Source organism: Gopherus evgoodei, chromosome 2 (assembly GCF_007399415.2).
Source record: "Gopherus evgoodei ecotype Sinaloan lineage chromosome 2, rGopEvg1_v1.p, whole genome shotgun sequence".
Taxonomy (NCBI): domain Eukaryota; kingdom Metazoa; phylum Chordata; order Testudines; family Testudinidae; genus Gopherus; species Gopherus evgoodei.
Genome location: NC_044323.1, coordinates 114,788,720 through 114,849,667, shown reverse-complemented (window position 1 = coordinate 114,849,667; position 60,948 = coordinate 114,788,720). Strand labels below are relative to the sequence as shown.

The window sequence follows — 60,948 nt, the reverse complement described above, 5'->3', positions numbered from 1 at the left end:
AAAATCATTAGTCTTATCCAAAAGGATATTTCACGGTCTCACATCTCAAATGTTTTATCCAATCAACATCAAAAATCCCCTGACCCAAAAACCCCTCTCTCTTGCCTATGATGTTTGTGTGGTGTTTTTTGGTTTTTTATTATGAAGTAACCTGCATGTTAGCAATGACATTTTCTTCAGAATAGTTGTTAATCTTCCCCCCCCCCCCAATAATGAGCATTGTCCCAACACTTTGGATGTTCTCCCGCTGCATTAATTTGAGTGGGATATGGCAGTTCCCTAAAGAATAGAACATTGGCTTTTGACTATCCTACCAATCCCTGGATAGATCTTGAATTTACCAAAGTGGGATCCAGCACACTGAGATACTGTATTTGGTTGCGTTCAGTCATTGGCAAGGTACTGAGCCTCTTCAACTGTCAGGAGGGGTTGGCCCTATTCGCCTTAGAAGACGTACTGTTCTTAACTACAGCTACGTCTTAAAGTGGTGCTTGGTAGCATGGTTTCAGTGCCCATCATGGATATGTATTTTTTCTTTCACCTGTGTTTTAATTTCTTATATAGACTTCTGTTCCAAACATACACAGCATGCCTGGCCAGTTAGAGATTATTTTAAGCACCAATCTGAACAGACACCAAAATATGTTTTACCTTACCCCCCAAATCTTCAGTACTGTTTCCTGATATGGTCATAATACGATTTGGAAATGTGAATTGTGAATGCAAAGAGTTTTAAGCAGTTTTGAAAAATACTACTAAATGGAGGGGAAAATTTTCTGTGGGAGGTAGAAGGGTATGAGGTGTTGTGCTATTGTCACATTTTAGCACTGGTTCCAGAAAAAAGAGACTGAGAAATTGTGAAGGTGGCATGACTTAGAAACAAATCAAATTTTTAAAGTAGATCATAACTTGGCTAGGATACCATAGTGTCTGAGCATCAGCCTGGGCAACTCTTGCAAATTAACTTAAAATTCTCGTTTCAATTCAATATAAATGTATTGGCTTGATGAGGAACAGAATTTATCAGAAGTGGCCACAATCTGCCACTGATAAAGGTTTCACAGTGTGGGGTTTGAACTCCTGTGTCCTTTTGTCATTAATGTCCAATCCTTGTCTGCTGTTAGTGTGACGCCATATGTAACCACTCTTTCTTTTGGACATAATGTTTTTCATTACTGCATTTTGATGATTTCTAATAATTTCTTATACTCCCCATTTTCAGATATAGGAGTTAGAAAATGCCTGAATCTCAATTTTTGCTCTGTCCGTCCATGTTAGTTGCAGAGATGTGCCTCTGGGGGTTTAGACTAAGCTTTGTGTTATAGCCAGTGACCAGAGGGGGAAACTGGGATATTTGGGGATAGTTGACTTAATTAGAGTGAAAAAGGCAAAGCTAATTAAAGATAAGGTGAGTGAGATAATATCTTTTATTGGACTAGCATCTGCTTGGGAGGCAAGCTTTCAAACCACACTGAGCTTTTCTTCAAGTAATGAATTAGCCTGCTGGTGTGACAGTTTGGGGCACTTCAGTGTTTTGGTTTGTTTTATTTCAGTGAGGGTCTGTTATTAGCACTACCTGTACTAGGGTGCGGTTCTTTGCTCTGCTGCTCAAAGTCAGCAGAGTGAGTGATACTCCATTGACCTTTATCCTGCTTCCTGCTGCTAGCTGCAATTCTTGAATGCTTACCACATCGCTGTAGTGGGCAGGTTTGGCAGAAGGAAAGGGGCTGCCCATTTTGCTTAGGTGGTTACAGCCCATGACTGTCTTTAATTCCTGGAGCCTCCAGCCCCCTCCTGGAGCGCTGGGAACCCCAGGCCGGGAGAAGCGCTGCGCTGCTGAAGGCACCTCGCCCCCCTCCTTCGGGCCGCGCTCTCAGTACCGCGACCCCCGCAAGTGCGTGAAGGGGGATTTCGCTCCCGCGGGGCGGAGGCCAAAGGGCGCGGCCTGCGCATCGCATCGCGCTGGAAGGAACCGGTCGGGCCGGGGGCAGGTTGTTCCGTCCCCCCACCCCGCGGGGGCGCTGGCTGCGGCGGGACCTTTGATTGGCGCCTCTGTCCCCAGCTGCTGCTTTTAGCCCCGCCCCCACATCCAGGGCCAATGGCTGCTCACTCAGCTGGGCGGAAGAACAGAGAGCGGCGCTTTCCTTCCTCACATCCGCCCTTATCCAGACGTGTCCCGCCCTCTGCCTTCGCGGATTGGCTGTCGGGTGAGGCGTCACTAGCGCCGGCGCAGAGCGAACGGCGGGGGGGGGAGGGACGGCGAGACGGATCGTTTCCGGGTTGAGAGAGTCGCGGTCGCCGCCGACGCTTGTGTCCGTCCCGCTCTGAGGCCGCCGCGATGAATCGATTGTTCGGGAAATCGAAGCCTAAAGTGCCGCCGCCGAACCTCACCGATTGTATCGGGACGGTGAGTGGGGGCTGGGCCAGCCGGGCGGGCACCGGCCGGGCCGCCCCTCCCGTGTTCGGGTCTCCGAGGCGGCTCTGGCCTGAGTTAGCGGGGAAAATCTCCAGCCGGGTGCGCCCCCTCCCCGCCCCGGGCCTTTGTTGTTATCGGGACCTGCGTGTGACTCACCCCTGGGACACACAATCCTTTCCCCACCCCCCGCCGTGAGCCTGCCCCACCCACACGGGGAGCCACACCCGGAGAAACACACCACGACACTGGAGGGAGAGAGAGACAGCTCCCCTCTCCCCAGGGAGAGAGAGAGAGAGAGTGACACCTATGGAGGGGAGGGGGCACCTCACACACACACACCCGCCCACCCGAGACACACAAGCACAAGACAGGCACATAGTGATACCTACAGAGGAGAAGAGACCTCGAGAAACGTGCCGCAACTCCTGGAGAGAGAGACCCCTCCCCTCCCCCCAGTCTGTATTCACACTCCTGTGGACAGACACACTCACAGCCCTGGACCCTTAATGTTTTCTCTCTTGTTACCGACTCTGTTCATCCTTCCAAGGGCTGTCACCCACATCCCTCTCTTTTCTTGTTCTCTCATAAGTCTCCACTGCCTGCCAGTCCCAAACAGCACATTGTGGAAAAGCTGGACTGGGCCCAGCGGGAAGCCCACACCATGCCGTTCAAAGGGTGGCCAAGTCACATGAATACCATCTTCAGGCTGGTGAAGAATGATGGGATTGTACTTAGCACAATCTCTGCCACTTGCTGCAAAACAGAGTAAAGGCATACAGAGATGTGATGGGCTTGTTTAATTGTCCTTTAAATACATACAAGTTGAGAAGTATTAATAGAGCATTCAAACATGTAATTGAGTGCCTGACTGCTATTGTAATGATGTTATTCTTGAAAGAAACCTTAAGCAGACATTTAGGAGATCAGACTACATGATGTGGTGATCCTTTTGGCCATTAAAATATATGAAATGCAAAATTTGCTTTAGGGAGCATACCTTTCCTCTATATATTAAATAATTAAAAGATGAGGAAAAAGAATATGGTGCTTTGAGGTATTTAGCTAACTTTTTGGAAGATTTAAATTATGCAGCATTATAAAAACAAATAGACTTTTTAGCCCTTATGATAGCAATGAAACCTTCCAAATGTGAATCAGTTCTGTAGTAGTTTCAGTTCACAGCTGTTTTCTGGAAACTAGAGACAGTGTGAAAACAATTCCTGTAAACAGACTGCCCCATTCATCTCAATGGGTTGTTACTTTTTCAACCTAATGATGGTCCTGTTAGGAACAGAATTTAGGTGCTCAACTGTGCCTAACACGCAATTGCGTCAACTGTGTGTGCACATCGGATAATTGCATATGCTAGTAGGCAAATAAACAGAAGAGATGATCATGGTTAGTGTCTGGGATAACTTTTCCTACTGAGTGATGCTCCTTGCAATTACTTTACTAACTAAAAGTGCTTGGCTAGATTTTCAGTGGTATGCTGTAGAATTATTCTTCAAACAGTAAATCTTCTCCAGTCTTGTAGACAATTCATTTGTGTAATAGGTTCAGTATTTAGTATGTACATAACAGATTCCATAATAAGGAAGGACATGATGATGTAGTGGCTTTTTAATTGGCCTCAATGTGTCAATATAGACAGCAGTGTACAGCGATGAAGATAGTGTATACATTGTGAGGCTCTCAAAATTGCCTAGTTTAATGCATATAAATATTTAAATACTACATTATCAATTTTGGACACTCTTTACGCAATTTGATGGATAGTCTTAACTGCTGCTTCAATCCTTTTCACATGTTTCTTTATTTACGTTTGTTCTTTTCTAGTTGCTGAGCAATGTATGACAACTAAACAGGTGTCTGTGGATAGACTATAAGGGTACAATTAGTGTCAGTGATTAAAATTTGTTAAGAGTTGATAGAGGGTAATTAAGCCTCACCTTTTTCAATATAAAAATAATTCCTAGTGCAGCGTAGACTACAAGTAATGCATAGTATAACAATCCTTACCAAGTTCAGTTATGCTAATATACTGATAAAAAGAATGCAGATTATGGGGGGAGGTAATTCAATTTTAAATTGGGTCGGAGTTCACCCCCAAAACAGTCACTGAAAATGTAAGGGTACTCTTCACCCTTTTCTTTTTCCTGACAGTTTATATTGAATTGTACATTGTTTTCTTATTATTTACGCCTGTTAGGTTGGTTTGTTTATTTATTTAGTTATTTATTTATTTTCAGTAAATCAACAGAAATTAGTAGTTTACTTCAGACAAGTAGTCAGAATGCTTAGTTTGGGGTGCAAGAAGGCATAACTAGGATCTGAGATATGTCATGAGAAACAGAAGTTTAATATTTTGTTCTGGAATAAATGTTAGCTCTCACCATGGGCCTTTCATCTGCAGATAAATGCAATGCTTCTGTGCTTGTATCATTCGCTTGTACAGGAAAGAAAGTGGTTTAATAGTGAAACCCATTTCTCCTTTGTGTATGTTAACTGGGATTCTCCTTAGATTACGTGGAGAATTTTCTCCTACTTTGGACACACAAGCTTTTTTGTGTTTCAGTGGTTTAAACATAGAATTTAAAGACCCTGGACTCAGAGGTTTAAGTCCCAATACAGCCAGCTCAGTTCTTTGGAGGCAGATAAACTGAGTTCCATGCACTCTGCAGTGTAGGAATCTTTCCAGCATCACCTTAAAACTGAAGTTCTGTCCTGTGTACATTAGATTCTATAGCAACATAATTAGATTAGGAGGGCCTGCCTCCGTGTCTTATTTAGTCATCCTGTTATCCAGAATGATGTGCGCTAGTTGTCCAAATAATAATTGTCCTCCCACCCTTGTGATAGTTGAATTAAAGGATAGATGGATGTTTGTGGAGAGCTTTAGGACCCTGTAATAGTTGTTGCAAGGCTCCATAAATGTACAATATTGTACAATTTATTTTCCTTTTATTAATAAAACAGCTGGCATAGTGGAAAGCTTAAAGTAAATCTTTCAGTGCCAGCTATAACCAAGCATTTTGTCTCTAGTGTGGAGAGAGCGGATATCAATTGTTCTGCATAGAAAATGCCCCTGGCAATAGTATATTATCAATGTCCTCCTCCAAGCTGGCATATACTGTCTCTTTGTTTAGAAGAAAAAGGGTCTAACAGAAGGAAATGCACCAGAATTAACATGTTGACAGATTACCTATATTCAGATATTATGATACAAATTGAATTTGCAAATTTAATGTCATACCAATGAGTAAAAATGTAGTATGATTGTGTGCCCCTCTCTAGTAATGATTCAAAGAATGAAAAGCATAGATTTTCTTTGAGACATTTCTCTGAATATATAAAGTCATTAAGAAAATCTGTTTTTTTAAATTAATGCTATTAGGAGGAATCTTTGCCACCTTTTGTCATCTAATTGTCCCTTCCAAAAACCTTTTGACATTTTAAGTCTAGCTTGTATAATAGCAACTTTGTATGTGTGAACACATTTTACTTCAAGGAATACAAGTGCCTAGAAAAAATCTTGAGTGTTAGCAATGAATATTTTGTCTGTCTTCCTTGTACCAAAGGTGGATAGCAGAGCTGAGTCAATTGACAAGAAAATTAGTAGGCTCGATGCAGAACTGGTGAAGTATAAAGATCAGATGAAGAAAATGAGGGAGGGGCCTGCAAAGGTAAGAATACTATTTGGTGTACACATGAGAAGGTGAAGTGACTCACACTTTCAGTAATTCACATAGTGGAGCAATGTCATAACCAGTTCTCCAGGTTCTTAGAAGTATCATTGTAAGTGCTTCCTGCAATCTTGGGAGAGAGTAGGCTACCATAAAAACTTGTTTGTATTCTCAGCTATTACCCAGATCTGTGCCCTATCGGTTGCTAGTGTTGAAATAAAGTTCCATTTTCATAATGCTACTCTGTGTAAAACTAAAAAATTGGCTACAAAGTCAAATACTTTTATTATCTCCTTTCTATATCTACATCAGGTTATTAGAGATGGTAGGCTTGGTCAACCACTCTCTGGCCATCCAATCACACTGTGTTAAATTGCATCTCCCTCTGCACTAAGCACACTCTCTCTTTTTTCTTAGCCCTGGTCTACGCTGGGGGGGAATCGATCTAAGTTACGTAATTTTAGCTACGTGAATAAAGTAGCTGAAGTCAACAGACCTAGATCGACTTATCATGGTGTCTTCACCGCGGTGAGTCGGCTGCTGCCGCTCCCCCGTCAACTCTGTTTGTGCCTCTCATGGTGATGGAGTACAGGAGTCGACAGGAGAGGGTTCGGGAGTCGATTTATCGCATCTAGAATAGATGTGATAAATCGATTCCCCACTGGATCCATCACTGCCCGCCGATTCGGCAGGTAGTGTAGACATATCCATAGTTGTCATAGATTTTACTAAATTGAACACCTACCATGGGAAACATTAAAATGTCAGTAAAATGTTTAATGTCAACTTTGTCTTCTTTTTTTTTTTTTTTTTTAAACTGAGAGATGCAAATGAGATCTCAGTGTGGTTAGGGGTAAGGATGAAAGTGGGACCAGTTTGCTTACTTTAAGGTTCTTTCAGGTAGAGCTTGCAAACCAGAATATGAACAGTGGTGTGGGGAGAGGACAAAGCAAGGAGAAAATGGAAGAACTTAGAAGTACAATCTGGGTATCCCTGTGAAATCAGTAGACTTCCTTGGGAGAAGGGAGTCTTTGTTCCTTTTCTTGCTTTCTCTCCCCTTGTGGCTCTATGAGGTCAAGTCTGCAGGGAAGAATGCTTGGTTCAGTTGTGTATGGAGGAGATTCCAAATCTTTCAGGAATGGATGGGAGGAGGGGAACCCCATAAACTTGAGAAATGGGGCAAACACTTGAAGGGAGCAACTGTTAACAAAGTTTGGTTTGTTTTGAGTTTTAAAGTGAATGGAAATTCTTCATGCATGTAGAGAAATACTGATAGCACCTTACAAAGCATTATTTGGTTGATACTGACCATTGAAATGTTTTTGAAAGGTAATGTCTTGAGAAATTTGCCATTTATCTGAGTGTATTCTGCTGTTTTGGTGTGTTTTTCCTTTATTTAAACAGAAGTTATATGGGATTTCATTATTACCAACATATATGTGTGTGTGCCTGTTTCAATACTTATAGGTATTCATTGTGACTGTTAACTGTGTTTAACAGCTCTCACAATTTTAAAGGAAGGGACCTCTCATAGTAAAAAAATTAATAGTGTAACCCAGAGCAATTACATTGTTTTTACTAACAACTGGCTGTCATGTCTCTTTCAGAATATGGTAAAACAGAAGGCTTTGAGAGTATTAAAGCAGAAGCGAATGTAAGTTTCAAACTTTCTTAGTCCTGGTTTAGTGAAATACTGTTTAGTTTTGGGAGGATTGGTACACCTGCCACTTCCTCTTCCATTTCTGTGCCATTTCTTGTGAGTATTCTTGCAAACAAATCATGGAAGAAATCGTAGTCAGCTGTTTATAAACATCCAGTTTTTGATCTTGAAATATCAAAGCTAAAAAAATGTCAGTGTCAGCATGTCTGTGCGTTATTTGTATATAAATGTTTGATATTTAATATACACACAATATTATATAATGTGCAGTACTGTTTTTGAATTAAAAAAAAATGACTGGTAAATCCTGGTAAATCACGGAAGTTACACTTGATTTTCTATATAGAGATAAATTTCTACTTTACATGCATGAATCAGCATCACAGTAAGTTCTTTGTATGCACAATTGATGGCTCCTTGGATCTCACTGGTGTTCTTAACATTCCGGTTGGACCCAATCAGAGTGCTCTATGGGATGAGCTACATTTTTCCCATATTGCTGTGCCATTAGTAAGTACAGTGACTCCTTACTTAAGGTTGTTGCGTCGCTAATCTATTAGAGAACATTCTCATTTAAAGTTGTGCAGTGCTCCCTTATAACGTTGTTTGGCAGCTGCTTGCATTGTCCACTCCTTGTAGGAAGAGAAGCCCATTGGAGCTAGCTGGTGGGGGCTTGGAACCAGGGTGGGCTGGCAGCCCCCCATCAGCTCCCATAAGTTCCCTGTGCAGCAGCCGCCCAGCAGTCTGTCAATTGCTCAGCAGTTTAGGTGTCTCTCCCTCCCACTGCCATGTGCTGCTCCTGCCCTCTGCCTTGGAGCTGCTCCCGGGAGCCTCCTGATTGCTGTGCAGGGGGTGGAGGGAAAGAGGGGTGCTGATGTCAGCTTGTCCCCCTGGCCCCTGCTCCTGTACCCAATCTCCACAGAGCTTGGGGGGTTGGGGTGGGAACAGGGCTCAGGGTGGAAGCAGCTTGCTGGCAGAAGCTGCTGTCTCAACTTGCTTATCTACTTAAAGGCAGTGTAGTTAAAGTGGGGTCAGCTTACTTAAAGGGGCAATGCACATTTCTCTGTCTCTCTCTCTCATACACATCCCCCCCCACACACACACTTTGGAAAGTGGAGGGAGTGGTGCACTCCAGTGGGATAGTGTGCATTCATCATCATCCTCAGTTTCTGCGGGGGATGTTTGCAGGTCTGTTGTGTCTCCTCCCTTCATTCGTGCTGCTTTGTAGAGCGTGAGGCTACATTAACAACAATTTGTTAACCCTTGAAGGCTCAGCCCAGTGCTGGTTCATATTTACCAGCAAGGCATTCCCTGGGAAATATCCCACTCCACCACCTCAACCAAACTTCACAATCATCATTGCCATATACAGTATTAAATTGTTTAAAACTTATACTGTGTATGTGATGTATGTCTTTTGTCTGGCGAAAAGATTCCCTAGAACCTAACCCCCACTATTTACGTTAATTTTTATGGGGAAATTGGATTCACTTAACATCATTTTGCTTAAAGTTGCATTTTTTAGGAATGTAACTACAACGTTAAGCGAGCAGTTACTGTAATGCCCTCATCCCAAATTTGTCAACAAACCTTTATATCACAACAAAGCGCACTATATAAGCCTGTGTAAACATGGGCATGCATGGTTTCCAACCATCTAAGCAAAAGTTTAATTCTGTATTCAGAAATAGCTTTATCAGGTAACAGACATAAATACATAGTCATGTTCAATGGCCCTTAGAACAAAATTAAAATGACTATTACTGAACACTGTTTACAAATAAGTAAAGAGCAAAGGTTGCCTTCTATTTTTGTTTACAAGTTTGAAAAGTGCTGTTTCTCTCGGGTATCTTGTGAATTTCATTAGGGTTACTTACAAATTGTATGATATAAGGTAATGTTTTAAACACAGCATTTGTAATACTTTAATAGGTATGAACAACAGCGGGATAATCTGTCACAGCAGTCTTTTAATATGGAACAAGCCAATTACACCATCCAGTCACTGAAGGACACAAAGACAACGGTATCTGTATATTAATTTAAATTTGCTTTATTTGTAAATGCTGCAGTAGATACAAGCATCTTGTTTGACTCTTTTTCTAGGTTGATGCAATGAAACTGGGGGTGAAAGAAATGAAGAAGGCTTACAAGCAAGTCAAAATTGACCATATTGAGGTGAGCATTTGTACTGCTTACTGCTAAACTATCCCAATATACTGTGAAAGTGCTCAATAGCGACTCTTACTGTGCACACAAAGTTTATTTGGAATCAAACATTCATTGCCTAAACCAGAGAGAACAGTGAAAATGAGCTAATTGCTTCAGTCAGAAATGAGCAGCTCTACAGCTTTTATTAAAGATGAAACTGATCTGATTTTCTATACACTGCTAATCCTGATCATGTGGATTTTAATTCCTCTGACTGCACAACCCAGCACTTGGTATTCAATTCATCTAACTGAGTTATCCAATGGAACTACCTCTCTGCTCCAGCCACTTTTTCCTCCCAAACTTTGATGATCTGCTCTGGTAATGTCCTCATCTCACTTTTGCTTCCTAATGTTCTTCCATGTTACCTTTTTCTTCCCTCCTTCCAAATCGTTTCACCATGTTCCCAACCTCTCCTCCTGGTACCTCCTGAAAAAACAATTCCAAGAGGTCTACAAGGCCTACTCTTTCCCTAAGAAGTATTTTACTAAATAACTATGACTTTGCCCCAAAAATAAAAGTGCAAAGGTTAAAACACATTCTAAACGTGACTGCTACATCATCTTTTTGGTGTATTCTATCACCATTTCTTTGTTTATGCACAGTGTCTATCTACATTGTAAGCCCTTTGGGGACAATGCTTGTTGTCTTACCTGTATAAGCATTTAGTGTAAGATATACACTAAAATCTGTATTTTTTTTTTAATTGACAGGCTTTATCATGGCACAACTCAAGCTAGTCCTCATTCTTTAGAAGCAGCAAAGAATCCTGTGGCACCTTATAGACTAACAGACGTTTTGGAGCATGAGCTTTCGTGGGTGAATACCCACTTCCTCAGATGCATGTAATGGAAATTTCCAGGGGCAGGTATATATATGCTAGCAAGCAAGCTAGAAATAACAAGGTCAGTTCAATCAGGGAGGATGAGGCCCTCTTCTAGCAGTTGAGGTGTGAAAACCAAGAGAGGAGAAACTGGTTCTGTAATTGGCAAGCCATTCACAGTCTTTGTTCAATCCTGAGCTGATGGTGTCAAATTTGCAGATGAACTGAAGCTCAGCAGTTTCTCTTTGAAGTCTGGTCCTGAAGTTTTTTTGCTGCAGGATGGCCACTTTAAGGTCTGTTACAGTGTGGCCAGGGAGATTGAAGTGCTCTCCTACAGGTTTTTGTATATTGCCATTCCTAATGTCTGATTTGTGTCCATTTATCCTTTTCCGTAGAGACTGTCCAGTTTGGCCGATGTACATAGCAGAGGGGCATTGCTGGCATATGATGGCGTATATTACATTGGTGGATGTGCAGGTGAATGAACCAGTGATGGTGTGGCTGATCTGGTTAGGTCCTGTGATGGTGTCGCTGGTGTAGATATGTGGGCAGAGTTGGCATCGAGGTTTGTTGCATGGATTGGTTCCTGAGCTAGAGTTATTATGGTGTGGTGTGCAGTTACTGGTGAGAATGTGTTTCAGGTTGGCAGGTTGTCTGTGGGCAAGGACTGGCCTGCCACCCAAGGCCTGTGAAAGTGTGGGATCATTGTCCAGGATGGGTTGTAGATCCTTGATGATGCATTGGAGGGGTTTTAGCTGGGGGCTGTATGTGATGGCCAGTGGAGTCCTGTTGGTTTCTTTCTTGGGTTTGTCTTGCAGTAGGAGGCTTCTGGGTACACGTCTGGCTCTGTTGATCTGTTTCCTTATTTCCTCGTGCGGGTACTGTAGTTTTGAGAATGCTTGGTGGAGATTTTGTAGGTGTTGGTCTCTGTCTGAGGGGTTAGAGCAGATGCGGTTGTACCTCAGTGCTTGGCTGTAGACAATGGATCGTGTGATGTACCCGGGATGGAAGCTGGAGGCATGAAGGTAGGCATAGCGGTCGGTAGGTTTTCGATATAGGGTGGTGTTAATGTGACCATCACTTATTTGCACCGTGGTGTCAAGAAAGTGGACCTCCCGTGTAGATTGGTCCAGGCTGAGGTTGATGGTGGAAGGAGACTCTGGAAAAATTCCACCACGATTTCAACAGCTTCCACCCCACGGCTCTCGTCCACTCACACCCCTTCTCTATCTACGCTACATTGATGACATCTTCATCATCTGGACCCATGGGAAGGAGACTCTGGAAAAATTCCACCATGATTTCAACAGCTTCCACCCCACCATCAACAGAGACCAACACCTACAAAATCTCCACCAAGCATTCTCAAAACTACAATACCCGCACGAGGAAATAAGGAAACAGATCAACAGAGCCAGACGTGTACCCAGAAGCCTCCTACTGCAAGACAAACCCAAGAAAGAAACCAACATACAGCCCCCAGCTAAAACCCCTCCAACGCATCATCAAGGATCTACAACCCATCCTGGACAATGATCCCACACTTTCACAGGCCTTGGGTGGCAGGCCAGTCCTTGCCCACAGACAACCTGCCAACCTGAAACACATTCTCACCAGTAACTGCACACCACACCATAATAACTCTAGCTCAGGAACCAATCCATGCAACAAACCTCGATGCCAACTCTGCCCACATATCTACACCAGCGACACCATCACAGGACCTAACCAGATCAGCCACACCATCACTGGTTCATTCACCTGCACATCCACCAATGTAATATACGCCATCATATGCCAGCAATGCCCCTCTGCTATGTACATCGGCCAAACTGGACAGTCTCTACGGAAAAGGATAAATGGACACAAATCAGACATTAGGAATGGCAATATACAAAAACCTGTAGGAGAGCACTTCAACCTCCCTGGTCACACTGTAACAGACCTTAAGGTGGCCATCCTGCAGCAAAAAAACTTCAGGACCAGACTTCAAAGAGAAACTGCTGAGCTTCAGTTCATCTGCAAATTTGACACCATCAGCTCAGGATTGAACAAAGACTGTGAATGGCTTGCCAATTACAGAACCAGTTTCTCCTCTCTTGGTTTTCACACCTCAACTGCTAGAAGAGGGCCTCATCCTCCCTGATTGAACTGATCTTGTTATCTCTAGCTTGCTTGCTAGCATATATATACCTGCCCCTGGAAATTTCCATTACATGCATCTGAGGAAGTAGGTATTCACCCACGAAAGCTCATGCTCCAAAACGTCTGTTAGTTTATAAGGTGCCACAGGATTCTTTGCTGGTTTTACAAATCCAGACTAACACGGCTACCCCTCTGATACTCATTCTTTAGAACACCCACATAAGCTTCTGGCTTCCTCAATTTTCTGTACTTGAGGATGATTCTTTCCAGGCCTCCCAATTAGTGTTTTCATAAGTATTAGTTACAAAAATGGATATATCCTTAGCACTGAGCATAAATGTGTCTATGGCTTTCAATTTTGGGTCTTTTCTTCCGTGTCTATAAATTGTTAAAAACCCAAGTGTCTGAGCTGAAAATATTGATAAAACAAGAGTTTGATATACAATATTGTACTTGGAATTGTGGAAAAGACTTCATTGTCTTCTAGCTAGACAATCATCCTAATGTGAAACTACTTCCATCTTCTCAACTGTATTTTTAAATATAATAATGCTTTGGATTGTCCCATACTGTCACTGGGCTGATCACTTTGTATATGACTTTTAATATCTGACCAGATGTAGCATTTTCTGTGGGAACAGCCATTCCCAAGTCTACTGGTTTTTAGTGTGTTTTAAATTCACTCTGGAAAAGTATAAAACAACCTGCTACGTTCAGAGATTTTGGTGCCAGTTCCCTTCCCTCTGTTCTAGTCCATTTATATTTTATTTATTTTTTAACCACTGAGAACCCGGAGGATTACACCAAATGCATAATGAACAGAATATTCTAGTTTTATAACAATTTCAAGCAGGATTTATGAATTAAAATGACTCAGCAGAGTAACTTGTTCTGCAGCATTAGCTCCTGCATTAACTATACACTGAAATTCAGAAGTATAGTTGAATCAGCTTGTAACTGCAATTGGGGCAAGTTTAATTTTGTTACTGTTACAGGACATACAAGACCAATTGGAGGATATGATGGAAGAAGCCAGTGAAATCCAGGATGCACTGGGTCGTAGTTATGGAACACCAGAGATTGATGAAGATGATCTGGAAGCAGGTTAGTGAGTATAGGAAGATTCTGTGGTACTTTTAGTTTCTGTGGGAGCACAGTTCCTTAGTTTTTCTTCCCCTCTCCCTGCCCCAAGAAATTAGCAGATAGCTGATTATTATTTTGAACTCAGAAGTTGCGCAGGCAAAAGCACAAGTTAATATATTAAATAACTGACACTTATAGAATTTTGTGGTTACTGAAGAAAAATCTTTTCCATGGGTTAATTCTAGTTTCTCTGTAGTGCTTTTATGTATCACTAATTGTCTTGTTAAGTAACATCCATTTGTTTGGCTCAGATATAGATAGATGTTGCTTCTTTATTGGAGCAGCTTCCCTCTCCCTCAGCTTTCTGAATAAGAATCCTCCCTGCATTGTCAGATATTGCTTAGTGCACAAACAATGCTCCACCATCCCTGTCTGGCCTGGGCTGCTGTTTGCATGTCCTCTTTGTTGTGAAGCCCCATAAGTTTTCCTTTTCAGAGTAGTATTTGATGGAGGCATTCTGTCAGTTGACCCTGTGATGGGATCCCCAGGATGCAGCCTGGGCATCCTCTCCTAAGTGATCAGTGAGGAGACATTCCTGTACTCCCACTATTCCTTCCCCAGTTTCCTCCTCTGCACCCTCTCAAGACACATTTCTCTGTGCTCCCTAGGAAGGGGTCTGTCCCTTGTTCCTCTGCAAAACTCTGCCAGCTAACAACTCGGACAGTTTCCTTAGCCATTGACAACACCTGTCCTCCCCCTGATTCAGCAGAAGGCAACATGCCCTCAGGAAAGAGCTAATCTCAGCCCCACCCATACTTGGAAGCATGTGGCTTCTTTGTGTTAGAGTTATGGGAATCTTCACCCAACTCAGTGGTTTCTGAGATTCCCTGCCCCTTCTCTGGGCTCTCCTCTGGGACACATTTATCTATGCTCCCTAGAGCTGGGTCTATCTCTGGTTCAGCTGCAACCTGTTGGCAGCTAACAACCGGGACAGTTCTGTCCCTGACAGGCATTACACCCTCATCCCATCCTGATGTGGTGTTGCCTCCAGCTGCAGTGCAGGAACTGGTCTCAACCAGCCTCTCACCTGGAAGCATGTGGCTTCTCCCTGCTGCAGAAGAATCAAGGAGACTCCCATTCTTTCAGCAGTTCCTGAGACCTTGCCCTTTCCCTTGGGGGTCCCAGCATAAAACTCCCTTCTGCTGCAGGCAAATATTTTAACTGAGCTACACAGAAAAAATCATTAACAAGAAGCAGGTTGACTAGGAGGTGTTCCATTATCCACACAGTCAAAACACCTTCCAAACCTTCCCATGCCACCTGGATTTTAGCTAGTGGTACAAGGAATCTGCTTTTGCCTACCCCCACAATCTCTGCCATTTGGCCAGGTAACATAATGGCTGTTTGGACTTCACACTGCTTAGCCAGAGAGATCTGGCCCCTTGTATCCCTCTGCCTCAAGCATTCCTTGCCATTAATTTGGACAACCCTGATATTCTATGACTCTGAACTCTCTTGGCATCAAGGATTTCATGCGGTGGTCAGATATTCAGCAATATCATCTGCCTCATTGTATGCAGGACATAAATGGTCCCAATTGTGGATTTTTGGTGTGATGGGGAATTGCGGGGGATGGTGGGTTCTGGTTCTGCTTCTCTAGCAGGTCCACTTGGTGTTTTTGCACCTTTTCTCTCTCTCTCCTTGCTTTTCCTTTATTTCCAGTTCTTTCAGTTCTAATAATCTCTGGTTCTCCCTGTCCTCTTCTGCGGCCCAAAAAGCTCCAACTTTGCAATCACTTCACTGCTTTCAGTCATTTTCCTGCTTTTCTGTCCCTGCTTCCAAAACAGAAATTAACAAACCGGTAGCTTCCTCCTGACTGTCCTTAGCCAGTGCACTTAAAGCCTCACTTTAAAATCTTTACACCAATGTATGAAATGCAAATTTTGCTCGGTAGAACAAGCGGTGTATTTCACCCTAGTCGCTGCGCCATTGGGATTGGATCCCCCTGGGGTGCAGCCTGGGACTGTGGGATCACTGTGCCCCCTTAACTCTCTCTAGCCTGGGCTGTCTCTCATAATGCCTTGCTAGTACCAGCAGCCAACCCCTCCAGGTGCTGTTGTTGCTTAGCACAACTCCCCCACCAGCTAGATTGCATGAATTCTCCCAGAGCCACTCATGAATCACACAGGGAAAGGCACCAGCCAAATCCCTCCCAGCACTGTACCTCAGGAATAGAGCGTCTTGCACTGCTCAAGATGGGCAGTGTAAATGTATTAATTGGTTCACTACTTCATCAATGGAAAGTGGACATACCCCAGCCTTTGCAAAACCTGAGGAGATTTACCACACACTTCAGGCAGACTCACTGGTGAAGATAAACAGTAACACAAATTTATTGACTACAAAAGATAGATTTTAAGTGATATTAAGTGATAGGCAAAAAGTCAGTTAGTTACCAAAAGAAAATAAAATGTAAGCACGCAGTCTAAATTCTCAACCCTATTAGACTGGGCAACAACTAGACTAATAAGTTTTTCCTCACCCCACTGGATATTTTAGTTCATAGTACACAGATTTCACCCTTGAAATCTGGGACAGTCCCCTCAGTTGGAGTCTTCAGAGTGTCCTTGTTGCTTGCAGCATAGGTGGGTGAAGGAGAAAGGCTAAGCATGAGATCCCTGTGTTTGATTTTTTTTATACCCTCAATCCATGTGCTTGAGAACACAAGTCCAGGCATGTCTGGGCACTGCTGAGTCTCCAGGCAAGGTTGAGCAATTCCCCCGTTGTGGTCTCATGCACATGGGTCATTGAATTGTAGCTCCCTTGCTGGACAATGGTTGTTGATGGGTTGATTGATACCCTGCCTGAGTGTTGGTTACTTTCCTTGCTGTTGCCTCTGGGGAGCTAATATCTGGCTGATTCCCCAATTTACATTATGTTTTAGTGACAACCATACAACAAAATTATCATAACTTCATGTGCATTAATGGTGTACATATAGGGATAGAAAAATGACTTTCAGATCATAACCTTTCCCCTGATACCTTACAAGGCATGCTTTATATGTAAGATCGTGATTGAATAAAAATGAGGAATATGGGGGTTACAGGGTGCTCCCCCAAGGTACAAAATCTCACAGCCCCTTTTGCGTGTTCTTCCAGCTGCCCTGTGGCATATCTACCAGGGCAGATGCTCTGTTTTTGTTCTTAACAACACATCCTCCAGTAACTTTCTTTACGTGTGTTTTTTTTTTTTCCTTGCCAAAGAAATCCCTTGCTTAATTTAACATCACCATGATCGATTAGTCCTTCAGCCCTCATGTAGCTGTAACATGTGTAATGTAATTCAATTTCAGAACTGGATGCCTTAGGTGATGAGCTTTTAGTTGATGAGGACAGTTCCTATTTAGATGAAGCTGCATCTGCTCCAGCAATTCCAGAAGGCACTCCTACTGACGCAAAAAACAAGGTGAGCCTTTTCCCCTCTCATTTAATAAATGTACAGTAAAATGTGTTTTTAATCAGTCACTTATGAAACTGATAAAGCTGTTGCTTAATAGAAAGCCTTAAAGGTGGAGCAGAATTGTGCATAGCATGTTTAGAGATGCTTGGGATAGTCTCTTGTATAGATTTCACTTGTATGCTTTGGGAGGCCAACTTTACTGTACAAACTATTTCCCCATAAGGTACTGAGTGTAGTTAGTTGAAAGGGCTGTCATAGTGTACTTAGCATTTTAACATGTTTTTTTCAAGCAGACCTAAACCAGCATTTCCGATGCTTTTCCAACTCTTTTCACATGGCTTTTGTATGTAAGCATATGTCATTTGTCGTCAGATTGATGTTCAATTTTCACTTTTTTGACTATAATAAAATCGATGAGTGAGGTCGGCTACAGAAAATACTGATGCTCCTATTTGGTCTTGTAACTCCAAACTGTAAAGTAATCTTAAAGGTTGTATACCTAATAGATTAAACTATATCTTTTTTTCCCCATAGGATGGTGTATTGGTGGATGAATTTGGACTGCCACAGATCCCTGCTACATAAACATGCATTTTTAGAGTACATTGGAAATGGCAAGTTACTTCTTACAAATCAAATTAGCAAAACATTTTTTGAAATCCTGGAAAACTTGCCTTTTCAGTAAAACCTTAATATCACTACATCTTAAAATGCAATATGAATGGCTGGTTGTGTTTCCTTTCTTGGAAGAAAGTTGATATACTACTGACTTGTCTATTAGAGGAGAAAAATTGGCACAATTTCCTTCAGTGGATGCATTCAGTCTACTACATTTTGATTATCCAGTGTTTTATGGAAGAAGTAGTATATGAAAAATAGTGGTGGCTGTTAATAGTTGAGCTTTATCTTGATTTGTAATATATTTCTGTTTTCTGAAACAAACTAAGACTGTGGCTGCTTACCTTCTGTAAGATAGCTTTCTTATTACTTACTGTACTGATTTAATAACATGGATGCATTTTTAAGAATACTTCAGTTCTGAGACTTGATATGTATTTGTAACTCTTAATTACAGCTGTAACAAATAAATATATACAAAGGTTATCTTTAACCTTATGTATTCCATTTTGACATAAAAGTTTATACCATAGAGTAGTTTATCCTCTTGCGTGGTGTTTTTGGTAGCAGTTTTAACCTGTCCCTTGTTTTCATCAGTGTCATTCAGCATTTGAGCATGGGCCTTCCCTTAACATGCTTGGTCTAAAGCTGGAGGTTGGTCATGATCCTCAAATTTCTCCACTCTTTCATATATCTTACTTTTAGAATTCCAAAATAACATTTCTGTAAGACCATTGCGACTGCTGTGCTTCTCTTCTTGTCATGAGTTGGGGCATTACAGCTTTCTCTGACCACTATTGCTCTGTAGATTGTCTACCAAAAAGTGGGTATAGAACAAATGACCCTCTCACTTTCTTTGGATCCATTGGCCAGAAGAGAGAGGACTCTCAAACTCAAATCTCTTCTAGTGAAGATTGTATTGCCAAGCCTTGTAGCAGACTCCTTCAGAAGTCTATGGCCCAGATAGTTTTCCATTTTTATCAGGAATGAAATATACAAATGTTTGTTGTACAGAAACTGAAACTTATTTATGCTTAATAAAGATATTTTTCCAACATACATTTTAAGAACACATCCCTCCTTAATTGTAATCGGCAGTTTGGTTAGAAAAAGTAAACGTATTCATATGTAATCAAAAATACAAAATAGTTTACCTTTAACCTTAGTTCTTGCTAGTAAGTTTTCCTTCAGCTAAAGAATCAAGACAATAATAATAAATAATAAGCCTTAGAACTGTTAACTGGCTGGGAACAGAGAACCCTCAATTAGTAAACTTGTACATTAGAGAAGTGTTGCCTGGAATAGTCTACACATGTGACATTTTCTTCCCATAAGAGAAACTGAAGGCAAAGAATAGAATTAGTTGCAGTACACACACCCTTCCTAAATCTAAGTGGTGATGAACATAGCTAAGTACTGTACCAAGTATAAAGCAGAACTTTAAATTGTCAGATTTCAAAATCTGTTTAAAATAACATAGATGGAAACTGGATTTTAGATCAGATTGTTTTGGGCATGTATACAACATTTTATGTAAATCATCTTTTGTTAATTTAATCTAAAGAAATGTAAATAAAACATATTACAGGATTGATATTTTTAAGCTATTCAGTATGGAATCAAATATTTTACACAGATTGTGAAGTGACAACAAAAATTAGATCTCTTTAAGATCACTATCAATCTGTATTCCCGTTGCATTAGTTGTTGGCTAACTCCAGTTTACTGTGTATGAGATGCTAGTACTATCTGGCCAGGGGAAGCAAATAGTTCCATAGAATATTGCCCTTTGGAACTGTTGGGAGATTTTCTAATATATTTTAGACTTAAGTTAAAGAAAGAAAAGAGCTTTTAGGCCATAGAACCCATCTCCCCCAGTAGAGGACCCATCAGAAAGTAAGGGTATGTTTATACTGCCCACCGGATTGGCAAGCAGCGATCAATCCAGTGAGGGTCGATCTATCGCGTCTAGTGCTCTCTCGTCGACTCCTGTACTCCATTGCTGCGAGAGGTGCAGGCAGAGTCGACGGAGGAGCAGCAACAGTCGACTCACCGCAGTGAAGGTGAAGACACCATGGTGTAAGTCGATCTAAGTATGTCGACTTCAGCTATGTTGTTCATGTAGCCAAAGTTGCGTAACTTAGATCAATTCCCCTCTCCCCCTCCTTAGTGTAGATCAGGCCCAAACTGAAATTGTATATGATTTTTAGCTAAATACCCAAGAATCATTTTTTACAGCAAGCAAGGAAAACTTCTGTTTGAGACATCTTAGAAAGCATGGGATTCCAATTACTAGCTTTAACTAAGTTAATTACTAGAGTTGGTCTAAAAATATAAAAGCAATCAACATTTCCATCCAACATTTTGATGGAAAAACAATTTCAACAGAATTTTTGTTCCATTGTTGACCAGTTGTATTACCATATTTATTATGGAGACAGGGAGGGGAGATAATTTCTTATTGGACCAACTTCTGTTAGACAATTCATTAGCTTGTATCCCCTCACTAAAAGAAGTTGTTCCGATAAAAGATCTCTCTCACCTTCTCCCTCTAGTATTCTGGTTTCAACACAGCTACAACACTGCATACAATGTATTTATTATGAACATTTCCTTCTTACACTTATAAAGCACTTTCCCATTAAAGTAAGTAGCAGTATGGGAAATGTTCCCTGCTTGCCCTTGTTTAATGAAAAAAAAAAAATCTAACCAGAGTTATAACAGTAAATAATTAAAAAGGGGGGGTGGGTTATATCCCCTCTAAGCTGCAGGGGATAAACCAATTTCTGACTACTGGGGTTAGGTGGAAACCTCCTGGGGACATGTTATAAATGTCTACTGCAAGGCTTCTTGTACCTTCCTGTAAAGTTGCTTTTACTACCTGCTTTTGGAGACAGGATATTGAACCAGATGGACTGCTGGTCAGATCTAGTGTGGTATTTCCTATGACTACTGACAGATCAGGTTGCTTGGTGTTTTTCAACAAGTTATCCATTTGTTGTAGTTTAAGTGCTAAAATAGTAATGTCAACATATTTTTTTTTCCAAGTTGCTGTGAAACTGACTGTTGGTGTAATCATACTTGCACTCTTACTGGAGATAATCCAAAGTGCTTTTCTTGTTTATAAATGGAAATGCTCTTAATAAACATGCCTGTTTCCTCTGGGCAGCAATGAACAAAAGCAAGAAGTGTACAACTGCATATTCCTGCCAATTAAATGTTATAGTGGCTCTCATTCAATTTTGAGATTTGCAGATGCATAATTCTTTGCATTGATTTTTTGGTTGACATAGGGTACCCTTTTGCTTTCCTAGTTAGGTGTATCTGTCTCCTCAAAATGTGCAAGTCTCCAGAACTTTTTAAAGAAAATTGATTTACACCTTTTGTGGGCATTTTTTTATTACAGTGGTGTCAACTCTGTATATGATTACAAAAATTCTCAGTGTTACAGCTTCACTTGAATGTTTCCTGTACCCTGCACTGATAAAATGCAAAAACATCTTCTAGAGAAGGTACCAAACGGGTCTGTGTTCACAGAGCGCAACAATCTTAGGGTGCCAGTTCTAAAAGAGAAAAGTGCAGAAAACAAAAGTTCAACATTTGTAGGCCATAGCTCAGGAAAGTACAAATTGAACTTTAATTACAGCCTGATCTATCAGCCTTAGGGCCCCAATCTTGTAACGATTTAACACTGTGAGTGGTGTCATTGAAGCGAAGGAGATGACACCGTGTGCAAAGTAACACACAAGCGAATTGTTGCAGGATTGAGGTCTAGGTTCCAGGAGTCCTGGGCCCTCTAGCAGGGGCCTAGAGCATCTCCCCTTGCCTGCTGGGGCCATTAGCTGAAGGGCAGCAAACGGGGGTGAGGCGGACTCTACATTTGCACGCCCCGAGCATTCAAAAATTGAGTCCGGCAGGCCCCAAAACGTCAGTAGCCGAGGAGTCAGACGCGAGGGCCTGATTTCCGGCGCGCGCCTGGAACCGGCCGGGAGCGGCCTCGGGGGGCCGGTGCAAGGCTCCCCGGGGTCTGTGCCGACGGGGGCGGGAGGCGGCCCGCGGTTGCGTCACCGTGAGGGGGGACCGGGCTGGGACTCGCTTCCGGTGTCCCCAGCAGCTTCCTTGAAGCTGTTTCCGGCGCGCCCCGGAGGCACTTGGTGGTGGCGGCGGGGAGCGGAGATGGCGGCGCCCGGGACCCCAGTCACCGTGACCGTCACCTACAGTAAGAGGCGCCCAGGGAGCGCGGGGCGCAGAGGCCGGGTCTCCCCGGGGCACCGCTGGCTCCAGCCGGTGTCACTAGGGGTCCGCCCCGGCCCAGCCCGCTCGGCTCCCGGGGGAGGCGGGTCCCGCCGTCGTGGCCGGGTAGGGGAGCGGTCGCGCCCCGCAGGCAGGGCCCGGGCCCGGCGATACCCTTTCCCCGGTGACCCCCGCAGACCCAGGTCCCGTGTCCCTAGCGATCAGCGCCGCTCCCAGGCTCAAAATATCCCCCGGGTCCATCCGACCGACCGGGCCCGGCCTGTGCCTCTTGTAGCGCTGGACCACGCGGTGCTTAAACACCAAATCCCGCAGCCCCACAAGGGCTTTGAACCAGCAGCACAAAGTCCTTTTTGCTTTGCCCTGATATGAATAGTGCAGCGGCAGAAGCCCAGATCTGGGATCGTGGTCTCCTTGTGCCAGGCGCTCCATACTCAAGGAGGAAGAGAGAGTCTCCCTCATAAATGTTTAAAACAAAACTAATAACTTAGGCACTAATCCTGCGGTAGGTAGACTCCTCTGCCCATGTGCAACCAAACTAAACTCAACATCGGTAACATGGGAGTTAATGCTCTTTTTTCTGAATATATGCCTAGACAGCTGACAAAACCAAAATCAAGACATTTTTGGAAAATGTGTCAACAATTTTGATGTATTTAATAAATACAGGGAGACGGTATAGCCTTGTGGATAGAGCAACAGCTACCTGGGTGTATTTGGGCAAATCACTTCACCTGTCTGCCTTTATTTCACTGTCTGTAAAATGGGGATAAAGATATTGACCAGCTTTTGTAAAGCTTTTTAAGATCTACTGATGAAAAGCGTTATATTATTATTACTTATATTGTGAAATGCCCACGCAGGTAAACAGTACTTGATTTATGGTAGAAAAAGAAATCAGGCGAGAAAAACTCATAAATTTCAAGAAGGCTGGTGTTCCTCCTGAGAAAAGGATATAGGCATCTGGACTTTTAAATTAATCATTGTAGTACAATTATGTAATCTAGATATTTAATCTATTAACAGGAGCTTTTTGCTGCAGTTTCATTCTTGTTGACTTTATCTCATGTTTACAAAGTAGGGTCCCCGATCCTAGAGTTGTAGGTATGTGTGTGAGGGCTTGGCTACACTTGCAAGTTACACCACATTAAAGGAGCCCTGGGCACATCAGCTCGCTACCGGTACACGCTGCAAAGCACATAGAGCACTCTGACTCCATGGCTGCAGCACTCCTGGTATTCCACCTCGGCGAGTAGAATAACATTTGATGCGCCCCCGCTGGAGCGCCTCAGTGTCAGTGTGAACAAGGTGTTGCATTACTGCGCTCTGATCAGCCTCCGGAAACGTCCCATAATCCCCTTAAGTGGCCACTCTTTTCATTGTTTTGGATATGCACTTTGAAAGCTCCTTTTAACGGCAGCATGCTTATCTGCTCTGAGACAAAGCAACCATTACTGTGGAATGCTGTGTGAGAGAGAGAGGCAGGGAGGGGAGGAGAAGGGGAGGTCTGCTGCCATCTGAATTTACAAGACAGCATGTTGACATGCTCTCAGCCCCCCAAAACCCACTCTCTCCCCCCACATACACACAACACACTCCCTGTCACACTCCTCCCCCACCCCTCTATTTGAAAAGCACGTTGCAGGCACTTGCATGCTTTGATAGCTACCACAATGCAGTGCTCTCTGTCGCTGTTGCAAGAGCTGCTAATGTGACCATGCTAGTGCGCTGGCAGCTGTCAGTGTGGACAGACTACAGCGCTTTCCCTACTGCGCTCTACAAAGGCTGGTTTAACTCAAAGTGCTCTACATCTGCAAGTGTAGTCATTGCCCTTAGTGTCTGAGGGTATGGCTACACTTGCAGCTGTACAGTGCTGGGAGTTACAGCTGTCTTCATACAGCTGTGTAGGGAAATCGCTGCAGTGTGGCCACACTCACAGCTACCAGCGCTGCAGTGTGGCCACATTTGCAGCATTTGCAGCTCTGTTGGGAGTGGTGCATTGTGGGCAGCTTTCCCACAGAGCACCTCATCCCATTTTGGCGTTGTGGGAAGGGGACGGAAGGGTGCAGGTCATTCCGCTTCCTGTCCCAACGCCTCATGGTGCATTGCTACACATCCCAGCAGTTTGGCGCCATTGTGAGTCTGCAGCACGATTTCTGTTAGAAATGGAGCCCAAGCTGCTGAGGACTTTGCTGATGAATGTCACCAGCACATCACGTTTGGCAGTTGAGCTATTCCTTCAGCTCCAGAGTGACAGTGAAGAGTTCGACGATGATATCGATTCGCCTGATGCGCATGACACTAAATTGCTTGTGGCAGTAACGGACATGCTCAGCACCGTCGAACTCCGCCTTTGGGCTCAGGAAACAAGCACTGAGTGGTGGGATCACATCGTCCTGCAAGTCTGGGATGACGAGCAGTGGCTGCAGACCTTTCAGATGAGAAAAGCCACTTTCATGGGACTGTGTGCTGAGCTCGCCCCCACCCTGTGGCGCAAGGACACGAGATTGAGAGCTGCCCTATCAGTGGAGAAGCAGGTGGCTATTACAATCTGGAAGATGGCAACTCCAGACAACTACCAATCGGTCGCGAACCAGTTTGGAGTGGGAAAGTCGACAGTTCGAATAGTGTTGATGCAAGTTTGCAAGGCCATTAATCGCATCCTGCTAAGAAGAACCATGACTCTGGGGAACGTGCAGGACATTCTGGATGGCTTTGCACAAATGGGTTTCCCTAACTGTGGAGGGGCGATAGATGGGATGCATATTCCTATTCTGGCACCACCCCACCTGGCATCTAAGTACGTTAATCAGAAGGGGTATTTCTCTGTGGGTTCTCCAAGCGCTTGTGGATTACCGTGGGCGTTTCATTGACATTTACACAGGCTGGCCTGGAAAGGTGCATGATGCACGCATCTTTTGGAACAGTGCCCTGTTCAGGAAGCTGCTGGCCGGGACTTTTTTCCCAGACCGCAAGATCACAGTAGGGGACGTTGAAATGCCCATTGTGATCCTTGGAGACCCCACTTACCCGTTAATGCCATGGCTCATGAAACCATATACAGGGAAGCTTGACAGGAGCAAGGACCAGTTCAACTACAGGCTGAACTGGTGCCAAATGACTGTGGAGTGTGCTTTTGGCCGTTTGAAAGGACGCTGGAGATGTCTTTATGGGAAGCTAGACTTGGGGGAAATCAACATCCCTGCGGTTATATCCGTGTGCTGTACCCTCCATAATATTTGTGAAGGGAAGGGTGAAACATTCAGTGAGGAATGGACCTCCGAGGTTCAACACCTGGAGGCTGAATTTGCACAGCCAGAGAGCAGGGCTACTAGAGAGGCCCAGCACAGGGCTACAAGGATTAGGGATGCCTTAAGGGAGCAATTTGAGGCTGAAAGCCAACAGTAATGTTTGTGCCTTGCACAGGAGTGAAGTGCAGTGATTACAATGATTTGCAGTCCCTGTTTTTCCCTTGGGGTACAGTATGTTTCACTTTCTGCAATAATAAAAACTGTTTTAAAAGCCAAGAAATCATTTATTCAAAATACAGTACATAAAAGGGCAGGGGGGTAGGGTGCTGAACTGTACAGTCAGAGGTTTGAATATGTCCTGCCTGGAGTGCTGTGCAATGCCTGCTGCACTTCAGGATTAATATGCTGCATGGTGGTGGGGGTTGCGTGCATAGGGTAAAGGTCATAGTTCTCAGGGCTGGTAGGCGAACGTACAGGTGTTGGGGGCAGCTGGTGGTGGTAAGAACCAGGATGCTGGAGAAGTGGGTTTTGAGCAAACAGTGGGGCACAAGGGAGGGAGCTTTGGGGGGGGGCGGGTTAGCACGGTAGTGATCTGCCTGCATGGCTACAAGTGACTGCAGACAGTCCGTTTGGCGCGTCAGGAGGCATATCAGCTGCTTTGTGCTTTTCTTGGTAGCCAATTCCTTTCTCCTGCTTTGTGTTTCCCTCCACTGATGCATTTTCTCTCTCCAGTCCTGCAGCCTCTTATTCTCTCTGGCATACTGATTCATAACTGCTTTCACCAAATCTTATTTGCTTTTTCTTGGTTTCCTCCTCAAGTTCTGTAGTCTTTCAGCAGGCTGTGATAGGGCCGGAGGATTCAAGGACACTTAAAAAAAACAGAAACATTTGTTACAGAGGCTGCATTGTTTATAATCACAGTGAAGGAGTTTGTAGACTATTTGTAGCATCATTTACACATAGCAAACATAGCACAGAGAGGCCACAGCAGCGAAGACATGGTGAGTAATGGGGAATGAGTGATTAATGAAGCCATGTTTCTGCCGCGGCTCACCTGGGAAGGGGAGCTGCTTGAGTCAGGGCTCACTGGGGTTTCTGTGCATTGGGGAAAGCAGAGAGCAGCTGGGGGGGACCTGCAATGAACACTATCCCTACATTTGCCACAGGATTTTATCCTGCCAGATATCTCGCTGATGCGAGTTACCTGGGAAGAGCGGGAGGGTCTTCTATTGCAATGTGGATTCCGCCCTGATCCCTATGCAGCTTGCCTGTGTGCAGCAATGGTCCCTCCACCCCTCGCGGCACAGTGGTGCGGACGCGTTAGCCTGACTGGGACAAGGACCACAGTGGCTCTCCCTATAAACTTGCGCAAGCGCATTGCCCACGCTCTAGCTGAAACTTTTGAAGAGATTACCGAGGCCGATTACCGCAACATGATAGACCACATCAAGGCATGCATGCAGGCAGCCATAACCCCCACCCTCCTCTCCCAAAACAGTTCCATTCTAAAAATAAAATCTGCTTACCGGGAACCCACTCTTCTGCTTCTTCTTCACCAAGTTCCAGCTGCTGCGACGGGCAAGCCTCCTCCTGGCTTGAGAAGAGCTCCTGGCTGCATGCCTCCTGAGACTTCAGGGTGTCTCCCACCACCTCAGTAGCCTCACTCTCGGTTTCCTCTACACCCTCCCCCTCCTCTCCCTGCTCTGAACTGTCCATCGTGGTCCTCAGATTGGCAGTGGGGTCACCCCCAAGTATCGCATCCAGCTCCTTGTAAAAACGGCAGGTTGTAGGGGCAGCACCTGAGCGGCGGTTTCCCTCACGGGCTTTGCAATAGACACTGCGCAGCTCCTTTACTTCAACCCTGCACTGCACCGCATCCCGTTCATGGCCCCTTTCCAGCATGGACTTTGATATCTGGCCATAGGTATCATAATTTCTACGGCTGGAGCGCAGCTGTGACTGCATAGCTTCCTCACCCCAAACGCTGATGAGGTCCTGCAGCTCGCAAGTGTTCCATGCTGGGGCTCGTTTGGGGCATGGAGGCATGGTCAGTGATTGATTGATCGATTGCACTCCACACCTGGCTGAGCAAACAGGAAGGGGATTTTTAAAATTCCCAGGGCATTTAAAGGGTGGGTTACCTGAGCCCAGGGCAGTGGAGTGTGAAACGATGAGCAGAGTGGCTGAAAAGGTATGCTGGGATACCTCCTAATACCCTGGAGTCCAATAAAAGCACTTTTGCTGGCCACACTTGATGAGCAGCGCTGCCTCACCAGCGCTGGAATCGCTACACCCCAAGCAGACCAGGTGTACAGCCAGTGCTGCAGCCAGGGAGTTGCAGCGCTGGCCGTGCTTTGCAAGTGTGGACACAGAGTAAGTTGCAGCGCTGTAACCCCATCACCAGCGCTGCAACTCTCAAGTGTAGCCAAGCCCTGACAATAGCAATGTTGTGTTTCTTTCCTGCCTTTCATTTGTTTTTAAGGAGATGGCTACCATTACAGCTGTACAGCACTGGGAGTTACAGCTGTCTTCATACAGCTGTGTAGGGAAAGCGCTGCAGTGTGGCCACACTGACAGCTACCAGCGCTGCAGTGTGGCCACTTTTGCAGTGGTGTTGGGAGTGGTGCATTGTGGGCAGCTATCTCAGCGTTCAAGTGGCTGCAACGTGCTTTTCAAAAGAGGGAAGTGGGGTGGAGTGTGACAGGGAGCATGGGGGAGACAGAGAGAGTGGATTTTTGGAGCTGACACTGTTGTCAGCTCCCTGCCTTGCAAGTTCTAAGGACTGGAAGATACACAGCACCTACCTTCAATCATTTTAAAAGTTTCGACCCCTTCCCTCACCCCTCTCTTATTCACTAAATCCAAATTATGCACTCCTAAATAGCCTTCAGACCACATAAGCAGCTGCCCAACAAGGACTCCTCCCTCCCCCTCTGCCGTGTGGCTTCTCTCCTCAAGCAAACAGCTGTGAACATTCCAAAGCAATTCCCCTGCCTGCCTCCCCTCGCTCGCTCAAGCAAACAGGAGCTGTGTTTGTTTTTTAGATAAGCAGCTCCGGAGTGCCCAGAGTTCACCCACTCTTCCGGTTTGTTGTGAACAGGAATTCTGGGATACCTCCTAATACCCTGGAGGCCAATTAGAGCACTTTTGGTGGCCACACTTGACGAGCAGCGGTGCATCACCAGCGCTGCAATCGTTACACCCCAAGCAGACCAGATGTACAGCCAGCACTGCAGCCAGGGAGTTGCAGCGCTGGATGTGCCTTGCAGGTGTGAACAGTTACTAAATTGCAGCGCTGTAAACCCACCACCAGCGCTGCAACTCTCCAGTGTAGCCATGGCCCAAGTATCCTGGATTATAATCTGTTCAGGGCAGGATTGACTCTCTCTTTGGCCATGGCTACACTCACTTTTTACAGCGCTGCAACTTTCGCGCTCAGGGGTGTGAAAAAACACCCCCCTGAGCGCTGCAAGATACAGCGCTGTAAAGCTTCAGTGTAATCAGGGCGGCAGCGCTGGGAGCAGGGCTCCCAGCACTGCACGCTACACCCGTAAGGGATGTGGTTTACGTGCAGCACTGGGAGAGCTCTCTCCCAGCGCTGCCGCTCTGACTACACTCACTTCAAATCGCTGCTGCGGCAGCGCTCCCGCAGTGCTGCCAGGGCAGCGCTTTGAAATTCCAAATGTAGCCATACCCTCTGTTTGATTAGTGCCCAGAGTAATGAGGCACCAATTGTGACTAGAGTCTTTAGCACTGTAATGGAATGGTAAACCATATATTATTCAGCCAGAAGGAGCTTTAAAGGATCTTATAGTGAACATATCTGGTGTGTATTTCTGAGCAGTAAACTCTGTAATCAATGTATATCTGATACAGAAGCTTGACCTTAGTAGCAGCCTTGCAACCTACCGTATATAAGTACATGGCAGGTATCAGAAGTTAACTAATGCCAGAAGAGAGCAAACAGAAGGTATAAAGCAACAAAGATTGCAGAAAGAGGGAATAAAGCAACAAAGGTTGCAGGATTTCATCAGTATGGCACTTTTCAATGCCTCACAGAGATTCTGCTTTGACAGGCCTTCACAATGGACAGTCTGGAAGCAGTATTTTACAAGATTTCAAATTGCTACAAAGCTCCACCAAGAAACTAGAGATATTTAGTCAGTTTCTTTAATCTGGGGAAGCAGGTAGAGCATATCTTTAAATCCTTTGACTTTACTGAAGACAGTCACAAAGGTGACTGTGAGAGGGTTCTAGCGATGTCTGATGCATACTTTTTACCTCAGAGAAATGTAGTTTATGAAAGAGCATGTTTTCACCAGAGAATTCAGGAACCAAGGGAAAATGAATATTTCATAAGAGCTCTGAAACTGCAAAACTTGAACATATCAGAGACAGGCTGGTTTTTGGGTTAACAGATAAAAATCTTTCACAATATCTCCAATTGAAGATAGACTTCACTTAACCCTAGCCACAGCTACATAGATAATAAAGGACCCTGAACTACTCAAACAGCAGGACAAAAGGCAGGAACAAGGTCAAAAACCTGAAATTAGCTTAGAAGCTGTAAACAGACACTTGAGTGCTAAGAGTCATTATTATAAAACACCTGAGGCAAGGGAGAGAACTTCCAGGCTAAGGGGAACAAATTCCAGCCTACATATACAAAGCATGGGAAAAAATAGTATCTCAAACTGTATATGGAAACTAATTGTGGGTTTTTTCTTTCTCCTTTTTTTCTTGGGTGGGCAGGTTTCCCTATCACATTAGCGTGTTTGAAGGCAGGTAGTCAAAGCAGAAGGCTCCAAGGTTGAATGTGATATCCCTACTAATCAAAATAATGATTGACAGATCTTGTTAATTACATGGTTTTTTATTATGGAATAGAGAATGACAAGAAAAGGGTATTAAAGAGTTAACGAGTGAGTTAGTAGGAAAAGTGTGACTATAGAGAGCAGGAGAGGAAGGATGGAGAAGAGCATGGAGAGTGAATTTGTCACCAGGGACTTTGAGGGAAGTGGGATGGAGCAGATTGGAATAAACAGCTAATCAGTAGATGGAAAATAATGTGCAGAGGCCAAGTTGTAAAATACAGTATACTGGCATTATTGTGTGTGGTGGGTGAGGGACAGCAGCTCCAGTTGAGCCTCTTCCTGTATTGTTGATGCCCTGGCTATTAACAACCTAAGTGTCTCTTTGTTCCCAGGGACCAAAACCATTCCCCAGAGCTCTTGATCTACTTCTCCCAATCTCAGGTAACTGGATGTGGCTTTTTGGGGACTGGGTGAGCCTTGCCCATAGTCCTCTGCTACTCTAGGTCTTAAAAGTGTTTTTAACATATGGGAAATTCAAGCAATTCCCTGGTCATATAGAAATTGCCAGGCTGGATCACAGCCAGTCCAGTATATTGTCTCTTGACAGTGGCCAATACCAGCTACTTTAGAGGAAGATATAAGATACTTTCCAGTATGCAGTTTAACATACATCTCTTCCAGGGTATGAATATTACTGTCTATTCCATGTTTGGTTGGCTCTTGTTTGTTTCACCATTGCTGTCATTATTTTAAGAAAAAGTATTAAAATTAAACTGATTCAAAAAATTAAATGGTAGATTTAAAATGACAGGTGTTAATTTTACTCTTGTGTCAGTCCAGCCGAGGGGAATTACTTTATATCCAAAGGTTTTTACATCTGTTACCAGGTTAGTATCTAGTTTGCACCTAAGAATGACTCTTCCATAATATATTTCAACAAAAATTTAAATAAAATACAAGTCACTTGTCATGCATCTCATGTCATATCCTGCTTTTAACAAAATTAAATCAACCTTTCTCGGAATAGTTGCGTTGTGAAATATAGTAGCCCTTCAAATTGTTCTTACTTGTAATATAAAGGAGCAATTCGTAATTGCACAGTGCTCTTGCTTTCAAAAATTACACTGCACTGAAAACAGAACCAGAGGTCAGCCAATGCCTCTGACCACTCCAATCACAAGAAATTGATTGTGCAGGATATGGCCAATTTAATTTTAATTACACACAAAAAAACTAGGTTAAATGGAACATTATTAAGGTTGCAAGGTCAAGCACTCAAAAGTATGGAATGTCAGAATTAAGATTATCTTATTTGTCTGCCTTGTAAGTATGCATTTTAATAGTCTTTAATTACATTATCACATACTGTTTTTTTCACTTGAGCCCTGCCTCCTTCAGTGCACAGGGTGGACATGATCTGGAGATAAATCAGGGTTCTTTAGTAAAGAAGGCTGTTATCTACAGAATTGCTGCCTCATTTATGGCAGAAGTTGGAAGGTGTGAATGTATTGTGGAAATGGGGTGAGGAGAGGGGATGATGGTGGGCTTAGGCCTGACCATAGCTAAAGGCCCTCCGCCTCATCTGAGGGGAAGGACCAGTGGACACAGGCTGAATACTGGAAACAACAAATGAAAAAACAGGGATGGGAGTGAAGGTCGTAGGAAAAAAATCAGGTAACCCGAAGGGGACACCGAGCAGAGATCCCCCGACAGTACTAACTGCTCCAAGGTATCTAGAGAGTCAGTGGATACTACCCACAGGAACTCTGCTCAAAGGTGGAACTGTACAAGTGAATGGAAATAGGCCCCACAGTTGTAGAGCACTGTGGGGCCTATTTCCGTTCCCTTTTCCAACTTCCTCCACCTGGTATGGTGGCTGGCCTTCTTGGCCAGCGCCAGCAGGAGGTTGGTAAGGAGGTCCTGCGAGTTTGTGGGGCCACAGACGGGGTGTGCAAAGATCAGGAGGTGTGGGGGAAAATGCAGCCAGAACCTCAGTAAGAGATTCTGGAGGAGCTGGAAGAGCGGCTGTAACCTGACACACTCCATATAGGTGTGCGCCAGAGTCTCCATTTTGCTACAGAAAGGACAGGTGTCAAGGGAGTTTGTGAACCGTGCCAGATACATGCCTGTGCTTATGGTTTCATTATGGAGCTGCCAGCTGATATCCCCAGTGGGCCATGGGACCAGCATGGAGTACAGACTGCCCCACTGGCATTTCTCGCCCTCCTTAGGTAGCGACAAGTCCTGCCATTTGGTGTTGGGGTGGGACACAAAGGCAAGGAAGTGGAAGTATGAAGCATAAGCACATGCAGATGTTTCCTGGGCATGGTTCAGAGGCAGACTGGCTGGCTGGTGTTCAGCCAACTTAGAATGCATGTCTGGGGCGGCCTCGAAGGCTTTTGGGGCAGGGGCCTGATGACGAGTTCCAGAGGGCTTGCGGTGAAAGGCAGGTGGGGAACAACCTCCTGCAGGACCTGCTCAAGGAAAGAAAGAGGCAAAGCTGCCCTCACCTCTTGGAGCACACGACAGGTGACATGGGATGGACGGCCCCATACGCTGGCTAAGTGCTATCAGATCCCTCTGATTGTAGGCTAGGAGGTCTCCAACTTTGGTACCAGCCAGGACCAACTCCAGTGCACCAAGGGGGTCTCCATCACCTGCACACATAGATGAGGGTTTTGCAGCAGGAAGTCCTCCCCCTTGGCAGTTGTTATGGACCTGGTCATGGAGTCTAGCTTCTAAGCCTGGAAGTCTGGGTAAAAGACTGGCCTCTCATAGAGGTCTCGAGGGAAACATCTCAGGTGGAGATAAAAGAGCTGCCGATCATATCAGAGCCCTTGGAGGAAGAGGTGTGCCAGCACGCTAAAGATGTCTCTGCAGGGCCTGGAAGTGAAAGGCATGGACCTGGCTATGGATGCAGACCAGGCCCTATCCACCCTCCCTCTTGCAAAGTATGTAGTGAATGAGGCAGGGGATGGCAGGACGAAAAAGGGCAGTATCATGGTTAAGATAGTAGAATGCTGATTGAGAGAACTGGATTCTAACCCTGCCTGTGTTTCAGAGTTTGTATGTGATGCCAGTCAAATTACTTAAACCAAACTTTTGCAGAAGTACAGAGCACCCGCAGCTGCAACTGTGCTTTGAACTATAAGGTGCCAAGGCAACCTTAATTCTGGCATTTCATAACTTTTGAGTTTGTGACTTTGCAACCATAATAATGTTCTTTTAATGTGTGTGTGAGAGAGAGAGAGAGAGGGAGAGATTTCCTAGCTTCTTAAAAACAAACTAAAAAAGCAGAAATTCCATCATGTTGACAGTCAGCCAGTATGGTTGGACACTTTAGATCAGAAGTGGGCAAACTACGGTCCGCGGGGCCACATCCGGCCTGCGGGACCCTCCTGCCCAGCCCCTGAGCTCCTGGACCGGGAGGCTAGCTTCTGGCCCCTCCCCCGCTGTTCCTCCTCCCCTGCAGGCTCAGCTCACTGCACTGCCGGCACAATGCCTGACCCGGTGCTCCGTGCTCCGTGCTGCGTGGTGGCGTGGCTGACTCCAGCCATGCTGCCAGCCACCGGTGCTCCAGGCGGCACGGTAAGGGGGCAGGCAGCAGGGGGGTTTGGATAGAGGGCAGGGGAGTTTGGGGTGGTGGTCAGAGGGTGGGGGTGTGGATGGGGTCAGGGTGGTCAGAGAGCAGGGAACAGGGGGATTGAATGGGTGCACGGGTCCTGGGGGGCAGTCAGGAAGGAGGGGTGTTGGATGAGGTGGCAGGGGTTCCAGGGGCGGTCAGGGAGAAGGGGTGGGTGGATGGGGCAGGGTCCAGGGGGGAGAGGGGGCAGTCAGGAATGAGAGGACAGGTAGGATGGGGTAGCAGGGGGCAGTCAGGGTACAGGGAGTTTGGGGGGGTGGGAGGGTGGGGCAGGGGTCCTGCAGGGGGGTAGACATCAGGAAACGGGGGAGTTGGATGAGGCAGGAGTCCTGGAGGGGGCGTCAGGGGGCAAGAAGCAGAGGGGGGGTAAGGGGCGGGGGCTGGGCCACGCCTGGCTGTTTGGGCAGGCACAGCCTCCCCTAACCGGCCTTCCATACAATTCCAAAACCCTATGTGGCCCTCAGGCCAAAAAGTTTGCCAGCCCCAGCTTTAGAGCCACCACCCAGATCTACCACTTGAGCTAAAGAAGTAACTGAAAACAGTAGTAGTTTGTTATCCTCTATGTGAACCAGCACTAGAGGGGGATGAGACACTTTGCCAGTGGATTTCACAGATATTTGCTGATAGTAGAGTGCGAGTGAGACTCAGAAATCTTATGTTCCATTCCAGGCTATGGAGGGAAGCATGTCTAGTGGGCACAAACTCTTCTGCCCATTCCCCTGCAAACTTGATCACTTCTGTCCCATTCCCTGTGACACTTCCTGGGGATACCCAAGGTTGTGCAGCACCCTGCTACCAGCTGCAATTAGCACAAGGAAGCTTTGTCTGTACCTGCTGTGGGACAGTTTTCCAATACCACCAGCCTCTGACAAGAGAAGCACTGCCTTCCAGGCCTCCAGAGGCCCCACTCTGTCTTTACAGGTTAACAGTAGGCACTTTCCAACCCTCAGGTCCTCTGAGCATATAGAGTACCCAGCCCCCGATCCACTGGACATGCAGAGAATTCTCAGATCCTCTGTTCCCAAAGGAACAGTTCATCACAACTTACCAGTTACACCTTAGATCACCACTCCGCTTACCGCACAGCATTTAGATATGTTTATAGTTACAAACAAGACGTTTATTTAACAAAGAACAGAGATTCAAGAAGAAGCAAGTGAAATTAATGGAAACAAATGGTTACATATAAAATAAATCATAATATGCTTCCTAGACCCTAAATTTAACTAACAACAAGTTCTCTCAAAGATTAGCTCACCCAAAGTTTCTCTCCCAGCTTCAAACAGCCAGACTAGCTGTAATCTTCCATTCATAAAAAACAAGCACGCTGGCAGCTTGTGCCCTTGGTGAAGGATGCAGAGAGTGCCTCTTTCTCTGTTACAGTCCAAAAATTCATTGGTTTATTTCTTCCTGTAAACATCATCTTTTTGAAGATATACAATCTCTTCATTAGCATTTGGCTCAGACTATAAATGGGCATCCATTGTGAAGTATACAATATTCAACCTACATATAGCCAGAAAGGTAGATAAGTGTCTCCTGCCTGAAAATAACTTGTTTATCATCTTCCAGTGACCGGCCCCACTCTGACATTAAGAACATAATTTTCAGTATATAAATGTAACTCCTTACATATTATCCATACATACATTTCACAGTGAGGGCCAGAATGACCCAGATCTTCAGCAGAGATCTTACATAGTACTTTTGGGTGGACTCGTATGTAGGCACTAGATCCAGGGGATCCCTGTAACCCTTATGCATATCCCTTCCCACTTGTCCCAATCATGTGTCTTCCCCACCATAGGCTTCTTGTCTCAGGCCCATCCTCTTCACCTGGTCAGTCCCAGTCCCTACTTGTCCGGCTTTTCATCCCAATCCCAATCTCATTGCTCAGTCCCAGTCAGTGTTCCTCTGACTTCTCATATGAGCTCAGTCTCCTCCCCCTTCCCCCAACATTCTGGCTCCCAGTCCCATTCTCGTTGCCCAGCTAGTTGCATCCCTAGTCTGTGCCCCCAGCTTTCAGTTACAGACAAACCCAGTGTCTTCCATGTTTTCCTCTTCCTTCTCCCCCCTGCAGTCCCTGTCCTCCAGTCCCAGTTTTTGCCATGACCCCCTCAGGTTCTTTGACCCAATCTATTCCCCTGCCCCACACATATCCCATTGGTCTGGCTCTTGTTCCCTATGTATTTGAATCAGGCAGCTTTCTTCTCCCCATTGCCTGAGCCCAGCAGAGGGGTTATTGAGAGCACAAGAGACAGGGGCTCCCTGCTCTCAGATCAGGTGCCTGGCCCTGGACCTAGCACAACAGTCCAGAGCTGCAGAGAAAGTCCTGATCAGCCCTGAGCTGGAGCATGCTCACTGCAGGTGGAATCTTCAGAGAATTCAGCTGCTAAAATCAAGAAGTCTACTGAGTCTGTGCGAGTTATGATTTTTCAGAGGGTTCTAAATTGGCAAAATTTGGGTGCATTTACAAAAGACTCATCCCTGCCACAAAGGCTATCCCCTGCCAGATTTCCAGATCCTGCTCTAAAGAGGTGACTAGATTTTTAAGAAATGGGCAAAACAATGTATCTTTTCCTCTAGCTTCATTCTCAGAAGTGGCTGAACTGGTTGAAATTTAAAAAAAAAAAAATCCTTATCCTGAAGCGGACATTTGGCATGGAAAACTTCAGCCCAAATGGTTAAAGTGTGGCAAAGGTATAAGCAACTGAATAAAGGGTCTTTTACAATGGGAAGTGTCAGGTAATCTTATTAATAGGTGATGCTACCCATCCTGCTTGTAAGAAATTCAAAGATATTAAACACCCTGTTTCTCTGTGACTAATTTCTAGAGCGAAATTCCATTTTAACACCAAATCAGATAGGTAAATGTTACTGTAGATAGGTTTTTAATCCCACATATATCCTGAAATAACATTGTTCAAATAACTGACCCTTTTCCCTCAGAATTCTGTCACAAAAAAACTCAGCATTTGTCCTTGTTTTTCTCTTGTAACTTAATTCAGATAGTTATTTACATGAAGCTTGAAAAATCCATTCACTTGGGGATTAGGGAGCTTTTTTTTTTTTGGCAAGTGCCGCCAACTTCTATAGAACTGAAGCTTCCTTTTTTTTTTAATTAAGCATCTTATGGATGCAAAGATAACATTCTGAACAAGAACTGAATGCAATCTGCTTTGTCTTCTCCCTGCATCTGCAGATCAACAGTTTTAGTGCTTCAGCTGCTGCTCATAATTTCACTCTGGTGCTGCTAGGGAGGGATAACAGCAGAGGCAGGTAGGAGAGCTATTCTGTAGGAAAGACCCTATTCACAACAGCCAGGAGACTGAGGAAATGGTGCCGAAACAGAAACTCCCTACCCTCCCAAAAGCCCGGAGGTGCAGGTGTGAAACAAGAAAACAGAGATTGATATAAAAGACAGAGCCACGAGGAAGGAATTCCAGACAAGCACTCTTCCTTTTCCCAGCAGCTGGGAAGTAGGGAGTTGGCTTCTTACCTGGGCTTTACTCCTGGATAATGGGGTCTGCCCCATACTTCACACTGGACTATGACTAGGTCTTTGTGTCTTTCACGGAGGTCACAGAAGTCAGGGATTCTGTGACTTTCCACGACCTGTGTGACTTCTGCAGCGGCCAGTGTGGCTGTTCGGGGGGCCCCAGGAACAGCCATATTGCTTAAGTGGCCCTGCAGCCAGACACACCAGCTGCTGCTGGAGCAGTCCGAGTGCCAGCTGCACCGGCCGCTGCTCTGGCAGCCCTGGGCAGCTGGCCCCAGGGACTACCCAAGCAGCAGTCGATGCGGTTATCCCCGGGGACCACCTGAGCAGTGGCCAGAGCAGACCCTAGCAGTGGTCCTGGAGGTGGCTGGAGCAGCCACTGCTCGGTGGCCCCTGGCAGTGGTCCCAGGATGGCCATAGAAGTGGCAGGGGGTGTGGTTGGAGCAGCTATAACTCGGCAGCCTCCAGCAGCTCATGCCGCTGGTGCCAGGGCACCCTCCTTGAGCAGCAGGCCCTCTGAGGCACCCCCACCCAGCAGCAGCCCTCCAGCCCCTCCCCAGCAGAGCCCCCCCAGGGATATTTATGGTATGTCATGGACATGTCACTAAAAATACCCATGACTAAATCGTAGCCTTAACTATGACTGTTAGGTTTAGTCCTCTGGCTGTTAGGTGCCTGGTAAAAGTTAATGTGAGGGAGTGATAGAAAGTATATATAAAGGTGTGTGCGCACACACGCACATAGATAGGATTAAGAAGCTTATGGGATAAAGTAGAAAAGAGGAATACAACGTAGTGTATAAATTATCTTCTGATTTTTCGATCCTGATGCATCACTTAGCGTTTGTCCAGCTTCAAATCCACAAGGCATTGCTTAGATCTAATTTCCTAGTATTTGAATTTTTTTTAAAGATAACTACCATTTAAGGTATGAACAATTTGAGAATCATCAGTAAATGTTGCGACTCTACAAGGACAGTTGTACTTTAGGTCACTAGTAAACAAATTGACAAGCAAAGGTCCCAGTTTTAACCCAGGAGGTGTTTCACCTAGTCACTTCTCTCCACTGCAGCCTACTCCCATTCACAGTGAATTTATGATTATAGCCATTTAACCAATTTGCTGTCCAGTATATTTTGGAGTGATGATAGTTGCTAAGGCCTTGACTGTATTTCCATTGTATGCCAAAATTTAGCTATTGTCCCTAACATCCAGAAAGGTCATTTTGGCCTAAAACTGGTCAGATCTGGGACCAAGCTAGACAGTTTTGGCTAAATTTGAAATTAATTGGAAAAAAAGATTCCTTAATTTGATAGACTTTTTTAACTCGTATTTTTTGCTACTTTTTAGCAAATAATTGGCAAAGAAGGAGAGAAATAGAATTTATTTTACTGGATTCCCTAGCTGATACAGCAACTCAATTTTGTGGATTAAAGTCAAATTTCAATTTTTTTTTTTATGCAGAGCATGTTGCTGGGATTTGCAAGTAAATAACTGCTGAAGACATAACTTTTCTTTTAAAATAAAAAAGTAAATCTTGAGCACTCTTCCTTGCAGAGATAGATCTAAACAAAAAGATTTTCCTAATGAAGTTAGTTGTGGAGAGGGTTCCTCTCCTTCTATAGATCTTCAGACGCCCATAGAAAGAGAGGAAATGCCCATCCTGATTTTCTTCCAGGCCCCTGTTTTAACTGATCTTCACCCCCTGTGAACCTCCTGAAGTTGATGGGCAGGGAGTTCTGTTCTGCAAACCTTAGATCCATGAGGGTGGAGGGTTGGAGAAAGCAGCAAGTATGAAAGAGGAGAGATTAGGGGGCATGTTCCTCCTTCCTGAGGATTTACTGAGGTTTGCAAGAGACGAGACCTCTAAGAGAGCCAGAGATACCCTAAAACTTCCTGAGCCTTTGCTGACTTTAGTCCCTATTTTGGGACAGGCTAAGGAGCCTATGTAAGCTCATCTGAGCCTTTTAAAATTTTGGGTGAGGCTTGATATGTCTCCTCAGCATTGCAGGGGTGGGACTTGGATAAATCTCAATGGACCTTATATGGATGAGGTTTTCAGTTTTTCACAGGCGCTGAATATGCTGCTCAGGTTCACGGGGAAGGAGTGTATCTTGGGAGAGTAAAGAAGGGAGTTTTAATTTCCTCTTCTAGGTGGAGCAGTCAGGGGAAATGGGGAAGGGGGTGATTGCTCTCCAGGCATGAGGGCTGGGGAGCAGTAAAAGGAGTAAATAGGTTCTTTGTTTTACTGATTTCCCCAAGCCTCCTGTCATCATTTCCTCCCCTTTTTTGTGGCCCTTATGAGACCCAACAGGTTTCTGGACATTACCAAACCTGCTGAAAAGGAGCTATATTCCTGTGCTCCTCCTAACATCTGAAGAACAGTAGCCATGATCCTAAAGACCATTGAGGTTCTGATGGGTATGACTCCCTTTTTGTAGACCTTAGGAAATCTGAACCATCAAGGCTCTCTTCTGGGGGATGGTGGCTGGGAACAATATTTAGCTGGAGACGTTTGGCCTATAGAACAAAGGCACGTTCCTTGCCCCCTCTTACTTCCCCTCCTGTGGAGCTCCTCCTGTTAGCAGGAGCAGGGCTCCTCACTTGCACAGCCTATGGTCATTTTAAAAAAAATGGAGAAAATTCCTATACAAAACTTCATGAAGGTAAGGCTGTAGACAGGTATTAGATTCATTCAGCCTCTTGTTTTCTAATTAAGGGTAAACTTAATTGTGGATGGTCTTTGTTTCAGGTAATGAAAAACATACTGTTCAGATAGCTTCTCATCAGGAAGACAGTGAACCAACACTACAAGACATGGCTCTGCTTATTGAACAGGTCACTGGGGTTCCAGTTCCTTTTCAAAAACTGATATGCAAAGGTAGCTAATATTTAAAAATGTTTGTCGAAGGTATCCTAGATTTAACATTAAATACCAATTCTATTTCAGATGGGGATTAGTTTACCAGTCTCTTCAATATTCATTATATTAATCATATAACTTTAAATTCTCTTGTCTGTCCTTACTATTTTGACAAATGGATGGATGAGATGGGATGGAAGCATAATTAATTATAAGACTTCTGGATTTTATTTGAGTAGGTTTTTACCAGGAAATCAGGGTTAAAGTCAGTTTCATACTTACTGGTTTAAAATGAAACCTGAGAGTTGTTCCTGCTGCTTTCAGTCTCTTTACCAAGTCTATCAGCTGTGAGCTCCATGGGAAGGGGTGGCTACATGCATCATCCAAAATACTGAAAAATAACCACTGGCAAAAAATGAAAGGCTTAATGAATATCTGTTTTGTAAATTTGATAGTGTAAATGGAAATTCCTGTAAAACAAAATAAATATTTTCTCTACTTCATTTGCTATCATATTTTTAATCTAATTCAGCTTGAAGTGTACACAATTTGACTCAGTTCCTTTAAAAAAAACAAGCTAAAATGTTGGAAATTTTTATTCAAAATGGATAGTTTATTTCAAAAGCACTTACTGCACAGTATTAAGTACTCATTTATGAAACAACAAAGCATTTTGGATTTCATATCCTAAAGCTAAGTTAGAAGCACTCTTCTTGTTTTTAAGATGGCTTGTAATTAATAAAAGAATAATTTTCCTTTTTCCCTAGGAAAGTCCCTGAAGGAAATGGAACAGCCATTATCAGCACTCGGAGTTAAAAATGGTTGTAAAGTCATGCTGATTGGGAAAAGGGTATATGTCACCTCGTGAAGTCTCTTCCTTTGTTATCCTTATATCTGTTGATACTGCTGTACAAGAGCTTAATCACTGCTTATGCTGAATCTGCTCAAAATGAGTGTCAGTGTAATGAAAGTGAAACAAGTGTACTGTGTCCTTACCTATTTAAGTGTGCACTCTGTGTAGCATCTGGCTGTACACACAGGTCTTCATTCTCTTGTCCTACAATTAATAACTCTATGCACCCTGTTCATTTTTTGAAGGTGCGTCATATGTAGGGCCCTACCAGATGCACAGTCCATTTTGGTCACTTTCATGGTCATAGGATTTAAAAAATAGTAAATTTCATGATTTCAGCTATTTAAATCTGAAATTTCATGTTGGGTAATTGTAGGGATGCTGGCCCAAAAAGGAGTTGTGCGGCAGTGGCAACATTTTTTGAGGGGAGGGAGGGAGGGGGGGATTGTTGCAGTACCGCTACCGTTACTTCTGTGCTGCTGCCTGCAGAGCTGGCCCCTCAGTCAGCACCTGCCATTCTTCAGCCTCCCAGCTTTGAAGGCAGCAGCGCAGAAGTAAGGACGGCATGGTATGGTATTACCACTCTTACTTCTATGTTGCTGGTGGTAGGGCACTGCCTTCAGAGTTTGGCATCCAGCCAACAGCCACCACTCTCCAGCCACCCAGCTCTGAAGGCAGTGCAGAAGTAAGGGTGGCAATACTGTGGCCCCCCTAAAATTACCTTGCGACGCCCCTGCAACTGCCTTTTGAGTCAGGACCCCCAGTTTGAGAAATGTTGGTTTCCTCTGTGCAATCTGTATAGTATAGGGTAAAAGCACGCATAAGGCCAGATTTCATGTGGGAAAACCAGATTTCACTGTACGTGATGCATTTTTCATGGCCTTGAATTTGGTAGGGCCCTACTCATATGGTGAGTCCCTGCCTAATTTGTCATCCTACCAACATTCCTGAATCTCTTCTGCATTTCTGCTCTTTTCTGCCCTTATTGTTCAGGGACGTTGTGTAGAAAACTAGCTGTCGGTATTGATTCCGCTGTCAACCATTTACAGTGAATAGGGATATGATTATGTCACAGTGGTCACTAGTGTCATGGAACCCATGAATTTTTCCATTTATATGGTCCCTGCTGCTGCACTTTAACAGCTTGTTAGTTTGCTTTGGTTAGCAGTTTCTCATTAACCATTTGTTAATTTGCTGTAATCTAGCCATGTTTCTAAGAGGACAAGAGCAAAGCGATCTAATGAACTGGTCGTGCATGGGTGCACGGTTCACATGGATACCATGACCACAGCGTGAATTATCTATTTTTTACCCTGTCTGTGCTGTGAATTATGCATCATTTTACCTTGACAAAATCAGATCCCTAACAATGAAGTGGCAGCTGGCTTTGCTGATGTCACCAGCAGCGGGTAGGAAAATTGTTTACAGTAAGGAAGTTAAGCTTTATCATGAGGCAATAATATTAATAAAAACTGTAAATTATTTGGTTCTTAGTTGATCTTTCCCTTCAAATTAGTCTCTTACTGTTTTTATATGCAATATATCCATTGCTACAGTGAGTACATTCATAATTGAGCATTATAAACTGAGAGAGCTTATTTGATTGAATACTGAAAGTTGGCAAGTTGATGATGCTGAACGTATGACAATAAGAGATGATGAAAGCATTAGTTTTTATGTTAAATGTTATCCCATTATCATTTAACTCAGATAAGTTTGTGACCTGACTGGTTTCAAAGTAAATGTTTTATTTTGTCATTTTTTGAAAACTACACAGAATAGTCCAGAGGAAGAGGCAGAATTAAAGAAATTAAAAGATTTTGAGAAGTCAGTGGAACAAATTGCTAACAAATTGGAGGAAATTAATAAAGAGTTCACAGGTATCCAAAAGGTAAATGATTTTCTTGTCCTTACACCTCATATATTTGTACAGTGTACTCTCCTTACTTCAGAAACAACTACCATGTAATGTGGTTTGTCTTTCCAGTGATGATTTGGTTTTTCACCTGTTAGCTCCACAGGTGACCTACAGAAGTTTTTCTAAACGTTAAACTTATTTCTGTGTTTCCAAAAGAGGGGAAAATATGTAGCAATTGGAAAAAGTAATTAGTACTGTATTTTAAACAAATTATGTCCTTTAGATCCAGAGATATACGAGCAATAATAATACTTAGCTCTTCTGTAATGTTATCCGTTCGAAGCAGTTTTTCTGATTCCTTTGCCACTGAGTGATATCACAAGTACTGTGAAGAGACGGAATGAAAATATAGCTGCAGAAATGATTGATTCTTTCTGACACCTATTTAAGCTGCTTGTGATGTCATTCACTGGCACACAAACCAGGAAGTCTGCCGTTCAGATTTTTCAGGATTTTAAGGAAAGTGGTTATTAAATGGTCTTAATTTTTGTTGAAATTAATTACAATTTTTTTAAAGTAGTGGCATCAAGTTATTTTTATTGTAAAAGTCCTACAGACCCTGACTGAGTTTGGGGGCCTGTTGTGCTAGGAACTGTACAAGCACATAGTAGAAGTCAGATCCTGCTACAAAGACAAAGATAGACACAGGAATCTTCCAAAGAAGTTCTGGAGATTTCTAAAATATCTTTAACTCATAGCTCATGTATACAGCCATACCAATTTCATGGTCATGAAAAATGTGTCACAGAGCATGAAATAAACTCTTCCCCGTGAAATCTGATCTCCCCCTTGCTGCTGGGAGCGCCCCAGCTGGGGCAGTTTTAGCTGCAAGTCCCTGCCAGCTGCGGAGGGACAGGACTTGTCCTTCTCTTGCATGGCAGCATTGGGGGGGTGAGGTGTGGGGTGGGGGAAGATCAGACCCACCTCTGAGTGTCTCCCCATGCTGGGTTGGGACCTCCATAGTTACAACACTGTGAAATTTCAGATGTAAACAGCTGAAATGTGAAATTGACCAAGTTTCAAACCCATGAAATTTGGTATGGCCCTATTCCTGTACTGTTGGCAAAAGTTGGCAAAGTAATGAGAACACTAATGGGTTAATTGTCAAAGTGGTATGTGGATTTAGTTGCATGATTTCTGTCAACAATTCTGGGAATAAAGTGGCTTCCTGCACTGCATGGGGAAAAACTTAATAACCAAACTAATATTTGGCCAGACCACTGCTTCATAAAAGCTGTGGTAGCTATGCTGTTAAAGTTTATGGTCATTATATTGATTAACTTGTTTTGATGTGGGATATTTATTTGGGAGGACATATATAGAACTACATTAATGTTTGAAAGGGGTATAAGGGAGAATGAAAGGTAGCCTGCATTTTGGGCCTTCTACTTTCCCTTTTATTTTAAAAAGGGTCACTCTTCTTAAATTGAAAGCTTTTTTCCCTCTAATGATAAAATTATTCAAACGTCTAAATGAAAATTTTTGCACCAGAATTTATTTAATTCATATTTAAATAGTGGCATGTATGTTCTTTGGAATATAAAATAATTGTTTTTCTTTTCATACAGGGCTTTCTAGCAAAAGATCTTCAAGCTGAAGCTCTTAACCACCTGGATAAGAGGATAAAAGGAACTGCTGAGCAGTTCATGAAGATCCTGGAACAGATAGACGCCATTGTGAGTAAACAGTCAGACAAAGGGGCTGTATATTCCTCAAAACAAGCTTTTGGTTTGTTGCCTTTTGAAAGAATAGTTTGTTCTCTGTATGATATTTTTAAATACTAACAAAAAAATAAGTTAATTGATTTGCTCCCTTTTTCTTCAATATCCAGTTCTTTTTCCTGTATGTCTTCAATGATCTCTTCATTTTGGTGTCCATGGCAGCTCCGATTTCTAAATGGTGACACTAATGCCTATGTATGCATCCCCATAATACAGAAGAGCACCATATTGGGCTGCAGCCTGTTATGTCCACATGAAATGGGTATCCTTTACTCAAGTTTTACCCTTTTTCATTTGTACTGCCAAAGCCTGTTAAACTAGAATATGTTACAGTAACATTAAGGGTCTGACAAAAACCAGGAAGACACTCTCCTGGTAATGCTTGTTTTGGTGGTAGGGAAGGCACAAACAATGGTGAGCCCTCTGGTTAGTCAAACATGGATTTGTAAGTTTTGTATTTAAGACATTTGCAAACTGAGGACTGGACTGATTTCTTTGGAATATATCAAGGTACTTGCATAGCCCTCATCGCTGCAGTATCTTGAATGTCACACAGCCATTTATGGATTTTATCTTCACAGCAGCCCTGTAAGGTAGGAAGTAGTATACTTTCTCCCTTACAGATGGGGAAGTGAAATACAGGTAGACTAAGTGACCTGCCCAGGGCTACAGTGTGGCTGAGCTGGGAACTGGAAACAGGTCTCCTAAGTCCCAGTCCAGTACCTTATCCACTGGATGATGCTATCTGGAAAAGTTCCTTTCCCTCATATAACTGTACTGCATACCATACCTATTGTCCCCTATAGCGTGTTTTGCGATAGTAATTCCTTAGGCCCGAATCCAGCAGATGAATTTGCACAGGGTGGGCGCTTACACTTGCACAGAGCCCCATCCATTTCACCAGGGCGCCACATGAGTCTAGGGTTCTGTGTTGATTCAACTGCAGGATCAGGGCCTTAGGCTCTTTGTAATAATGAGTTGCTGGTGTAAAGCCTGGGAAAGAGAATCCACTTTAAAGAGGTGCTTTAATTTGGCCCCCACTCAAACTCTGCCAGCGTGTGTCTGTTGTGAGGACTAATAGGATTTTTAGGAAACTGATTTTTAGGTGACCTTATTTATTGCTTTTGTACTGTCACAACTGTAACAGAAATGTAAATGTTGAAGTTTTGTTACCAAGGGCATAGTTTAATTTGTAGTACACTACAAAATGATTAACATTATTAAATACACTAATTTCTTTCTGTAACAGCTAAAACATTTAAAACTCAAAAAACAAATAATTGTTTACAGATTTCTTTATCTCTTTTATATGTAGAATCTTTCACAGGGGAAAAACATTGCTGGACAGTGTCTCAAATGGTATCTAATCCTTGGTTGGTAAAACGGAATCAGTTTTTGGTGGCAGATTTCACATTCCCAGGTCTCAGCATCTAGTGGTGATGATGACAGTGACTGTAATTAAGTTGGTCAATGAGTTGATATTGCTGCTGTCATGCTTTTGTGCTATGTTCATAGCTCACTGCCATGCTAAGTAAGTTGCCAAGTGCTTGTCCCGATAAATTGGCAACATTGTCCCATCAAAGCATATTTCTGATGGTCCATATATAGACACTGACTTCTGTTTTCAATAGATTTTGGTCTATTGCTGTACTAATTCTGTCCCCTAATCAACAGTTTTTAGTTCAAACTCAATTTATACCATTTCTTTGTATGCTTTCTTTCAAAAATAGTTGATATGTTAAATAATCTTCTTGACACCTTTCATCACTTCAGTCTAAGCACAGCATTTCAAGCCTACCCTGCAATGGCCAGACCAAGGAGTGTAAAGGTAGTTACTGTCCAAGATCAGTCAAACTGTAGCTTCTTCTGAGATTGCCATCAAGGATGTCATTTGTCGTGATGACTCTTGTGCTTTAGGAACAAGGCTGAAATCACAAATTTAATTCATGTAGGACATGGAACAGCTGTCAGACTGTGTCAATTTTTGTTCATTGCTAGCCTGGATTGGATTTTAATCTGATTTAGAGGTGAATGAATGACTGTATATCTTGAGCCATCTAATCCCCAATTTTCATATTTTAATATAAAAGAACTAGAGTTGCACAGTAAATGCCAAAGCCAAACAAAAAAGCTACCTTCTGTTTTTTTAGCCTGCTACCTCGCTGAGTATTTACATCCTGGATTGGCAAAAACTAATGTCAGAGAACAAAGGTTTCTAGTATGGGTCCCTAATTTCAGTGAGAGGTCAATAACTAAAATCAAATGTGACCACATGGAATGCATTCAGTCTGTCCTTCGAACTTCTAGTAGTCAGTAAAATACCTTCTTCTGCTCTTTGCAAAAACTACTTTTAGCTACTACTTTGGAAATTCATTCTCACTTCATGGCCAAAGTAGAAAACTTCCCCTGTCTCTGATACAAAATATTATGTACAGCATGTCAGACAGGGGACTTTCAGCTTCAGTTAGGGCTATAAGATTTTAGCAGTTTTACAAAAGTTAGTGATTTATAGGAAGTATTGAAGTGTCTGGCTTTGAAGACTTCTGACTACTGTGAAAGTGAAGCAGTCAAAGTTAAAATGATCAGTTGTAAAGAAAAAAGAGATCAATTACAATTTACATCCTTCTTGTTGTTGCTGATTATTTGTATTCCAGTGGTGCCTATGAGTCCCAGCCATGAACTAGAACCCCATTTTTTTTCTAAACACAGTATAAATTAAACAAAAAGATAGCCCCTGCCGCAAAGAGCAGTTAGCTTAATTTCACCTGGCATGAGTTTTAAGTGATATATGCAACCCTATATCTTACCCCCCTTTGCTATGAAATTTTAATTGCAAATGCATATTTGGTTACTGTTGTCCTTGACCTGTTTAAAAGGCAAAACAAACAGAAATGTCTTCTCTGAAAATGGTTCATGTAAGATGCATAGAAGACATTTTTCTCCAGGGTGGACATAGCAGCTATAGCGTGGACACAGTTCTTTTCTTAAGAAGACAGGAAATATTAAAGCACATTTACACTCTTTTAAAATAAATGGATTTGATCAAGAAAATACCAAGTTAGGGGATAGAGCGTGACTTATATGTAGCAAGCACCATATTTATCTGCTTTAAAGTAACAAAAATGAGTCTGTCCTCCCTCCCCTTGATTTTAACCCATGCTGCACTTTTCACTTGATACAAATTCCAGATACGTTCATATTAAATACTGATTACTTTGGCAAACACACCAAGGGTTAAAAAAAGATATTTAATATTACAGTTAGGAAACATTTGTTAGATGTATTACAATTTACTAGGAGCACAGACATTTCATGTCAAGGTAAAACCTTGTTTTGTCCCTCAGTGCTTAGAATGATGTACGTTTATTTCTGAAGCTTTGTAAGTTTCTTATTTTTCTTAATTGCAAATATTTACTTTGTAAGCATTCCTTGGTGTCTTAATATGAATAATAAACATAAAACCAAAGATTTTGGGGGAGAGTTTCAAAAGTACAAATAGAAGGTAGGCACCCTTGTCTTTAATGGGAGTTAGGCACCTACCTGTCATTTGTGCCTTCAAAAATCTCCCTATTTATACTATAGTTTATTATTATTATTATTATTATTATTATTTTCTTTGTTTAGTATTTAAGAAGCTGCTAAAATATCTGCATAATCATTAAAATTTGGATGTAACGATGTGGTGTGCTTATGCAACTTACTCACCAAACTTAATGTTACAATAAGACTATGGAGGGATTGTTAAAAGATGAAGCCACACACTTCAATACTATAAACCTTAAAGATATTAAATTTAAGTAGTAACAATTCTTTATTATAGATCTATGCTTATACTCATTTACAAGCTTTTCAAGTTTTTTAAGCATTTGAGGAACAGAAATGCTAATTTAGAGAATGGAATGGTAAGAAAAACATAAAAATAACATTTTCCCATGATTCCAAGACCTGTCACTCTCAAGACGGATAGTCCATGAATATAAATTTGACCAGCAATTAGTAAATACGTATTAACTGACTGCACCAGCATGAACTGTTATAAACCCTGTTCTCTGAACCCAACCCAACACTAAGAGGTGTGTTCTCCACTTACGTTGAACTCTGGACCTGATCCATTGCCTGTTGAAGTCTGTGAAAAGATTGTTGAGGTTATTATTGGAACCAGGACCTCTGAGGAACAAAAGTGAATAAATTGCTCTTTGAAATTAATACAGTTTAGGAGAAGAGAAGAAAATGAGATGGAGACAAAGAAACAACAGAACACACAGAAGACGCTTACTGCACAGTATAAATATATGCAGTAGAAAGCATTTTTTAGCCCAAGCACTGCTCTGCAAGAAATGCCACCACCAAACCTCAAAGTTCACTTGGTGAGAGAGTCTTGCATAAGCACTGCCTAGGGTTAGGTTAACTTTACTATTAAGCTTGATTTTAATTAAATATTGAAATGTTATTGTGACTTAAGGTTTAATACCAGCTTCATCTGTTAAACCCTGAATAGTTGGACAACGTATTCCTGGAGAGGAGACGTAAACTGACTAAGGTAAAACAGAGAGACTCTGGGATTTAATTTCAATTTAAAATTCTTACTCTTTGTTAATCTACCTGCAAACCTTTCTTTAAGAAAGTTGGCGAGTTATGACACAAAGAGCTCTAATTTCACTCCTGCATGGAACCCTGTTGAGATATCAGTGGGCCTTTGTACAAACACAAGGATTTGTCTGTGTGGATTTAGTTACAGAACTGGGGCCTAAGACTTTAAACGTGTGATCTCTGAGTGGCTCCTTTAATTGATTTAAAGTTCTCCTACAGTTACAAAATTTGTCTTTATAAATGGACATTTTGCTAATTCCTGTTTTAATTTATCAATGATAAACCAAACAGGAATCAGCTACCTTTAAACAAATCTTCCTTCACCATCAATAAACTGTCAAGTCTGTTCTAATTATATTGATAATTACTTTTGAGAATAATTTTCAGACTGTAGAAAACACTTCCCTGGGCAAAAAGCAGGTCTCCCTCTTGTATTGGAAGCTCTCTGTCAGTCTTCAGACACAAGAAGACCTTGAAAAGGGACTAACATGTTGTCTTATTTCCTATTTTTATTTTTCTTTGTAAAATTATTAAAATCTTTGAATTATTTTGCTTGTCTAAGTCATGGCATCCACAAGGCACAGTAAGAACCTCTGTGTCAAATAGTAGGATTACATCCCTGAATTTGAGAAACAATTAATAATTAGTTATACCTGATCTCTGTTTCTCCAGATTATAATTTGTAGTAATTTGGGGATAAAATTGGTTTGGTACTGAACACACTGGCTCATGCCTCTTTCATACCCTCACTAGGTATGGTATTTTTATTGCTAAAATGGTATTTCATTATAGAAAATCAGATGGAAGAGTGTGTGCGCTTTCTTTCAGTAGAGTTGCAAAATTTCCTACCACAAAATAAATCCACTAGAAAACTTTGCTCTGAATTTTTTATAAAAAAAAGATAACTTCAACGTCTCTAAGTGACAGTTATATCATTTATTCCAAAGGCTTTGTTTTTTGTTTAACAGTTATTTTGTTGGTATTTATTTTTGGTTTTAGCATTGGTGTTTGAACATGTTGGAGTTTAAAAATTTTCTTCATTTTCATAATGTCCTCAATACATACAATTTGTGAAAGAAAACCATAAAGTAGATTCCCCTTAATCAGCCTGCCTCATTGGAATACAGAGGTGCACGTTAAGGGAGTTGCAATGAATAAGGGCTCATTGCAATACATTGTACTGTGGAATATGTCATTAATTGCTTTAAAAGAAAATCTTGGTGAATAAAACTTACACATTAGCTATTACAAAAGATCAGTGTGACACCTAAAATGATAAGCATTTGAAAAATCAAACATTGGAAGGTGGACATACAGTAGGTTGCCCTGTCATAATGTGGCTCTTGGTTGATTAAACCATTATGACAATATGTGTTTGACCTCCAAGAATTGCTTCTTGGATGAAGTTACATAGTTTATGTTGTCAAATACCTACAAATGATGCTAGTGGTTGGAGCCCATGGCTGTATGATTATGTGGAATCTCTTCGATTATTGGTAGAGCTGCTCCTGAATCTGCCCAGTACTGAAGGAACTAAGGCCATGTTAGGCAAATAAAACCAACTGATTAGATGTAAGGTACATTATAGTGAGGGAGATTAGACACTGGGAACCAGTAGATTCATGGAATGAATGCATATGTTTTCTAACAATTGTATGGTTTATCACTCCATATTAGGCATTGAAGGAGGGAGATATGGAGGATTTATGGATTGTATTATGACAGGACTTGAAAAATTAACTTTTTAAAGGCAAGTAGGAGAAATTCTGTTTGGTGCTGGTAGTGGTGGTCATCAATTTCTAAACAATTTAAGCTTTCGTTTAAAAAAAAGAAAAAGAAAAAAGAGTGTCTATCCTGATGGTTGCAAAGGGACTTTGCAAATGTGAACTGCTGCAGTGCTATCTTCCTGAGTCTGCAGATGAACCTCTCTGGTGCCTCTGCTGCTGCTCATAGATTTCCTTACCCTCAGAGAGAAATTAACATTAACATTGATGCTATTCCAAGCCCTGTGGGCAGCACTGAAAATTGACAAGAATTAGATCAGCTTTGCATGACTGCAGATTGGGAAAGCCTGATCAGGAAAGCTAAAGGATTAGAAACCCCCCACCCCCAAGTCCGAAGACTAGGAAGTAGTAACAGAAACAACTTCCACTTAAACAGTTAGGGATTCTTAAGGTGATATGTGGGAAAGAGAACTCCTTACCCCTCCACCAGCCATGGGGAGTGAGAGTGAAGGGGATTTCAGATTTCAGACATGTATGAGCAAGAGACTGATGCTAAGGAAGGAACCTCAGAACGGATCCCAGGAGCACAGCCTCCTCTCTCTCTGCAGGGGTATATGTGTGGAGTCTGGGTGTTATTGTTTCTAGTAACATTCATAGCATGCTAAGCACTGCACTAAGGCAAAAGAAGGCACAGTCCCTGACCCAAGAGTTAACCCTAGACTTCACTGGTGCCCCAACCCAACTTTTTTATAATGGCCTCTGGCTTGTAGGCCTCTGGTATATTTTTCAACTTCTATAGTAGATGAAAACAAAGTTTAAGAGATTGCCCATTAGGCTAGGGCTAAAAGAAAGGATTGTTCCCCCCCCCCCCGCCCTTGTGGCCTAGTATCCTGAAAGGCTAAGCACCTGCAGGTCCAAATGGGAGGCCTAGTTGCTTAGCACATCTCAGACTCAGGTCCTATCTTCTTATAACTATATATGTGATTGTTATTTACCTACAGCTGTATCAATTTTTCCTGTTACTTAACTTTGTCCAAAACTGTACCACATTATTGTCAATAATGGCCCACCTCAAAAGTATAAAGCATTTAAAACTTGTTAAAACACACAAACTCACTAATATAGCAAATGTCATGAGCAGGGAAGCTGAAGCAATATAAATGAACAAAGGGGTGCCCAGCAGGAAACTAACACCAGAAAACACCAGTTCACATTTATTAATTCCTGTAAATAAGCTTCAGAGAAGACCAGGCATGTAGCTTTAAATGGACTAGCTGTTCCATTGAACCTTCATTATTTAGACTTTTGGAAATGGATTCCTTTGAATCCCAGTTTAAATAGAGGTGCATGCCTGTTAAAAGGATTCCACTGTGTAACTGAATGCTATGTTTGTACAGCTTTTTCCTTATGTTTTGTACATTGATTTCAAGATGAATCAATATCAAATTGTTCATTTATTTACTGCAGAATCTGCCAGAGAATTTCAGTGATTGCAAACTGAAAAAGAAGGGGTTGGTGAAAAAAGTTCAGGTGAGTCTTGCATTAAATAAATGTTGAGCACTTGCACAGCAGCAGCTGATCTGCTAAAATAAAAGGCCCAGGGTTAGATCCCAGGAGATCCTTTAGATTTTTAGGCATTGGCTCTTGGAGGGACGGGTTATCAATCCTCTCAAAGAGCAGTAACAAACTAACATTTTATAAACTGCCACAAAAAGGGATGGAGTTACATAGTTTATGATGTTGTCAAATATTTACAAATTAAGCTAGTGGTTAGTGCCTATGGCTGTAGAATCTCTTTGATTACCAGCAAGGAAAAACACTTCTCACTTTAGTTCTTCTGCGTCTGTATGGGGTGGAAAATGAATGAAAGTGCAGATAGACATGTATGCCATAAAAATAGCACCTTGGTAGACAGGTGAAAAAGGGTAGGAGGCAGAGTTCCCCATCAATTTGAACACGACAGAGTTAGGATATTTGTGGGTTTTTTCTTTTATATAATACTTACTTTGCTATAAACTGAGCACCTTTATCTCAAGAATGAAATCTGGGTTAGAGAAGAAATATGCTGGGTAAAATACTGTTTTTTGTTCCTGTTGGATGTTGCTTACACAGTTATTCCCAGATGACTATTCTTTCAATATGAAAACGTAGTGGAGTTCTCTTACTTGATACAAGAATCTTAATCCCTCCAGGAAAAGAGAGAATGGCATCCATAGGTAGGCGGTGATGCTGCTGCTGTTTTTAATTGTATTGTAGTAGCACCAGTCGCAGACTGGAGTCTCATTCTAGTACGTATTGTACAGACATGACGTAAAAAGATAGTCCTGGCCCTAGAGAACGTAAAAACTTAGCACACAACAAATGGATGAAACAAACAGATAGGGAAACTTAATTCTGTCTAAATAAATAAATATACTGTAGTCCCACTAGTGCTGATATAGGGTCTCCACCTGCAAGGGTAGTAGACCATGCCTTCTGTGGGGCACATCTGAGCCAGCAAACTGCTTCTCTGGTAATGCTGCAATTAGAGCAGTTACAGTGCAGCAAGTGGAAATACTAAAAACTTCTGTTAATGAATCAGCATGCATTATGTGTATGGCATTAAAAACTTCTGGCAGGTCACTCTTCATAAAATGTGCATAAATTAAGAAAAGAGTTTTATATCTTATAGAGGAAGCACTTACTTAGGTCTCAGTCCTGGAAGCTGTTCCATGCAGAGCCCTACTGAAGTCAGTGGGGCTTTGTGCAGGAACAGGGATATCACATGTGCTTTGAGTTGCAGGATCAGGACCTAAGGCTGTAAGCTCTCAAGCAGAGATCAGGACTGTTCATGTGCTTATATAGGCCCAGCACAATTGGTTCCCAATTTGATTGGAGTCTCTGATTGCTACTGTAATATAAATAATATAACATTAAACAAAATAAGTATCCACTTTAATTGCTAAAATTAGTCAATTAAGCCTGATACAAATATAGTGAAACTAAGAGAATTACCAATTTTATCTACAAGGCAGACAAGTTTCCATGTTCCACATCCACTAGAATAGTAGTATTCTCAGTGGTGCCCACAAACCTCTCTGGCACCTGATCTTCCCAATGGTGTAAGAGTTTCAGTTTGCAGTATAAAATGGACAGCAGCTGTTTGATTTGGCCTATTACCCTGTGTGGTCCATTAATTTAATAATGGAGTTCTGTAAAGTTTATAGAAGAATGCATTTGTTAGCGACTAGCTTTATTGATGGGAGGCACCCAAGTGCTGATTGAACCTGTTAAATTTTTAAATACATAAAATTTAACATGCTGTGATATATGCTATATTGTGTGCATTCAGCGACATTACAATATTTAAATAGCTATATTACAATAATGGTAAATATGAAACTCTGCCTCAAAGAGTAATCCTAGGAGGAGGATTATATCTTCAACCAGGACAGTGGTTCTCTGTGGTGTAATAGCAGTCTATTTCTTTAGAACAAGTGAGTTTTAAGGCTGCCAGTCTCTCTCTGTTAACTCCCTTCACCTATAGTGGGGGATATAATACTGCCTTTTGGGACTGTGAGGGATGTGCAGCTGTTATATAATTCATGATAGTTACATGTTTTGCTGCTGTAATGTGGTTTGCTATTTGATTACAAGGGCTTAATTGAAGCAGGTGTTGGTTGTATGTATGCGGGAAAGAGAACAATAGCTTCAAATAACCACTCACTTATCCATTTGAAGCACAATAGTAGACCCATTTGCTTGGACGGCCCACCTTTGACTGAAACCCGTGCCCCCTGCAGCTCAATGGACCAGTTTGTCAAGAAAAGTGAAGGAGAATCACAAGTTGTAAACACAGTGGAACCTAAGACAGGGTTTCTCGGGGGATAAAAGTGACATTTATGGCTGGGAGGGAGTTGTTGACAGGGACTGTGTTCTAGGAGCAGGCTGACATGGGGTACATCTGCACTGAAGCAGCACAGCTACAGCGCTGCAGCCGAGCCACTCTAATAACTTACATCCATGAAAGGGTTTTTCCATCAATGCAAGTAATCCATCTCTCTGAGAATCAGTAGCAAGGTTGATAGAAGAATCCTTCCATTGAACTAGCCATGTCTACACTGGGGAATAGGTTGACCTAACTTCATTGCTCAGTACATAAAATTTTTCTAGGCAAGGTTGACTTTAGTTTTAAGTATAGATTGGGCCATAGACATGCCCTGCGTAGGGAGACTGATGCAGTTGTCCCTTCCAGAGCTAGACTTGCGAATAGACTGCATCATTGTTTTACAGAGATGAGGTGGGCAAGGTAATATCTTTTTTCGGACCAGTTTCTGTTGGTGAGACAAGCTTTTGAGCTACACAGCTCTTCTTCAGGACTCAGCCTTGTCTCTCTAATATCCTGGGACCAGGAAGGCTACAACAGCACTGCAAACAAAGGAAGTGATTGTTTTACAGTCTTTTTTCTCTTGTTTTGCTGTATCCCTGCTGTTCAGCTTAAACAATACTTTGTACTTTGTCATTGTATAAATGGCTGGTTACAGCTCCTGAAGGAAGACTTGCAGGTGTGAAGCCCAGCTGGGCCTGCTGAGCAGTCATGTTTGGTATATAGGGGGCTGGAGCCTGAGACCCAGTCTAAGAGCAGAGAATCTTGGGATTCTAGTTATGAACTGTGGCAGGGACCATCAGCTCTTACCGGCTCTCTGTTGGGCAATCAATAGACATCCTATGCAGTTGGTATTTGATAAGATGTGAAAGCTCACAGTCATGGGTGAGAATCATACACTGGTTGGGGTATCTCTTACTGGAATTTGTAGGGTGATAACGAACTACTGCTTTGAGTTGGGAAGGAATCCCTTCATCCTCTTTCTGCATGTGGCTTCCCAGCTGGAGGCGTGGGGTTCACTTTGCCCCAGAGCAGAGGTTCACAAAGTGCTTTTTTCATTTTATTGTTGTGCCCCTCCATCTCCAAAGAAGCCACATAAACATAGCCTCCTTCCCCTGCCCCTGCCAACTCCTGCCCATCAGTGGCAGAAAGTGAGTCAGTGAGGGGAATGGGTGGGCTCATGCCTGTGACAGCAGTGGGATCTGGCTGGCTCTAGCCCCAGAGGAGCCCAAGGCAACGCAAAGCAGACCAGTTCTTGTATTCCACTGCCTTGCCCAGAGCATCTCACTGCCACAGGCTGTCTGAGCCAGGATAGGGCAGCAGGGGGCGGGAAGCAGCAGGTTGCTGCCAGGGCATGCCTGTACTCCCTACCACCACTGGTGGGTACTCCCTGCATAGTGTCCCCATTGCCCTGCCCTGGCCCAGACACCTAACTGGCCAAAGTCCCATCCGCCACTCCCCAGTTTGAAAACCAGTGCCCTAGAGCATTTGGGAGATGTAAGATTTGTAGGTTTAATGAAGGTTGCTTAGTTTGGTTTGATACAGCTTTCAGTGGACAGGAATTCTTTGCAGTATTGGTGCCAAGTACTGAAACATGTTAAGCTGTACATGAGAAAACAAGAAAGGAGATTTATGGTTAATAGGTCAAGCCTATTTCCCCATCCCCATGCCTTGCTGATTGGCAATGCTAAATACTATTGGTCTGGTGGCACTCTGCTGTCCTCATTGAGCTGATGTATTAGCTTTCTACTGGGTAATGGATGAAGGGAATTTTTTGTTCGCTTACTTGATAAGCTCTAACAAAAGTGGTGGCCATTTCTGAACTCAGAAGAAACTGTGGAGTTGTCTTTACCTCCAACTTCATGGTGGGAGCACTGTCATTTAAAAAAAAAAAATCATATTCTTGGGGAAATAGTTTATCACTCCACAGTAATACTCACATTTAACTTTTGTTTGTGATTTTTATTTTCAGGCTTTTCTTGCCCAGTGTGACACAGTTGAAGGAAGTATTGGTCAAGAAATGGATAAGCTACAATCAAAGAACTTGGCACTGGCAGAATGAGGCATCACTCTCAATAAATAGGAGAAATAATTGCTCTGTGAGCAAGAAGAAAAGTTTGCTCTTTGTTTTGGAGCACATATTCAGCTGCTTCTTTTTTTTAAAGCCCAGTCTGTTTAGACTGGTACTTGTCAATCATTACTTGCTGGTTGTCACATTTACCACTCACTCAGAGCTCTTCTTTTCAAAAGAAAACAATCCTCCCTGAAGAAATACAGAAATGTCTTTGTGGGGGATGGTTATGCATGTTTTAGTTAATGAAATACTACAGCACATTATACAGTTCCGAGAGGTGGGCAACTCTGGACCATTATTTTCTTTTTACAAAGACACTGTTGTTAACTTGTTTGTTTTTCTCTACTCTCACATTTTCCACTATGTTATCAAAATTATTTGCAGTTCAAAAGATAAGTTTGGAAAACCATACAAGTGACATAGGTTGCAGCTGTAGGACTTTAGCTTGACTAAAAAAGCCAGGTTGATACAATAGTTGAGACATCTAGCATTTTAGTAGAACATTTAGAGCAATAAATAGTATCACACATCTATACCTATTTAACACTTGTGTGTGTTCATAAGTATAGGAAAACTTGACTACAATGGAAGTTGTAACTATTTTAGCCTTAAACTGTCTGGGTAAATGGAACTACTGTAAAATGTATGGTACTTAATTTAACTAGTTTTTAAATTTCAGTGAACACCTTGGCACTTTTTTCATTATACATATTTCTGATATACTGTTTATATAGCATGTATTTGTTTTCTGTGGTATACTCTCTCTTTGAGTAATGGTGTGAAATGGAACAGGATAATTCATACTGCTTATACAGGAAGTGGTCAATCCAATCAAGCTCTGAGAATGGAGCTATTTTATCAGAGTATTTTTTGACTATGTGTTTCACTGAGTTACTGCAATTTACAGATAAATTGCAATTGATCATTTCTTTTCCCTTGAGAGTTAGCGGATGAATATTTATTAATCTATAATGTGTATTACAAAGTGAAATTTGAAAACAGATGTTAAAAAATGTCCTGCCATTGTTAGCAACTCCATAATGAGAGCTGCCATTTCACTGCTACTTCTGCTAGGAAAGAATTAATCAATAAGCACTTGCTTTGGTGACAAGCCGGGAACCCTCAACTCACATTAGACTCTGTGGAAGTTAAGGGTGTTCTGGATCACTTGTCAACTAAGTGCATGAGAATCTTTGTGTTTTTATAAGTGTTTTAAGGTAAGTTCTCTTTACCAGAAAAAAATTGCAAAATGTAAGTGTTGATCATATTTCAATAAAGTTAAATAATTCCTAATAAAATAATGGACCTCAAAATAGTGACAGTCCTCCCAACATTTCTCCTGCAGTCATAATCAGAGGAGAACTTCCAGAGTGTTGCAATCTGTTATCTGGGCAGTGTAGTAGCTCTGTTTCTTTTTAAAAATTGGTAGTTTTTGTTGTAAAGAAAGTTTTAAAAAATTAGTTGTTCTGTTTTACCAAATATAACTAGATGAAGTAACTATATTTTCAGGTAAATTGCACTTTTCTGTTAAATTGCAGTATTCCTTTAAAGTTGTAATAGTTTTCAGTATTACACCCACTTGTCAGGGCCTGTAAAAGTCTGCAGTAGGCTGAAACTTGACAGACAAGCTCTTGGCTTAAAATGAATTTATTTTGTTTCTCATTACAAATTTTTAGAAAGAGCTGTTTTTAAGATAGGAAATAATTATATTTGTGGTTATACGTGATGTGATGCCAGCTTTAAGTGCCTAGCACTATGGTCATGCTCTGTGTGCCTGGGACTGCAATACTATTGAGAGGAGCAGAGTTATATTCATTTCAGTGATGCCCCAGTTCAGTGCAGCAAATGCTGCTTCTGGGCCAGATCCTGCTCCATTTAATCCAATGGCAAAACTCCCACTGAATTCAATGGGTGCAGGATCAGCCTCTTATCAAGTGAGGAATTAGTCATCACCTGTTTTACATGTAAACATGTATTACATTTAGTAAACTTTCAGGAGCGTGTGTAGCATAGAAGGGTTTCCCTCTTCCATGTGAGCAGAGCTGGGCAGGTCAGGTTAGATATAACTGCTGCTCCTTAGTAGTTCTTTATCCTGAGAAAAAACAGTGCAGTCTTTGTGGTATTTATGAGTGGTCATCACGGTTGATATAGGCAAAGACTTTCAGTTAATGTAATAAAAGTGAAACCTATTAAGATTGCATCTTAAAATGTCATTTCTGCTGGTATAATTCAAAAGAACATGGGTGTTTGTTGTATCTTTTTTGCCAATATATTGTGCACTGAAAATTGATTTTGATAATGAAATCTAAAAACGAGTTAATTCATTTGGGAAAACGAATGACTTTTCATGTAAAAAGTTTTCCCCAAAGATTTTTAGTGTGGATTGACTAATAGTAGTTTCCAAAATAGGAAAGATTCATATCTGGTTTTTCCACAGTCATGGCCTCAATCTTTGGCAAAAAAATCATTTTCAAAAAGTGCAGTGGACTACTGCTGAGGAAAAGAGGGCAGAAAATGGGAATTTTTAAAATCAATGAAAATTTGGAAAGCTAAAACGTGGATTCAGAAATCAAATTTAAGCAGTACTGTTCTGTTAATTATATGGGATAAGCACACTTCCCATTCAGTTATTGAATCCATTTTTCCTTCCTATCTTAAAAACAAAACACACCACTATTTCACCCCCTGCCATCTCAATAAAAGACAAACATGTTCTTTGCTTTTTCATTAACCTCATTTTTCTCAACACCTCCCTCAATTGCTGTATTACATTGTAACTATTTGCACATTTCAAGCTAACATTCCTCTACTGTCTTTCATAAAAGACAACTTGTATTGTAAGTTGGAGTAAAACCACACCTTCACCCCCTAACTCCCTTCCTCAGGTCCCCTTTTGGCTGCAATGTGGTGCAAACCAAAACTAACATCTTTAGAGCTGCAAAATCTCAGAATTATGGAACATCTTGCTCCTTAATGTTCGAGTAACTTAAAATATCAAACTTTTAGTGGTGTTCTCTATGACCCAAGTTCTGCTGTTAGTCTCAGTGGTACAAATGTGGAATAATTCCTTTTACTTCATTGGAGTTACTCCCAATTTGCAATGGCCATGTGATAGTACAGAATTTGGGTTGATATTTTTATTTAACTTATTGTGCTACAGTAAATGAAAGGGGAAAAGGAAAATAAAATATGGAAAATACAATCAATTTCTATGTTGCTTATCTGATCATTTTGGTGTATAGTACAGAAATCCTGCTGATTAATCCACTCCCTGTTGACTCTGTACTTAAATATACAGTAGCACCATTCTGTGGTAAGTTATTGAGAATTCACTGTAATAAAGTTGTACTACTTGTAGATATTTGATATCATGGCGCACATCTTTCGATAATGATGTATGTAATTAAGAATTATGTTTCACTTAATGAGGCTGGCATGAAGTGTGCAAGATATGGACAAGAGCTTGCCAACACCTCTTCCCTCTCCTCATCCCTCTCAACGCTTGTGGAAGGAGGAAGCCGTGATCAGTTTAAGGACCAGTATCTTCTGAGTAACCTCTGGGGCTTTTACTAGAAAGCTAGTGATATTTATAAAAATGTGTACTCATAGCTTAGGCTTCTTAGTGGGAGCATTCAAAACAATTTCAGACTATTACAGGCCAATGGCCCCAACCAATGTTATAACCTAACTCCTTTAAACATTTTTTTGAATGTAGACTCTCAGGCAAAATGCTGAGTTTAAAAAGGGCGGGATGGGGGGGATTTGCACAGGCACAGGTGAAC

The 60,948-nt window shown here is 42.5% G+C and overlaps 2 protein-coding genes across 3 annotated transcripts; both read left to right on the top strand.

Annotated features, from left to right (window-relative positions):
• Positions 1-2,240: 2,240 nt before the first annotated feature.
• CHMP5 (charged multivesicular body protein 5) lies at positions 2,241-19,161 on the top strand. The gene is made up of 8 exons (XM_030551525.1): positions 2,241-2,407; positions 5,995-6,099; positions 7,707-7,753; positions 9,692-9,785; positions 9,866-9,937; positions 13,934-14,042; positions 17,377-17,489; positions 18,018-19,161. The coding sequence occupies exons 1-8, from the start codon at positions 2,339-2,341 to the stop codon at positions 18,066-18,068; spliced, it is 660 nt and encodes a 219-aa protein (XP_030407385.1). The 5' UTR covers positions 2,241-2,338; the 3' UTR covers positions 18,069-19,161.
• A 2,921-nt stretch (positions 19,162-22,082) lies between these two features.
• BAG1 (BCL2 associated athanogene 1) lies at positions 22,083-59,366 on the top strand. 2 transcript variants are annotated; one of them, XM_030551524.1, is made up of 8 exons: positions 22,085-22,320; positions 30,810-30,858; positions 40,311-40,439; positions 41,189-41,271; positions 43,052-43,165; positions 44,761-44,868; positions 52,695-52,757; positions 57,065-59,366. In XM_030551524.1, the coding sequence occupies exons 3-8, from the start codon at positions 40,376-40,378 to the stop codon at positions 57,152-57,154; spliced, it is 522 nt and encodes a 173-aa protein (XP_030407384.1). In that variant the 5' UTR covers positions 22,085-22,320; positions 30,810-30,858; positions 40,311-40,375; the 3' UTR covers positions 57,155-59,366. The 2 variants fall into 2 exon arrangements, with proteins under 2 accessions (XP_030407383.1, XP_030407384.1); XM_030551523.1 differs by lacking the exon at positions 30,810-30,858 and having other exon boundaries at positions 22,083-22,320.
• The last annotated feature ends 1,582 nt before the right edge of the window (positions 59,367-60,948 follow it).

Bases quoted from the DNA above. Each gene is read 5' to 3' on its own strand.
- CHMP5 (XM_030551525.1), top strand. From the start codon at position 2,339: ATGAATCGATTGTTCGGGAAATCGAAGCCTAAAGTGCCGCCGCCGAAC. The intron at 2,408-5,994 runs GTGAGTGGGGGC...CTTGTACCAAAG, and splicing joins TCACCGATTGTATCGGGACG to GTGGATAGCAGAGCTGAGTC. The intron at 14,043-17,376 runs GTTAGTGAGTAT...ATTCAATTTCAG, and splicing joins TGAAGATGATCTGGAAGCAG to AACTGGATGCCTTAGGTGAT.
- BAG1 (XM_030551523.1), top strand. From the start codon at position 22,278: ATGGCGGCGCCCGGGACCCCAGTCACCGTGACCGTCACCTACA. The intron at 40,440-41,188 runs GTAGCTAATATT...CTTTTTCCCTAG, and splicing joins TCAAAAACTGATATGCAAAG to GAAAGTCCCTGAAGGAAATG. The intron at 52,758-57,064 runs GTGAGTCTTGCA...TTTTATTTTCAG, and splicing joins GGTTGGTGAAAAAAGTTCAG to GCTTTTCTTGCCCAGTGTGA.